We start from the raw sequence: 72,089 nt of genomic DNA, 5'->3' as shown, positions 1-72,089 counted from the left end.
TGAACAACAATGGGTTATTTGAACTTCATGATGGTTAGTTTCATGTGTCATCTTGACTGGGCCACTGGGCCCAGATAAGTGATTAAATATTATTTCTAGATGTTTCTGTGAATGTGTTTTAGATGTTATTAACATTTTCTAGCTTTATTGTGATATAATTGACAAAGAAAATTATATATGAAGTGGACAGCATGATGATATGATAATACATACATTGTGAAATGATTGCCAAATTAGCTAATTAACATACCCACCACCTCACATAGTTGCCTTTCCAATACAGCATTAACTATAGTCGCAATGCTGTCCATTAGGTTGCCAGGGGCTGGGAGGTCGGGGAAATGAGAAGATGTTGGCTAAAGGGTACAAACTTTTAGTTATAAGTACCAGGATCTAATCTACAGCATGCTGACTATAGTTAATGACACTGTACTGTATACTTGAAAATTGATAGAGAGTAAAGCTTTAATGATCTCATAACAATAACCACAATAAAATTGTAATTATGTGAGGTGAAAGATGTCTTAACTAATTTTATTGTGGTAAACATCTTACAATATATATGTGTAGCAAATCATCACATTATACACATTAAACTTACACAATGTTACATGTCAAGTATATGGTCATTAAAGCTGGGGGAAAATAGTAGATTTTTTTTAATTTAGCAGTAACACCCAGAAAAATAAATGGGAAAAGTGACCTGTTCAAAATAATAACAACAACAAGTCCAACAAAACAAAATCAAGAAGTTACTTTGACAATTCTCATCACCAAAGTGGGGAAAACCCAAGTTCAATGAAAGGTCTCGATAACTAAAGAGCTAGTAGGACATGCTATGTATATTACAAGCAAGCAAAACCAAAAGCAGCATTTTCACATGCAAACTCCAAACTGAAGGTCATGAGGGCAAACACTCTATCACAAGCGGGAGAGATGGACCCAACAGCATTTGATTTGTAGTCTACATAAGCAACCCTACGTAGCTTGTTTCTAGAAAAGATAGATCCAGGGCTTTACTTATTCAAATATAGTTAATAATTTCTCATAGCTAGATTGGTAAATTCCTTAGTGTTTTACCAAAATTTTTATTAACCAAGATCACGTCGGCATTATAAAATTCACGGAAAAGATTTCAGCATGTTCTATACTTGGAAACAGTTAAGATAGCATAGGAAACAACTGTTTGGAAATGCTATGAGGCAAGATGTTTTTATAAAAAATGTTAATACATTTTTCATTTCTCCTGTGGTTATTTTTTTTGTTGAAGTTTCCTAGCTCTTAAATCGATTTCAATGATTTGTTTTTTATCCCAGAAATTTGTTTTCTTGAGACTAAATATTTTAGTATAGTTTCACACATAATTACTTATCTTTTCTACATTTGTTGTTATGTTATTGTTCTCATTTTCAAAATTGTATATTTGTATACTTTTGACCAATACAAATTTCACTCTTTATCCTGGTTAATGTTGTTGCTTTGGATCTCTGTATATTTGCCTGCTATCTTTGTTCTCTTTCTCTTTAACATTCTTTTTGTTTTAGTTGTGTATCTGAAAATGTATGGGTTTCTTATAACTGGATTTTCTTTTTAAAAGAGACTCAAAAGAGTCTTTGCCTTCTATTATATCTGTTAAAACCATTTACCTATATTAGCACAATTTTTATGTTTGCTATAACTTGTGTCAACTTTCTTTGTACCATTTGTTTCTTCTGTTTTCTAGCTAATTTCTTTATACGGGGGTGGCAAAAGTAGATTTACAGTTCTGAGTATGCAAAACACATAGTTTATTCTTGCATTACTGTTTATTAATTATTTTATTACTTTCCATGTGAACACCTATAAACCAGCTTCTGCCAAACCCTGTATTTTATTCCCAAACACACACCCATACCCAGAGCAATAGAAACCTTAGTAAATGGGTTGTCTCCCTTGGTGGGAAGTTTTCTACAACTTATTCATAATGGTCTAAACACTCTGCTTTAAACATACATAAGTTGTTTCTTTTGAAGCACCTAAAAGCAGAAGTGAAAAAGAAGTTTGCATGCTAATATTTAATGTAAGCTTATTTCTCACAATACTTTCACTTGTTCCTCCTCATAGTGAAATTCCTCTTTGTCAGAGGCCTGGCTTGTGCTCTTGGAAAAAGCCATGATGCTTCCCCATATTAAAAAAAACACTTGCCGCCAGAACCGGTTTGGCTCAGTGGGTAGAGCGTCAGCCTGCAGACTCGAGGGTCCCAGGTTCGATTCCGGTCAAGGACATGTACCTTGGTTGCAGGCACATCCCCAGTTGGGAGAGTGCAGGAGGTGGCTGATCGATGTTTCTCTCTCATCGATGTTTCTAACTCTCTATCCCTGTCCCTTCCTCTCTGTAGAAAATCAATAAAGGTTAAAAAAAAAAAAAAGGAACACTTGCCATGGGAATCCATATAATAATTTAATACACATAATTTACTGAGTCCTAAAGCTCTTTTTTAATATATTTTTTATTGATTAAGATATTACATATGTGTCCTTATCCCCACGTTCCCCCCCCCCCCCCCCGCTCATGCCCTCACCCCCCCGTTGTCCATGTCCATTGGTTAGGCCTATATGCTTGCATATAAGTCCTTTGGTTGATCTTTCCCCCGTACCCCCACCCTCCCCTACCTTCCCTCCAAGGCCTGACAGTCCAATCAATGCCTTTCCATCTCTGGATCAGTCCTTGTTCATCAGTTTATGTTGTTCATTATATTTCACAATGAGTGAGATCATGTGCTATTTATCCTTCTCTGACTGGCTTATTTCACTTAGTATAATGCTCTCCAGTTCCATCCATGCTGTCGCAAATGGTAAGAGTTCCTTTTTCTTCTTCCTCTTCTTAAAGAATACCTTTCAGCATTTCATATAATGCTGGTTTGGTGGTGATGAACTCCTTTAGCTTTTTCTTATCTGTGAAGCTCTTTATCTGACCTTCAATTCTGAATGATAGCTTTGCTGGATAAAGTAATCTTGGTTGTAGGTTCTTGCTATTCATCACTTTGAATATTTCTTGCCACTCTCTTCTGGCCTGCATGGTTTCTGTTGAGAAATCAGCTGACAGTCATATGGGTACTCCCTTCTAGGTAACTGACTGTCTTTCTCTTGCTGCTTTTAAGATTCTCTCTTTGTCTTTTGCTCTTGGTATTTTAATTATAATGTGTCTTGGTGTGGTCCTCTTTGGATTCCTTTTGTTTGGGGTTCTCTGTGCTTCCTGGACTTGTAAGTCTATTTCTTTCACCAGGTAGGGCAAGTTTTCTGTCATTATTTCTTCAAATAGGTTTTCAATATCTGCCCTCTCTCTTCTTGTGGTACCCCTATAATTCTGATGTTGGTACGCTTGAAGTTGTCCCAGAGGCTCCTTACACTATCTTCATATTTTTGGATTCTTTTTTCTTTTTTCTTTTTCGGTTGGGTATTTTTTGTTTCTTCGTATTTCAAATCTTTGACTTGATTCTTGTGATCCTCTTGTCTGCTATTGGATCTCTGTATATTATTCTTTATTTCAGTCAGTGTATGCTTAATTTCTAGTTGGTCTTTTTTCATATCCTCCAGGGTCTCACTAAATTTATTGGCGGTTTCCATAAAATTCTTGAAAAACTTTATAAACGTGGTTTTGAACTCTATATCCAGTAGTTTGCTTTCCTCCATTTCTGTCATTTGTGACCTGTTTCTTTGTCTCCGCATTTTTTATGCTTCTCTGTGTTGATAGAGTGGTTTTGTGTGCTAGGTGTCCTGTAGGGCCCAGGGGCTTCGCCTCCCCAGTTACCTGAGGTGGACACTCTTGGTGCACCCCTTTGTGGGCTTTGTGCACAGTCTTGTTGTAGTTATGCCTTGATTGTTGTAGGATCACTGGGAGGAATTGACCTCCAGGCCAATTGTCTGTGAGAATCAGCTGTGTCTGCAGTGGGAGAACTTCTGTGCTGAAGACATCCTTCTGGGGCAAGACTTGCTTCAGTGGGGCTCGGGTGCTCACTGAGTCTGCCCCCTGAGTGTGTCCCTTATGGATCTGAGGAGTTGTAATCTGGATGGTCCCACTCTGACCACTGGGTACACTGGCTCTTGGATTTCTAAGGAGGTGCTAATTTAGCCTCTGCCTGAAGTTACCCAGCAGGAGCTACGAAGAGAACTGCAGATTCTCCTTCCTTTTTTGGAGTTTGATGGTGCCCAGATGAGGCCCAGCTGTGAAGCAATGCAAGCGCCCATGAGGAGCCTCTCTTCTGGGACTGCAGGGCCTGGTTGGGCTTCCCGTGAGTTTGTGCAGAAGCCAGTCTGTGAGGCCGGCCAGGAGAGAGTACACCGCCTGCCTGGCTTCCATGCAGTGCCACTGGGCGGCCCAGAGGCATGCTGTGCCCCAGCCCATGGCATCCGGCCATGCTCACCACATCTCCTCATGGGAACCTGGGCACTATGACTCAGGCAGAGGGGGAAGCGCAGGAGTCTGGGGGCCCAGGTGCTTCCCAGGGCACAGAGGTCAGCTGGGACCTGCCCTTCCATGCCAGATGCTCATGCTTCAATCACCAGCCAGGCCTAGGGACTGCACCCATGCAGGCATTTTGTGTACTGGGCCACTAGTTTAATATAAAATTTTATTTGTAGCCCTAGCCAGTTTGGCTCAATGGATAGAGTGTTGGCCTGTGGACTGAAGATCCCAGTCAAGGGCACATGCCCGGGTTGTGGACATGATCCACAGTAGGCAACCAATCAGTGATTATATCTCATCTCGTTGATGTTTCTATCTTCCTCTCCCTTCCTTTCTGAAATCAATAAAAATATATTTTAAAAAAAATTTTATTTCTATACAAGTTTTACATTTATTATAAATGTACATTTAAAAAAAACTTTATTGCCGAAACCGGTTTGGCTCAGTGGATAGAGCATCGGCCTGCAGACTGAGGGGTCCCAGGTTCGATTCCAGTCAAGGGCATGTACCTGGGTTGCGGGCAATCCCCAGTGGGGGATGTGCAGGAGGCAGCTGATCGATGTTTCTCTCTCATCGATGTTTCTGACTCTCTATCTCTCTCCCTTCCTCTCTGTAAAAAATCAATAAAATATATTTTAAAAAAAAACGTTATTGTTGGATTATTACAGATGTCCCTCTTTTTCCCCCCATTGTCCCCTTCCACCCAGTTCCTAACTCATCCTATTGTCTGTGTCCATAGGTAATACATACACACATATAAGATATTTGTTTAATCTCTTCGTGCCTCCTCCACCCCACTTCCGTCTGAGAATTGTATCTGTTCCATTTTCATGCCTCTGATTCTATTTTATTCACCAGTTTATTCTGTTCATTAGATTTCTTATTCATTTATTTTGATTTTTAGATTCAATTGTTGATAGGTATGTATTTGTTGCCATTTTGTTGTTCATAGTTTTTATCTTTTTCTTCTTCCTCCTCTTCTTAAAGAATACCCTTAAACATTTCTTATAATACTGGTTTGGTGGTGATGAACTCCTTTAGATTTTCCTTGTCTGTAAAATTCTTTATCTGATCTTCAATTCTAAATGATAGCTTAATCTTGGTGGTAGGTCCTTGCTACTCATCACTTTGAATATTTCTTGTCACTCTCTTCTGGCCTGCATAGTTTCTGTTGAGAAATTAGCTGACAGTCATATGGACATTCCCTTGTAGGTAACTAACTGCTTTTCTCTTGCTGCTTTTAAGATTCTCTCTTTGTATTTAGCCCTTGGCATTTTAATTATGATGTGTCTTGGTGTGGTTCTTTTGTGTTCCTATTGTTTGGGACTCTCTGTGCTTCCTGGACTTGTAAGTCTATTTCTTTTACCAGATAGGGAAAGTTTCCTGACATTATTTCTTTAAATAGGTTTTCAATATCTTGCTCTCTATCTTCTTCTGGCATCCCCATATTGCAAATCTTGGTATACTTGAAGTTGTCCCAAAGGATCCTTAACACTATCTTCATATTTTTGGATTCTTATTTCTTTTGCTCTTCTGGTTGGATTTCTTTATTTCCTCATATTTCAAATTGTTGATTTGATTCTCAGAATCCTCTACTCTATTTTTAAATCCCTGTATATTATTCTTTATTTCAGTCAGTGTATGCTTAATTTCTGACTGGTCCTTCTACATTTGTTTTGGCATTCTCACTAAGATCCTTGAAAGTATCACCAAGTCATTTGGAGGTTTCTAGAAGATTCTTGAGTAATCTTACAACCGTGGTTTTGAACTCTATATTCAGTAATTTGCTTTCTTCCATTTCTTTCATTTGTGACATGTTTCTTTATCTCCACATTTTGGGTTATTCCTTGTGTTTGTTTCTATGTATTGGATAGAGCTGCTATGTCTCCTTGAGTTGATAGAGTGGCCTTGTGTACTAGGTGTCCTATAGGGCCCAGAGGCTTAGCCTCCCCAGTCACCTGAGCTGGGGACTCTAGGTGCACCACTTTATGGGCTGTGAGCACAGTCTTGTTGTAGTTAAGCCTTGATTGCTGTTGGTGTCACTGGGAGGAATTGACCTCCAGGCCAATGGCTATGAGGACCAGCTGTAACTACAGTGGGAGAGCTGCTATGCAGGAGATACCCTATGGAGCAGGACTTGCTTCAGTGGGGCTTTGGTGCTCACTGAGTCTGCCCCTTGAGTGTGTCTCTTATGGATGTGTAGAATTGTAATCTAGTATGGTCTGACACTGACCACTGGGTACACTGGCTTTGGGTCTCCAGGGAGGTGCAAATTTAGCTACTTCCTGGGGTCACCCAGCAGGAGCTACAGAGAGATCTGAAGATTCCTTTTCTTTGTATCGGGTTTGAAAGTGCCCAGAGGAGTCCCAGCTGTGAAGCAAGGCAGGCCGGTGCTGGTTCCAAGTGTTGGTCCTTTTATTGTTAGGTTTGTGACTCCCTGACCCTGCTGCAGCTTGTTTGAGAGATTTTAGCCTGAGCAAGGGCAGGCCATTCATATGCAAAAGCTGTTGCAGGCAGCTTGGGTGGGGTTGTCAATTGGATGAGGTGGTGGTCTTAGGGAATCACCAGAGTGGAGCAAACAGAAATGGCTACCAGTCAACCCTCTGACTGGGAAGGTCCCAGCATAGAAACAGTGATCCCTAGGAGCACCTTTGTCTGGGAGAAAGCTGCCCCAAATTAGTGCCTTGATGTCAGACAATCCAGTTCCTCCTTGTATGTGTCTGTGTCCCCCAATGCCTCGCTCTGGTACTGAAGCTCAAAGCAAGTGTGACCTTATAAGTTCAGTTCATGGTGCCAGCCTTTAAAGAGGAACTTCTGAGTCTCCAGCAGCCTCTGTGTCACTGAGGCCGAATCTGCACTTCTTGTTACAGCCTGTAGTTATGAAGGATTCTTTTCCCAGCTCTGGGACACTAGGCTGGACTTCTGGTGTAGGGCTGGGACCCTTTGCTTCTCATGGGTGGCCTATGCAGAGATGCTCTCCCTCCTGATTAAAAAGCAGCACACAGGAGAAAAACCAAGATGGCGGCATAGGTAAACACCTGAAATTGCTGCCTCGCACAACCACTTCAAAAATACAACTAAAAGACAAACGGACATCATCCAAAACCACAGGAATGCTGGCTGAGTGGAATTCTACAACTAGAAGGAAAGAAAAGCACACTAAGACTCAGAGGAGATGTGGAAGTAAAATGCAGAGGTACGGAGGCGCACGCGGAAAGAGCTGGCAACTGAGGAGGTGCTTGTCCTTTATAATCAGGAGGGAGTCTCAAGCTCCCGACTGCTCTGAACTCCAGTTCCAGGTGAGTCTCTGGGGACCCAGACTCATATGGGGAGAAACTGGACTGTCTGGCAGCAGGCAGAACTCGAGGGCAGCTTTCTCTCAGAATTGCTTGTAGCGATTACCAGGACACTGAGACCGGGGGCCTCTTAGGGCAGGGCTGAGGATCAGCCATAGCTGTTTGCTCCGCCCTGTTGATTCCCTGAGACCCCGCCCCACCCAAGCTGTGCACAGAGGCTTTTGCATATAAATGGCCTGGCCCTTTGCAATCTACAATTACCTAACAAACTGCAGATGGGTCAGACAGATCCAGAACATCCATAAGAAGGCCCAAGCCCCACAGCAGCTTGCATTGTTTCACAGCTGGGCCTCATCTGGGCACCTCCAAATCCCAAACAAAGAAGAGGAATCTGCAGATCTCTCCATAGCTCCTGCTGGGTAGCCTCAGGCAGAGGCTAAATTAGCACCTCCTTAGAAATCCAAGAGCCAGTGTACCCAGTGGTCAGAGTTGGACCATCTAGATTACAACTCCTCAGATCCATAAGGGACACACTCAGGGGGCAGACTCAGTGAGCACCAAAGCCCCAGTAAAGCAAGTCTTGCCCCAGAACGGTGTCTCCAGCACAGACGTTCTCCCACTGCAGACACAGCTGATTCTCACAGACAATTGGCCTGGAGGTCAATTCCTCCCAGTGATACCTACAACAATCAAGGCTTAACTACAACAAGACTGTGCACAAAGCCCACAAAGGGGTGCACCAAGAGTGTCCACCTCAGGTAATTGGGGAGGCTGAGCCACTGGGCCCTATAGGACACCTAGCACAGAAAGCCACTCTATCAACACAGGGAAGCAGCCAAAATGAGGAGATAAAAAAACAGGTCACAAATGACAGAAATGGAGGAAAGCAAACGACTGGATATAGAGTTCAAAACCATGGTTCTAAGGTTTTTCAAGAATTTTCTAGAAACTGCTGATAAATTTAGTGAGACCTTCAATAAATCTAGTGAGACCCTCTAGGATATGAAAAAGGACCAACTAGAAATTAAGCATACACTGACCGAAATAAAGTATATTATACAGAGATCCAACAGCAGACTAGAGGATCACAAGAATCAAGTCAAAGATTTGAAATACGAAAAAGCAAAAAACACCCAACTGGGAAAAAAAAGAAAAAAGAATCCAAAAATATGAAGATAGTGTAAGGAGCCTCTGGAACAACTTCAAGCATGCCAACATCCAAATTATGGGGGTGCCAGAAGAAGAGAGAGGGCAAGATATTGAAAACCTATTTGAAGAAATAATGACCGAAAACTTCCCCTTCCTGGTGAAAGAAATAGACTTGCAAGTCCAGGAAGCACAGAGAACCCCAAACAAAAGGAATCCAAAGAGGACCACACCAAGACACATCATAATTAAAATGCCAAGAGCAAAAGACAAAGAGAGAATCTTAAAAGCAGCAAGAGAAAGACAGTCAGTTACATAGAAGGGAGTACCCATATGACTGTCAGCTGATTTCTCAACAGAAACTATGCAGGCCAGAAGAGAGTGGCAAGAAATATTCAAAGTGATGAATAGCAAGAACCTACAACCAAGATTACTTTACCCAGAAAAGCTATCATTCAGAATTGAAGGTCAGATAAAGAGCTTCACACATAAGAAAAATCTAAAGAGTTCATCACCATCAATCCAGTATTATATGAAATGCTGAAAGGTATTCTTTAAGAAGAGGAAGAAGGAGAAAAAGGTAAAGATACAAATTATGAACAACAAATACACATCTATCAACAAGTGAATCTAAAAATCAAGTGAATAAAAAATCTGATGAACAGAATAAGCTGATTATAATAGAATCAGGGGCATAGAAAGGGAGAGGACTGACTATTCTAAAGGGGGAAAGGGGTGTGGGGGTGCGAGAAGAGACTGGACAAAAATCGTACACCTGTGGATGAGGACAGTGGGGGGGGGGGGTAAGGGCAGAGGGTGGGGTGGGAACCGGGTGGAGGGGAGCTATGGGGGGGGGGAAGGGGAAGAATTATAATAATCTGAACAATAAAGATTTAATTTTAAAAAAATAAATAAATCTTGAGAAAAAATAAAATAAAATAAAATAAAAAAGCAGCACACAGGGGTGCTGGACCAGCTCATTCGGCACCTCTGCATTTCCTACCAGTCTCAGTGTGCTTTCCTCTTTACTTTTCATCCCCACCCCTAGGTGGCACATGTCGCCATCCCCTGGTGGTCAGTTCACATCATAGCAAGCAGTCAAACTCCTGGTTGAACTCCTGGTCAATGGGACAATTTGTATATTAGGCCTTTATTATATAGGATGGTGAGCATGTCTATTATCTTTGTTTTTCAATCTTCATAATAACTGTGAGAGAGGTAATGACAAATTCATTGCCAACCAAATGCATATGACTGGACTGCTCTGAATTGAGTAGTCAAACTCCAAATTCAAAGAAATCACTACTGGCCCACACCCTCTTAGATCATCTGCATTTTGATTGTTGTTTTTCTGCTTGTATTGTTATGATGGACTCCATTGAGCAATTCATATTTCTTTCAAAGTTAAGTTTATGAACTGATTGTTTGCATGTTCGGAGATATTTTCTTTACTATGCTCTCTCCCCCTCAGCCTAGGCAGGCAAAAGAATCAATTTCAATAGCTCATATACTACCAGTTTATCCTTCATCAAAATAAATTTTCTCTTTAATCCCCCCCCCCAAAAAAAAAAAAAAAACGGTTCCTGTTAGTCCTCCTAAGTCGGGCTGCCTTGGTTTTGTGAATGTACAAGTGGAGGAATAAAATCAAGCTTATGACAGAGAAGAGGATTATGCTATTTTTGTATGTAATTCTATGCTCCTTATTCTTGCAATGCTGCCTCTCACAAACAGAAAATGTCAAGGCCTAACCTGCCACTTTATGAGGACCTCAAGATTAAGAGTCAATATCTTTTTACATTGGTGAGGATGTGAAGAAAAATGTAACTCTCATGCACTGTTGGTGGGATTATAAATTGGTGCAGCTACTGTGGAAAACAGTATTGGCAGTTTCTCCAGAAATTAAAAATAGAACTACCATATGAACCAGAAATCCCATTTCTGGGTATATATCTGAAGAACAATAAAACATTATTTCAAAAGATATATGCACCCCTATGTTCATTGCAGCATTATTTACAATAGCCAAGATATGGAAGCAACCTAAGAGTCCACAGATAGATGAATGTATGATGAATTATTACTTAATCATAAAAAAGAATGAAATCTTCTTATTTTCAACAACCTGGATGAAGAGGGTATTATGCTAAGTGAAATAAGTCAGAAAGAGAAAGGCAGATGGTTGTCAGATGGGAGGGGTTTGGGGAAAGGAGAGAAGGTAAAGGAATTAAGAAGTAAAAATTGGCAGTCATAGAAGTGGTCACAGGGATGTAAAGCACAACATAGGAAATACAGTCAATAATATTGTAATAACTATATATGATGTCAGATGGGTACTAGACTTCTCAGGGTAATCACTTCATAAGTTACATAAATATCTAATCACTATGTTGTACACCTGAAACTAATATAATATTATATGCCAACTGTAATTGAGAAATTTTAAAAAAAAGGTTTTAAAGAGTAGACATCTTTTGAACTCGTCCGTGTTAAGAGCAAATCCTTTGCCTCTCAAATCATAATTTCATGACCCAGCTCTCTTTGTATGGCACTCATTCCAGGCAAGCAGGAAGTCACTTTCAGACTGAGCACAGCTTTCCCCATGCCACTCCCCTGACTCATCCTAAGTTCTGCTGTGAATAATGATGGGACGCCAATCTGCATGAATACATTCAGTTACTGGACATCCAAACAATATGTTTTGACTAAACACATACTCCTTAAAAAGGCCTTTTCTAAGTACTCCAGGAAACACAAAGATGGAGGAGAAAGAGCATGCGTACTCTGGGGAAAGTGCTGTCAACAAAAACCAAAGGACAATACTTCACATCCTTAAAGAAATTATTTAAAAAAGTAAAGTTTTAAAAGCCATTAAAATATTTAAATAATTGATTGAATAAATTATTTTCCCTTTTATTTATTTCAAAGAAAAATTGAGCATTAGGGTGGAAAAAAAACTATGTTTGTGAAGGTGGTCATTGAAAGAATGAATCATCAACAATAAAATAGATATAAACACTTCATATCAGGAGATAGTTTCAGTATTTTATGATGAATCTAGTCAGTGTAATATGACTCATCCTTTAAAATGCAGCCATTAAAATAGTTAATACTTGATGAATCTATATTTGAAGGTTTTCTGTAAGTTTGAAATTATATCAAAATAAAAAGTTATAATATACTTTTTATATAGCTACTAGAGGCCCAGTGCACAAAAATTTGTGCACTCGGTGGGGGATCCCTCAGCCCAGCCTGTGCCCTCTTGCAATCTGGGACCCCTTGGGGGATGACCACCTGCTGGCTTAGGCCTGTTCCCAGGGGGAACGGGCTTAAGCTGGCAATCAGACATCCCTCTGGCAGCCCAGCAGCCCTCGGGGAATGTCCACTTGCCAGCGGGGAGCAGAACTAAGCTGCAGTCGGACATCCTTAGCGCTGCTGAGGAGGCAGGAGAGGCTCCCACCACCACCATCAGCCGGGCTTGTGGCTGGGCAGAGCTCCCCTATGTGGGAGTGCACTGACCACCAGAAGGCAGCTCCTGCATTGAGCGTCTGCCCCCTGGTGGTCAGTGTGTATCATAGTGACCAGTCATTCCCAGTCTTTCTGCTATTAGGGTCAGTTTGCATGTTACCCTTTTACTATATAGGATAGAGGTCTGGTGCACGGGTGGGGGCCGGCTGGTTTGCCCTAAAGGGTGTCCATCAGGGTGGGGGTCCCACTGGGGTGCCTGGCCAACCTGGGTGAGGAGCTGATGGCTGTTTGCAGCTGGTCAGACCCCCTTCAGGGTGGGGGTCCCCACTGGGGTGCTTGGCCAGTCTAGGTGAGGGGCTGAGGGCTGTTTTCAGGCTGGCCAATGACTGAAGCTCCCAGGCTCTCCTTTTATTTATTTATTTTTTATTCTTGGATTTATTTACCTTCTATAATTGAAACTTTGTTGCCATCACTGGACCTGAGAGCCGGCTCCAACTCGGTGGCCACGGCTGACTGAAAGCAGGTATCTGGGGTTTTTTAGCTTCTATAATTGAAACTTTGTTGCTTTCGGACCTCAGAGCTGGGCCACAGCAGGCGGGGAACCTTGGCTTCCTCCATCACTGGAGCAAGCAAGCCTCCTGCTCACTTCAGCTGCATGGCTGCCGGCTGCCATCTTGGTTGGGTTAATTTGCATATCATGCTGATTAGCCAATGGGAGGTGTAGCAAAGGTACAGTAATTACCGTGTTTGTCTATTATTAGATAGGATTTGAGATATATATATATATATATATATATATATATATATATATATATACACACACACACATATACTCTTAATTATATAGCTACTAGAAATAAAAATTAGTAATACAGGGATATGCTTATTAAATAACATTAAATATAAAAAACATAATACAAAATTATGTATTTCTATATAACTGTGTGAAAAATACCTGAACATGTGAAAAGAACTTAAAGGTTAACATGTGAAATGAATATGGTTTGTTTAGTTAACTTTGTTCAAAAGTCTTAAAAATAATCTTTCATTGTTTTACTTAAAAAATCAGAATATCAGGCATGAAATACATGATATGATGAAAATATATAAGGGAAAGCAAGGGAGTCTGGTGTGAATTTGTTGGTTAGCAGTTACCATTGACTTACAAGGTCAAGTCATAGGACTTTAGACTTGGAAATGTCCTCTAAGGCAAGCTGATTGAGCTTCGCGTTTCTCATTCCTTAAATGAGAGTCAAAGAAATAAGTGATTTCTCCCCCTTAGGCTCCCATTAGTTGGTGAAAAAGCTGAGACTAGAATTCAATCAATATTTAACATCCAATCTAATTCTATTATACATTCCAATTCTTTAGCATTCTTTGTTTCTCACAAAGTAATCCGAGCATAACCTTCCAAATTTATTTCCTACTCCTTTTCAACACACTAAACAGGAATGTTTTTTCTCACTTCCACATTATCCTAGCCTCTATGTTTTCTTGGTCATAGTTCCTGTCTGCAAACATCACTCAACACTCTATCCTTACTCTAACCCCACACACACTCGTACTATGCTCCATTGCCCATTCATCTACTAGAAGTAATTAGAATACTTTTTCAAAATACATACTTAGTAAAAGACAACATGAATTTTAGTTTAAACTATTCTACTTGATTATTATACAACTACTCAGTTACTTCTCTGGATCTCTGTTTCATATGCTAATGAGAAAACAGTATTTTTCTCTCAAACAGGAGAATTCAATGACATATGGAAAGTATTTTCTGATAGTCCGTGGCATACTGTGGCAAAGAATGAGCTGTGTGACGATATAACACAGGCAAGAGTGTCACATCTTCTTTAAATGAAAAAACTAAATACCCTACAGTATGTGGAGTGGTTGTAGGCTTCCACAATATACCTGCCACCTCTTATGGTGTTGAATCACAATTTAAGCAGAAGAAACGAAATTCTTCCTGGTTTGTGAAATTCCCTGTCTATTTCTGATTCTGTTCCACAGCCATACTATTGGTTCAAGTTGATTCCTTCAAACTTGTCTAACAAGTTAGGTATTAATCACATGGGATTTCCTCTTTGACCTCAGCTCCTTCATGGATCACACATAATACATGACAGTCATTCATTTGAGTGAAAGCCTCAGAGCAGCAGGAGAAAAGGACCTCTTCATTATTCAGCATTAAAATGTATAGGTAAGTACGTTTCTGACTCTGTAGTTTTAGAAGTTGTACTGTATCTTAGAGCATGTGAAAAACATACAGAAGCTTAAAATTTTGGGTTGTGTCTAGCAAGCTTCTAGTTACTTCTTTGGAAACTTCATTAACACTCTTAGATATTTTAAGATAATATGCTTGATATTGTTTAAATAAGATTCTTCGCTGCTTGACTACATTTTTTTATGAAATGAAAAAAAATCTAAAGAGATGGCTTGGCATTATGACAGCATATCTTTAAATAAGGAAGTGTTTTTGTTTTCTCTTGTTCAATTTTTCAAAAAGTGATGGGTGTGAACATTAAATGAAATCAGTAAAAAAAAAATTCAGTTGTTTAAAATTTTTTTTAGGATTCTGTATTTGTACTCCTGTTGCAGTGTCATTACTAGCTATTAAATATGCAATGAATCCTGAAGTTTTCTTTAAGAAAGTAAAGACATTATTTGTCTACTTTTTATATACTTATGGCATCATTATTTTCAGGTAAATTCTTGTTGAAACTTAAGAAGAAAATAGTATTTATCTAGTTTTGTTTTCAGTTAATAAATATTTCCTTTTATACACTTTCACATAAAAAACAAGTTGTAGCCTAATCTAGTCAAACAGTACAGTCTCAAAATGATTATATAATTTGATGTTTTTGGTGTGGGCATCTATGAGATTACAAAGTGTTCCTTTTGTTTTTCCATGACAAAGAAAAATATGATACTGATGTGATTTTAAAAGGGGGATAAATCTAAGCATGAATAGTGTGTTGGCTATGTTAAGTGTAGTTGAGCTTATTTTAAATGTCCCAAATGTTAGAAAACTCAACCAAAATAAAAATTATTTTAATAATTAAATATATGTGCAGGGGATTATGAAGTATATTAGTAAACTACCAGTCATAGAAGCAGTCATGGGGACATAAAATACAGAATAGGGAATATAGTCAATAATATTGTAATAACTATATATAGTGCTAAGTGGGTACTAGACTTATACTGGTGATTACTTCATAAGGTATGGAAATGTCTAATCATTATGTTGTATACTTGAAACTAATATAATATTATATGTCAACTATATTTGAAAATAAATTTTAAAAAATAAATTAAAAATATATGACAATGGTGTGCATTTAAATATATACATAAAGAGTGAAAATTGGTAGCAGCCTAAGTTTCCACCAATAAACAATAATTAATAATTACCAGTAACATAAAGAAAATAATATCAATTATTTTCTATTCAAGCAGTGGATATAAAGAATTCATTAAGATAAATCAAAATATATAAAGTAATTTATATACTGGTTTTTATCAGAATAAAATAGAGTTATCATACCAAATTGATGAAATTTTGAAAATAACTTATGGATCCTTATTTATCAATTTGAAGACCTGTGACTGGGAAATAATTCTTTCTGGCAACATGAATAAAGAGCAGAATTTTCGGTGGGCAGGGGAGAGCATATTCAAATGGCTGAGGGTGTTAAAAAAAATAAACGTATTTTTGTTCTGATAATCTTACTTCTAAGTCAGTGCATCTGCATGAGTTTAATATTGCAAGGAATGAATTAAAACTAAAATTTTCTTCTCTGCTGAAATATTCCAGACAGCATAAAGAAACGCAATTTTTAAAAATATCCCAAATTCCCACTATTTCACAATTCCTCCATATGCTCTGAGGGAGCAGGGTATTCAAATAGGGTAAGAGAAGTGAAATGAAAACTAATTAATATTTTTAGATCATTTTAAAGTAGTTTTAGGTAAATTTCCAAGTAATTCTGAGATCTCTTTGGTTGCGAATGGGCTCTCTTGGATGGTTTGATTACTTTTATGTATAAATTAAACTGTCACACCCTTCCAGGTTGTCCTCTCCTAAAGGTTGCAGAGATGGTGTGTTTCTTTTTTTTCCCATCTGTTCTTTCCTTCTCTGAAAAAGAAAACCTTATTACAGGGCCCAGGAACTTGGGCAGCTGTGTTATCATGATAGACTCATCATTCCTTTTAATCATCATTTCTTTCAAATCCTTGGATAGTCCAGATGTCTTAGGCCCATTAAGAGAGTGTCTATATCAACTGAATTACAATAAAAGTGTGAGATGATGTTTGGACAATAGGATGAAGATTTGGGGAAAATGGGCATATCTCAGCTTAGGAACAGAGAAGTCTTAGCAAGACTCCTCCCATCATAACACATCTTATTTCCATTTCCTTCCCTTTGTTTGTGCTCATAATACAATTAACTGACTACACAGACGTGCCAAAGACAGTCAGTCAGGTGCCCTGCCTCCTAACAGTCCAAGACAACACGAGGCAAGGAGGGAGATGGTTATCTGTCAAAAATGCATTTCAAACTCAATTCTAGTTTATAATTGTCTGTTTTAACTTTAAAAAACCATGCTCAGCATTGCAAATAATTAGGCAAAGGATATATAACTTAATAAAAACTAGGCAAATGTATTTAAGTAGTGCATATAAAGTATAAGTTTTTGCCCACAAAATCCTCAAGGCCACATACTAAAACAGTTGCTGAATTTGGCCAGAATGTTTTACTAATGGTGGTGATAAAAAAATATATATATATATTATTTTTGGTTAACAAATGTTTTACTAATAAGGGAGTGGTGATGGAGTTATATAATACATAGGATGGTCAGCTGCAATCAGTCACTTAGGATAATACATTTTCCAGCAAATTCTCTCATGCTCACTATCAATTTGTCCTCCGGGATGCACTCTCAAGCTATTTTCTCAGAGATTTGTTACTTACCTTACTCTTATACCACTCCAACTCCTGAGATGACTATGGTTGACACCCCAAAAATAAAACATGAGGACAAGAATCAATATCTACTGTTTTAAGGAAACTTGACGATATCTAATCCAATTCCTTAAAAGGTGTTACTCAAACTTGGAGGATCTATTTCTTTTGAGTAAAAAAACAAAAACAAAAACAAACAAAAAACACTTGCCATTATTTAAGTTTTTCAAAGTATTCTTTAAGTCTAAATTTAGCGTGTGTTCATAATATGTAAAATAAAAGCAACATCCCAAACCTAAAACCATTGAATGAGTAACTAAGATGACTCAATATTGATGGCTGCTGACTGATCAGGGCGATTGAAGCCTGGGTGGTTGTGACAATTTCTTAAGAGAATTTTGTTGTATTGATTGACTCTTCCTTTTAGGAATGCTTTTTCTATGACACATGATGCTCTCTGATAGCATTTTACTCACAGTAAGACTTCTTTCAAACTTGGAGTCAATCCTTTCAAGCCCTTCCATTACTTTTTCAACTAAGTTTATGTAATATTCTAAATCCTTTGTTGTCATTTCAATAATCTTTTTAGCATCTTCACCAGAATTAGTTCCATCTCAAGAAACTACTTTCTCCACTCATACATAAGAAGTAACTCCTAATTCATTAAAGTTTTATCATGAGATTACAGCAATTCAGGCACATCTTCAGACTTTGCTCCCAATTCTAGTTCTCTTGCTATTTCCACCACATCTGTAGTTACTTCTTTCCTAAAGCCCTGAACCCCTCAAAGTCATCCATGTGAGTTGGAATTGACTTCTTCCAAAAGTCTAGAGAAGTGATTTTACCTCATGTCAAACAGCTTTTCTGATCACCTCAACAATTTTAACCCCAGTATGCATTCTGCTTCCCAAGATAAGATATATATCTGCATTTATTTTTTCTGAGCTCTAAGGAATACATTCTACTGTGTAAAAAAATCAGTATCAGAGATCTTGAAACTCTACTCATTTTTCTATGACACGAAACCATCCTGGACAGATGATACTGAGAAACACAACTCTTTCCTCCGCTTCTGTAGATGATCTGGGCAAAAAGTCAGTAGGATTAAATTCAGAAGAGGTTGAGTAAAGATGTTGTTTTAAAAAAACATATTGATGCAACTAAATATTACTCAAGAGTACCTAAAACAACTAACCTTGGGTTTGGTCTATGATTCATTAAAAGCCACTTTTTTCCTGTAAGAACAGTATCCTTTACTAGATATAGTTAAATAGAACTAACTATGATGAATACATATGGGATTCTGAATCTAGTCTTCATTTCTCTAGCTGTACTGAGAATAGTTCCAGGAAATTTCCGGATTGTCTATCATGCCATGCCTGTTATCTTATCCCATCCCGTCTGTGAGGAAATAGTTTTCTTTTTTAGATCCTTTACTAATAGATTTTTACTTCTTTAAATTGTGCACTTAATTATGTTTTTCTTTCTTCTACCCCATCATGCATAATACCTCCTTTCCTGTCCCCCTGCTCTCCTACCTTAGTAAACAATGCTTAAAAACTATTATATATCTTTCTATACAAATTAAGCAGGATTGTTTCCTTGGCAGTGGTTAGAATCTTTTTTACATTTGAGTCCTTATGTCACAGTCAAATCAAATATTGGAAGATGAACACATTTGGACAAAAAAATAATAATAATGCTGCCTGTGCTTCTCTGGAGTGTGATATACCAAATTTCCCACCTCAGTGGGACACACTTTGTAGAGCCAATGAATGAAATATCCTGACACTTGCAGTTTAGTACTACAAATCAGGTCACATTGAGCTGGGAGAAAGGACCCCTAAATCTGTTACTCATTTATTTTCTGTAAAAAGCAAACATGTATCTAGTTCTATATTAGAGTCAGTACATTTTGACAAGGTGATAAGTTAAGGTTTTGAACATTTCATACTGATCTTATCGTAGACAAGGATTGTTTATGTACTTGGATTTTAGAAAACAGAGAAGTCAGAAGCCTTCAATAAAATCACTCTTTTGGCCCTGACCACTGTGGTTCAGTTAGTAGGAGCCCCATCCCATGCACCGAAAGGTTGCCTGGGCACGTGGTCAGGGCACATGCCTAGGTTTTAGTTTGATCTCCAGTGGGGGCATGCACAAAGTCAGTTGATCGATGTTACTCTCATACAGCAATGTCTCTCTCTCTCTCTCTCTCTCTCTCAAATCAGTAAAACATATCTTTAGATGAGGATTTGAAAAATTTAAAAATCACTCTTTTCCATGGATCTGACCAAGATTATAAGCAATTCCAAATGCCTTACTTGAAATACTGTACCACCAAAAATTAAAAAATGCAAATGAAAGAGAGGAATGTTATGTTAGAATTAGCTGCTCTAAATTGTGTAAGAAGTAAATCATTTCGCCCTAACCAGTTTTGCTCAGCGGATAGAGCGTCAGCCTGCAGACTCAAGGATCCCAGGTTTGATTCTGGTCAAGGGCATGTACCTTGGTTGCGGGCACATCCCCAGTGGGGAGTGTGCAGGAGGCAGCTGATCGATGTTTCGCTCTCATCGATGTTTCTAACTCTCTATCCCTCTCCATTTCTTTCTGTAAAAAATCAGTAAAATATATTTTTTTAAAAAGAAGTAAATCATTTCAAAACTCTGATGCTTTAACTATTATTTGTAACAAATGGCTTGCCATCAACAATAACACACCACTGTATTCCAATGCCTGAGAGAACTGTTTTCTAGAAAATGCCCTTGAAACTTGAACTGAACAGGTTATTGAGTCCTTTTCAGTTCTTGTGAGTTTAAGTCCACCCTCACAAACAATTCTTTGCAGAAAGCTTGATAATTTTGTTATTATAGTAAGTAATAATCATTAAAAGATAAATTTAATTTTCTTCAGCAGCTTCACTGAGGTATGATTACATACCAAAAAGTTCTCATGTTTAAGGGTATAATTAATTCAGTGCATTTTCACATATTTATGGAATTGTGCAACCATCACGGAAATACAAATTCAAAATATTTTCATCATTTCAATAGCTACAAAAATTAATTTCAAGTATTCATTTCCAAGAAGCATTCTGGCAATAAAGTACCAAATATCATATTTAGATTGTCATTGGTATGGCTTTGAAATTTGAAGAAAGTTACCAAAATAATATTGGTGTCTTTAATTAAGAGTAAAGGAATATAAATGAAGGGGAAGAATAAAAATGGCAAAGGAGAAAGAAAACTAAGTTTTAAAACTAAAACCAGGCAGGAAAAAGTGCTATTTAGAGGAAAATGGACAAGGAAGCAAATCTTCATCTAAATAGTTTCTTGCTTTGTTAGTTTACTCTGAGCTCAATGGTCCTGTCAATAGCTAACTTTTTAGAACTCAGAAGGAAACTAACACTGAACAGCAGTGACCTCTAGAGTACATGCTGGCCCTCCCTAACCTTAATCAGCAGGAGCTCAGTAACCTGTTCCAGGACTTTCTCTGTTACAGGCATTGGTATTGAAACACTAGGTATATGTCTTTCAACAATGGTAGAGTCAACAAGGAATTGCTTTCATCACTTTGTGAATTTGGTGATTCCTAGAGAAATATACTTAAAATATCAGCATCATGAAGCTCCAAATATAAATATTTCCATCTTTCTGTTGTCTTCACATCACCTAGGTAGGCTGACCTTTGTAGAAGAGCCACCACCCACCATATTGACATTGTGCCCATTTGCACACTAACAAGGCTCTATAATCTCAATTATGGATGCAAGAACCCATCCTTTGGGCAAACTGTACAGTTCTAGCAAAGATAGCCTTCCTTCTAAAAGCAAGTATACTGTAAGTTTAGCAGTGCAGTAACCAGAATATAGCTCTAAGTCTTTAACTGACGCTTTGTCAGTCAGTAGTCTCCAGACATCTTCTATTAACAATTACTCAAAGCTACTTCTACAGTGCAAATCTCCTAACTCCAGTTCTCTTTCCACATCCCCTTAAATGTCTTTTAATGAAAGAATTAAACACTGTGCTCAGTTTAAAGTCAATTACCAAATCTTTTAAAAAATTTTTTTACATTTCTCATGATATTATTTTTAAGTTACTTTTATTTTATTTTTTCCATCACCATGTAGCCCCTCTAATGCCCTTTTCCAGCTCCACCCACCTTCTTCCCCTCCACAGTCTCAACACTGTTGTCCATATCTATGAGTTCTCCCTCTTTTTAACATTTTTTGCTCAGATAAGCTCATATCATTCATTTCAAAAACAACTGATATCAGAACAAAGGAAATCTCAAAAAGAAGAAATGATCACTTTTTAATTGAAAAAATTCAGCACCTGCCTTACTTTTTTGCAGAAGCATAAAGTGGACATTATTGACTATATTATAAAACTGGAAGTATTTTTCAATTTAGTAGGTTCCAAATAAATAATATTTGATATATTATGATGAGGCTTAGTCTATTTTTCTTCTTTAATAATTGTTTAATACACCTTTAAATACTAGAACCCAGTGAAATCTTTTAAAATCAGGTAATAATTGTTGTAAATCAATTTTAAACATATTTAATGTTATAACAACAATAAAATGGAGAAAAATGCCCATGAATTTCCATATATAATAATGATTTCTTCAAGTTTATAACCAATTAGACAAAGTATGAATGGGGCATCACTAGGGAAGGCATTTATTTTTCTCCCAGCAGTAAAGGCAGATTTGCCCTGTTGTGGCCACACCCTCTCATGAGGTTGACTCTAGCACTTAGACCTGCTCAAAAGAGCCTGAGTCCCAGCAAAGGACAAACTCAAGCAGCTTATGAAACAATTGAGCCCACACTCCGAGCTTCATTGGCAGCAGGTTCTCATGAATCATCACCACTCCCAACTTAGCCATTACATATATGCATATATACTTACATACATACATGCATACATATATACATACCAGTCATTTGTTCATATCAACTTACAAATTTTGTGAGAAGAATTTCAATCCCACATTGTCTTTTCCTACAAGTACCAGGTTACCAAATTTCGACACATCATTACAGGACTGCTATACACAGTTGTATAGTTTGTGCAATATACAAAAATGGATAGTTCAGGAGACGATTGGAAGCAGATATGTAGCCTAAGCTCTGTGCCAAATTTTCTGTCCCAGAGTAGAGCTGAATGCAGCCTGAGGAGCACCCTTTTATAATTGTCTCTGTCTGCCAGAGAAGTTGCCTTTTCCTAATTCTCACAAAAGCATTCTGGCATGGGTCCCTCACCACTTGCCTAGCCTCTGTATCCTCAGGAAGGATAAAGTGATTTATATCATCAGGAAATATAAGCTTATTTATATGCTACCCAAGATAAAAAATAAACTGAAAGTAAACCATTGAATATTTTAAAATGTCATGTAGTGTATTCCAAAGGTACACACACATATAGTGTTGCATGCTTTTGATTCAAGGACAGTATTATTTTTTTTTGTCCAATTACAGTTGACTTAAAATATTATATTAGTTTTAGGAGTACAACATAGTGATTAGACATTTATATAACTTACAAAGTGATCACACTGATAAGTCCAGTACCCATCTGACACCTTACATAGTTATTAAGGTATTATTGACTATCTTCCCTATGTCATCTATTACAAAGGATAGGATTCTTACCTTCCATATAAGCCCAGAGTTTTTAGAATGTATAATTTAATAAAACAAATAAAAAGTCTTAAACCTGTGGCACTGACTCTACCACCATCCAGTCGTACGATCCTAATGAATCCTGTGTCTCTTTCCTTGTACAGTGTACTCAAGCTTACCAAGTTGATAAACTAAGTCGATATCAACTAAGATGACATCAAGTTCATCAACAAAAAAATTTTAGAAATAAGTAAAAGTATTGGATTGACTCAGTGAGAAAATAGGTCATTTTCACCCATCTCAAGTTCAACCAGAAAAGCTACTCCACTTTCTTCTGTTTATTATTGACCTTCCAAATAAGACCTTATTTAAAGTGCTCCTCAACTTAAAAAAAATTAAATCATTGAGTTGGATCATCTCTACTGCCTCCCCAGTGGTAACCATCTAGAGTTAATGAAACTGACTAAAATAGAATTTGTCCCTTCACTTTGGAACCATTTTCATATTCTTCATAAGTCCAATGCTCCAATAGATAATGTAAACATGCATATTAAAATGTATGTGTTTGCATATTCTATAATAAAAGGTTTGTACAAATATTTTTGAACTTTCCATCTCTTAGCATCAAGAGTAATGTAGTGTGATAGAAATTAGTAACAACGACATGATAATTAACAAAAAACCTCCTCCCATCTGATGTGGACATTTTTCCAGTTTGAGCTTGACAGACCTGGATTCACATTCCAGCTCTGTCACTTACTAGCTGAGTAGCTAAGCCTCTATTTCATCATCTATAAACCAGAGTTATTTACCAGGATTAAGTTAAATGATGTAGAAAAAGTCAATCCAGTACATGGTAAGCACTAAATAGATTATTCTCCAATCTGTACTTTGTCAGTATTCAAAACAAGAATGGATAGCATACAATTGTATTTAAAGTCCCTTCAAACTACAGTACAATTATTTTTAAACTCATCTCCGCAGTCTCATCCATCAGTTTTACCATAAACAAAGCCCCATATGGATTCGTAATGGGTATTGCGCTAAGGACAGGACGTATCCATGCATCTCTACCTTCATGAACTACAGCCTAGATGTGGGCCCAGGCCATACAATCATTGTTTACCACATGAAGGGATAAGGACTATAATAGAGAAATTCATTGGGCATATGAGATCAGATAAGGAGCAGTGAGATCACAAGAAGGGAAAAGAAAGATGCTTGAATTATTTTAAGAATAAAATGGGAATTCGCCAGGTGTCTGACTGGAGATAAGTGGGCAGATGAGTATGTGGCAGAAGATAAGACTCCAGAGGTGACTGTGATGGACTTTAAATGCCATGAGGAAGGTTTGGATGCCACCCTGAGGATCATGAAAAGCTATAGATAAATTTCAAATGAGGTAGGGGAAGGGGAGAGTGTTAAAACCTAAGATTTAATTTTTTTTTTTAAAAAAAAGAATCTCTTGAAATATTTTAAAAGGTTGATTGGAAAGAAACAAAAACCTTAGATTCAATCTAGATCCCTTTTTCTATATCTCATAAGTGAATTATCAGCAAATCTTAACATGGTTTAAATTTAAAATATATCCAGACTCTGACCACTTATGACTACCTCCAATGCAACCACCATTGTGTATACTTCCATTATCTCTCCCATCAATCACTGAATGATTTCCCAAATCATCTCCCACTCCATCCCCAGCACACCATTCTTCTGCACCTCCCAGAGTGAGCCTATTAAAGAAATAGATCTGATGTCATTCCTTTGCTCAAAACCCTCAAAGACTGTCTTTTTCGGAATAAAGACCAAAGCCCTTACATACAAAGCACTGAATGGTCTCCCCTTACCTGCCGACACCCTACTCCTGCCTTTCTCACTTTATCTCCCTCTGATGTATCCTCACCCCTAACTTGCTCACTTCACTTCAGCACAGAACCATTGCTTTATGAGTCAAAATTAAGATAGTGGCCCTAGCTGGTTTGGCTCAGTGCATATGCCTGGGGACTGAAGGGTCCCAGGTTCTATTCTGGCGAAAAGGCACATGCTCTGGTTGCCGGTTCTATCCCCAGTAGGGGGCGTGCAGGAGGCAGCCGATCCATGATTCTCTCTCATCGTTGATGTTTCTCTCTCCCTCTCCCTTCCTCTCTGAAATCAATAAAAATATATTTTAAAAAATGTAGACAGTGTCTGGAACACATTTTCTCTAATAGTTTACAAAGTAAATATTGTCCACAATTGAGTTTGTGTTGTCATAAGCTTTAAAGCCAGCCACTTACAAAGGTTTAAGAACAAACCGCACTAAAAAAAGAGCAGACATTTCTTCAGCTATTTCCTATAGGGTGGAACAATCCATTCTTATGCAGTTAACTATGGCTTGCGAGATTAAGATAATTTGAGCTCCACGCCCTTTGTTTACTGAGTCATATGTCTCATGATGCTTTTCAGTCACTGAATTTAAGATGTTTTCTATGAACTGAAGCAAAGTCAGCTTTAATGTCATTCCCATGGGAGGCTCATCCAAGCTAAAGCATGTGCTGACTCCAGCCTTTATGTTTTTGTTGTCTGGGGTTTGGACCTCCAACTTAAACTTTGTTTTTCAGTACTTCTCTCTTCACATCCATAAATCTTGACATGTTCGCCTCTGGAAATAGTTAATCCCTGGTTGAGGAGGAGGCCCAATCCATTTGAAATTTATTTAGGTTTTTAGGTTTACCCTTGCCTCCAGTGCTGTCTCCTTTTGGCTCCCCTACTGCCGGGCAGCCACTAATATTCACTGAACTCACAAATACCAAACACTATGTGCATCGGTGATCGCTTGTCATGGGCACGACAATCCCATAAAGTAACAGGAGTAAATAGGATCAAAAGTCAACAAATGTCAAAGTGCTCATTTTCTCCAAACTTGGAAATTACCACTAGTGGTTCCTAAACATTGGACTCTGGACCATTAGAAAGTGACCAGTGTCAGTGAGCACCAGTTTCACTAGTAGAGCAAAATGAACAAATAGGAACACTGGAGTAAAAAGACATCCTAAAACTAAAGTCTAATTATTCATCATATTTTTTTTATCATTCTGAGATTATGTCCTTCCTACTTTTACATATTTCAATGTCCTTCTACTAAATGATAATATTTGATCATGGTCAATTTTTTAAAATATATTTTTTATTGATTTCAAAGGGAAGGGAGAGAGAGAGAGATAGAAACATCCATGATGAGAATCATTGATTGGCTGCCTCCTGCATGCCCCCAAATGGGGATTGAGCCTCAAACCCAGGCATGTGCCCTCACTTGGAATCGAACCATGACCTCCCGATTCATAAATTGATGCTCAACTGGGGAGCCACACTGGCCTGGCCAGAGGCATGGTCAATTTTTAATGTGTTTATTCAACAAAATTGAAAGTTGGCAATTCTATGTCCACCTCCAATAATCTGACATGTTACTAGTCCCAGGGCCATAACATATGATATGCAGGGGGTACATTGCAAAATGCCAGGAGGTACCCTTCCATAAGTCTGTGAGTTGGGCAGAGCCCAGAAACCACTAGGCAACCCTGCTGTGAAACCTATAAATGTCTGGGAATATCTGACCTCAGAGCATTCCCTTCACACGTAGACCAGAATGTTGGCAAAACAAGTGGAAAAAAATGAAAGTCGGACTATATTCTGGTTAAATATAAAATACTTTCAGCTCAGTAAAAATCTTAAAATTTGAAACATGGCCAGGTGTTTACACATACAGCAAATATTTATAAATATCATAAATATTTATGAATCACTTATGTATGCCAGGCACCCTACAGAAGTGTCGAAAACATAGCATGAATACCATCTTTACTTTCAAGGTGCTCACAGCCTAGTGAATAACTGATTTAACTAGAAATATAACTAACATAACCTTACTGACCTTCAAAACAGCCTTATGAGGTTGGTATGATTATTCCTATTTTTCAGGTAAAGGAAGTCTCAGATAAATAACAATATGATCACCAATCAAACAAGGGATAGAACAGGAATTCACACTCAGCTCTTCTGACGACCTCCCCAGTATGAGTGTGTGTGCAGTGAGAGGAAGGCAGTGTAAAAGATAGTACCTGGGCTATATGCCTAATGCAATATCAGATACTATTGGATTACACTGCAGTTGACAGATTCATGAGAAAAAGGAATAAATCACACAAATCCTCTGCTGGTGGTGCAATTCTAATTCATTTTGGGAGCTTGCTACTCTCCTGGACCTCAGCTCTCAGCCTCTGGCCACATGCCCATTTTTATAATAAGGATAATATAACAGTGAAAAATGCTACTGTTCTGACTCCCTCCATCCTTGCCCCACTCAAAATGATCTCTTTCTATACAATTCTGAGGATGGTGCCCAGGTGAGGGAGATTACTATAGTAAGTGTCCCACATAGGGTCCTGGAAGAAGTTATAGCAAAACAGAGAACAATTTGGTTTTTATTCTTGAGAATTTCATCAACTGGAAGAAGGGAAAACAGCTGCAAACCATAGGTTAGATTTCCCTATTCTTCTAGCAACTACATGTCAACAACATGCTGAAAAATTTTTGAAAGAAAAACCATTAAGGAGAATGTTGTCCAGGTCAGGTTTATTTCCAGGACTAAATTCCCATCAAGAATCACTTGGTTTTCAGCCCAGCCAGCCTGGCTCAATAGTTGAGCATCAACCTATGAACCAGGAGGTCACGGTTCGACTCCCAGTCAGGGCAAGTGCCCGGGTTGCAGGCTTGATCCTCAGTGTGGGACATGCAGGAGTCAGCTAACTAATGGTTCTCTCTCATCATTGATGTTTCTCTCTTTCTCTCTCCCTTCCTCTCTAAAATCAATTAAATATATATATATATATATATATATATATATATATATATATATATATATATAAATCACTTGGTTTTCCATAAATAGAACCATGTGCAAGCTAATAGGTTTAAGAAGACAGAATATGATCATGAGCACTAAAATAATAGCTTCTCTGCATGAAATAAGTAGCCTGTGATGTTTTTCTCTTGTTCAAAGGCCAGCTCGGGTGCCATCGACCTCAAGATTCCTGAATCCATATGTAGTGCTTTTTGTTGTTATCGCAGTGGTGTTAGTCCTGGCAGTGACGATAGGTCTGCTGATCCACTTTTTAGCTTTTGGTAAGTACCAGAAGATTAAAAGAGCCACTTTTCAGTCTAAATAACTTTCAGATTAAAAACTGGGCTTTCCTTGAAGTCTTACCATTTGCAACAAAATGGATGAACGTAGAGGGTATTATGCTAAGTGAAATAAATTAGATAAAGACAAATACCATATGATTTCACTTATGTACTGAACCTAAAGAATGAAATAAATGAACAAACAAAACAGAAACAGACTCAAAGATACAGAGAACAAACTGATGGCTGCAAATTGGTAGTTACAAAATAGTCAAAGGGGATGTAAAGTTCAGCATCTTGAATATAGTCAACATATTGTAATAACTATGTGTGGTATCAGGTAGGTACTTGAATTATCAGGGGGATCACTTTGTAAATTATATAATTGCCTAACTATTATGCTGTACACCTGAAACTAATATTTTAAAAATTTTGGCCTTCTTTAATTGCCACTTTTAGTTCCTAATATAAGATAATTATATTTTTTTTGCTTATAATCTCCTAACTATGTATTTGTTTCTATATTTTCCCTCAATCTATATATTTTTCTCTTCTCTCTTGGCCTTTTTTTGTCTAATAAACATTATTACCCAGGCAAAAGTATTCTAACCAAAGGAAAAAAAATTTCCAGGTACTTTTCTAATACTAGATTTTGCCTATTTTGACTTTTCATTAATACCATGATTCTCTTTTCATTTAATAACCTGATAAAACTAGAGGCCTAATGCACGAAATTTGTGCAAGGGCCTTGGTTTCAGCCCCCTCCCTCTGCTGCAGCGGCCGGGGCCTCTGCTGCCTCTGCCTTGGCCCCCACCTGCTGCGGCTTTGTCTGGAAGGAAGGATGTCCGGTCTAATTAGCATTTATGCTTTTATTATTATAGATTGTAAAAACAAAATGTTCTAAAGAACTTTAAGTTTCAAAAATAGATGCAGAGGCAAAGAAGTATCGAATAGACTGTCAAACTACAGTGGGAAGGCAGGGGAGGGTTGGGGGGGTGAGAGATCAACCAAAGGACTTGTATGCATGCATATAAGAATAACCAATGGATGCAAGACACTGGGGAGGAGGGGTGAGGGCATGTGCTGGGGGGTAGGGGAGTTTGGGGTGGGGAGGTCAGTAGGGAAAAAAAGGAGACATGTATACTACTATTTGTAATACTTTAAACAAAATAAAATAACCTTAAGTGTCAATCCTAAAATTTGGATGTACCTAAGTATTTGTTAATTTATAATCTGTCTTCTGAAAACACAATCTTACTAGCAGCGGTCCCTCCCCCCACCAGCTGGCCCCGATTGTCCCCACCACCGGCCAGACCGAGGGACCCCACCCGTGCACGAATTCGTGCACCTGGCCTCTAGTTTTATTATAAATACATTTATATTAAGTTTAAAGTATTCTTTCATTTAATAGAAGCAAAATTTTTAAATTATGTAATATAGCCTTCCATAGTTCTGTATAAACTAAAGATTACAGTACTTAGTAATGTGCTTTTTCTTTGTTTTACAGATAAAAAATCTTACTTTTACTCTAGCAGCTTTGAAATCCCAAATGTTAAATATAACGATAAGTTAAATTCACCAGCTACACAAGAGTATAGAAATTTGAGTGGAAGAATTGAATCTGCGGTAAGTTAATATTATCTCTGTTCTTTATTCCATCATAAAAAATATGATAATAAACCTATTATTTTGTAATACATTTGCAATTGCTAGGTGCTCTACATATTTTTCTCTCTTCAAAGGTAAAAGATGTGTTTCTGCTTTTCCTAAGTTAATCTGCTAGTATACTAATTCTTATCCACATTTTCTTAAGTCATGAGTGAAAAGCGTTAGAAGGGGCAGGATTATTAAAACAGATTTCTGGGTCCTAGAGTTTCTGATTCAGTACATCGGGAGTGGGCCCAACAATTTGCATTTCTAACAAGTTCTCAGGTGATGCTGATGCTAGTGATCCAAGGACCATACTTTGGGAACCACTGAGTAAATCCACAATAAAAGCTATCATGGCTGGGGGACTGAACCATCCACTTGTCTAACACATTTTTCCCATGGATGGAAACCTCACTGGGGGCAAAAGTATGAGACAACTGCTTGGTGAGCATGGAATTAGAGCAAGGGACATTAGGTATATTATTTCAATGTTTAATAAGATCAGAATAAATATCAGAATTAGAATGATTTGGGAAGAGAATCTATATCAGGAGGTAGATGTAGAATTAACAATGAGAACATCAGTTTATTGTCAGGAATGGGAACCTCCTGTTCCTACAATAAACATTTATTAAACATTAATCCTGCCAAACATTGTGAACATATAAAAATGGATAGTGCCCTAGCCGGTTTGGCTCAGTGAGTAGAGCGTCGGCCTGTGGACTGAAGGGTCCCGGGTTCGATCCTGGCCAAGGGCACATGCCTGGGTTGCGGGCTCAATCTCCAGTGTGGGGCGTGCCAGGAGGCAGCCAATCAATGATTCTCTCTCATCATTGATGTTTCTATCTCTCTCTCCCTCTCCCTTCCTCTCTGAAATCAATAAAAATGTATTTAAAAAATAAAAAATAAATAAAAAATGGATAGTGGGCCCTGCCCTTGTGGAGCTAAGTCTAACATGAAAGATTAAACAACTCTAAAAATACTTATGATACAAGATATATACTGTAGTGGGTACGTGACATGAGAGCATGGCAAACATGAGTTTGTGGTGAGAGGATAAATTACATTCAGTCACGGAGATCAGAGGTGGCTTCTTATAAAGATGACTTCTCAGGTTGTCTGTAAAGATGAGTAAGTCGCACAACGGTCAAAATATAAGCCAAGGCACAGAGGGGAGAAGATTCTAGCTAACAACTTTGGACTTTATTTTCTAGGCAAAAAGTCTTCAGTAGGAGGTAGCAGGATGGGAACAGGATCCAACAGATTTGTGTTCAGAAATGTAAAAATTAGATTATGAAGAGAAGAGCCTGTATACTAAGACTATTTAGAAGGCCATAACAATGGTCCAGAAAAAATCCAAAAGTCAAGAGCTTGAATTTGGGAATATTACAGAAAATATGGAAATGCAGATAAAACTTCTACCTTCTATCTTAGCAACCCTCCTCCCCAACTTACTACTTTCTCTTCCCAATCTGTTATGAGAAAGCAACAGAAATATTTAGTTATATCATTTATATCATGAGATTCCATTATTTGGACTTCAAGCCAATGGACACTCCTAAATTTCTTGAAGAAGCTACTATGAATATACATTTCAGGAGGCCAGTTACTCATAATGAAGTTTTCACATCCACACAAAGATATCTTGAAATGCTTCAGCTGTGTACTTAGCTCAATGAAGGAAGCAAACTGCAAAGGGAGTTTTGAGTAGACTCCCAGCTTCATCATACGGAATGGAACCCCATTATTTGTCATTTCAGTAAGATGCTAGAGAAGTCCTCAGCCTTCAGGAGGTCACTCCGACCCTGACAGACAGACCAGGTATGTTAGCTCAGCTCATCCTTAGTAAAGCATATGTAAAATTGCAAAAGGCTAATTTGAAGAGAAATGGCATAATAAAGCAAAATATATGTTCAACAATTTAAAAACTAGGAACTAAATTAATTTTTTAAAAGCCCTACCAGCACATTTGGAAGATATTCACTAAGTCTTCAGAACATATTACCCAATGACAAAAAAATTATTAAATTAAACATTATTAATATAAAATTATTAAATATTTCCTAATTTAAGCTTGTTACTCTTATTCTCAAAGAATGTTTTTAAAGTAAATCTTTATATATATATATATATATATATATATATATATATATATATATATATCTTGTTATCAAAATCAAAGTATTTTTAGTACTATCTCTTGTTATAAAGATAATATACAAACATGTAGAAAACTCAGAGTATTCAAGAAATATAAAGAAATAAAATCTCAACACTCATATACATCTACTATTAACATTTTAATGTTCCAGGTACCTTTCTATGCAGATTGCATACATCATACATCCCAGACACATATAATTATCTGTCAGTGGAATCAGACTATACATGCTAATTTATCTACTTTTCTCTCAAGAATGTTATAGAAATAAATATCAATAAATTTAGAAATGTACCATTTCCAATAACTAAGTAGTATTATAGTGTGTAGATATATAATATTTTATATAACCAGCCCTTTATTGACAGTTTTAAATTGTTCCCAGTTTTTCACTATTATATTCAACATCCTGATGACCACCCTTGTTCACACATCCTTGCACATTTGCATGATTATATATTGGGGATATAGTACCAGACATAGAGTTATCAGAGTATGGGATCTATGCATTTAAAAAAAAATTTTTCTAGAGATTTTAAAATGTTTTCTTTGTTTTTACTGAAGATTTTATTGTAGAAGCATTTTAGATTTACAGAAAAGATAATATGGAATTGCCTTATACATCACACCCAGCTTCCTCTATCATTACCACTGACATACAATAGTACATTTGTTACAATTAATGAACCAATGTTGATACATTGGTATTAACCAAGATCCTTATTTTATTTAATTTCTTTCATTTTTACTTAACGTACTTTTCTGTTGTGTTCCCAAATCCCATCGAGAATACGATATTACATTTAGTTCTCATGTCTCCTTAGGCTCTTGTAAACTAGGACAATTCCTCAGATTTTTTTTTTTTTTTTTTTTTTTTTTTTTTTTTTGCTTTTTATAACCTTGCCAGCTTTGAGGAGTATTGACCAGGTATTTTATAGAATGTCCCACAATTGAGGTTTTTCTGAGGTTTTTTTCTCATGGTTAAACAAGGATTATGGGTTTGGGGGATGAAGACCAGAGAGGAAAAGAGTCATATTTATTGCATCATATGAAGGGGGTGCATATTAGCAACATGACTTTTCACTGTTGACCTTGATCACCTGGCTGAAGTAGTATTTGTCAGGTCTCTACACTAAAGGTATTCCCTTCCTTTTCCACACTATACTCTTCAGAAGCAAAACATTATGTGCAAACCACACACTAAGAATAAGGGAGCGAAGGGTTATGCTTTGAATATTTGAAGAATATTTAAAATTCTTCTATTTGTTTGTTTTCCCCATGTATGTGTTTATTCAAGCACCTCTTATACCAATAGAGAGTAGTTTATGTATTTTAAACATTTATCTTAATTTCTAGATTGCACTCCAGAGGGCCCCAGTTTACATTCTCACCAGTGGTATATAAGTATACACAAGTGTGCTTATTTCCCCACAGCATTAACACTAAGCATTGTAAATCTTTTCCATTGTTGCCAATAAGAAAAAAGCAATACAGTGGGGCCTTGACTTATGAGTTTAATTCGTTCCTTGATGGAGCTCGTTAAGGAGCTCATTAACTCAAATTACTCTGTCAACTCAAAGCAAAAAATTGGCCTAGAGATGGCTCGTATCTCGGAAAAACTCGTTAGTCAGGACACTCGTAAGTCAAGGCCCCACTGTATGTCATTATTTTGATTTGCATTTCTTTGATGACTAGTATAATTTAACCTGCCTTCATCTATTAATAAGTCATTTTTATTATTTTATTTATGAATTTCCTGGTCATGAGAGTGCCCATTTTATTATTAACTAGAGGTCCAGTGCACAAATTTGTGCACAGGTGGTCCCTCTGGGTGACCTGCAGGGATTGGTGGAAACCCACAGTCCAATGCCGCCTGAAGCTCCTACCTGCTGCCCCCTCTCATCCCGGCCTCACTGTCCCTGCCATGGGCTCGAGCCCAATCAGTCCCAATTGGGAGAGGCTCGTGCTGCCACAGCAGCACTTACCAGCCATGAGCCCTGCATCTGGTTCCCTCCCAAGGGGAGTAGCCTGTGGGAACCAGCTGAAACTGGCTCTCCAACATCCCCTGAGGGGTCATGGATTGGGAGAGGGCACAGGCCAGGCTGAGGGACCTTACCAGTGCAAGATTAGGCTGGGGAGGGAATGTGGGAGGGCTTTAGGGTGTGTCCAGCCCATCTTGCTCAGTCCTGATTGGCCGACCCCAGCAGCAAGCTAACCCACCTATCGGAGCATCTGCCCCCTGGTGGCCAGTGCACGTCATAGCGAATTGTTGAGCAGTCTTAGCAAATCATTAGCATATTACACTTTGTTCAGTTGTTCTGCCATTTGGTCTATTTACATACAACCCTTTTATTATATAAGATTATTATATAGGAAGAAGCATTTGTCCTTTTTACATAATCTTGGGGGGGCTTTCTTTATTAGAAAATTAAAATTTATCTATCATTCATGTTGCATATATTTTCCTGATATGGGATTTGACTTTCAACCTTGTTTATAATGTAGGGTTTTTTTTATGCCCAATAGGTTCAGTATTTTTATGTAGCTAAAATTATCAATCATTTTAATGATTTCTTACTTTTATGCCAAGTTAAACATGTCTTTCTCCACTCCAAATATTCTAACATGTTCACTCACATTTCCTTTTTTGTACTTTAATTATTTCAGGTTTTGTAATTTTATCTTTGATTCATCTGAAATTTATTTTATAGTAAGATAGATATACAGTTTTTTCCCAAGAAATAGCTAGGTGGTGGTACCAAAACTATATGTTAAATAGTGTAATTGATTTATTTGTCATGCTACCTTTATCATACACTAAATTTTTCCTTTTATTTTTCTGTATTCTACTCCCTACCACTGATTAATCTTGCCTCACAGTACCAAACTAGAGTACTATGGCTTTAGAATCTATTTAAACACCTGTCAAAGCAAGATCTCCTGTGAAATTTTTCTGATGTATGATTTTGGTAATCTTATACATTTACCCTTCTGTAAAAACACATAAAACATTTAAAACATAACATGAATAATACTTTAAAATTGTGCTTTATAGTTTACATAGCACTTTGACATATATTATCTAACCTTCAACTCATAACAGCCATATGAATTAATAAATCATTTTTATAGGCCAGTAAGCAAAGGTTGTGAGATTAAGAAACTTCAAAGGCCATTCAACTGGAAAGTTGTAGAACCAGAATTTAAACCAAGGTGTCCTGACCACAAATCCAAGAATCATATAATTTCCCATTGGTAACATCAGTACCCTCATTATCCTTGTCCCATAGACAACATTGTTCTACTTAATGAGCAGTGAACTAGTCCTGGAACCTTCTATTATATTAAGCAATTCACTTTGCTTTTCTGGTTCTGTTTACTCATAAGTAAAATAAATTTGTTGGGCTAGATGATTTTTATAGTACTTTCTAATACAAAAAGCCTATGATTTTGTGATTTCCATGAGAGATATTTGTGCCACCCATTCACCTGTTTTTCTTATCCTACCTTTCTGGCCACTCCTCTATGTCCTTTACAGGCTCAAGCTCCTCTACATGGCCATTTAATGTTGAATTCCCCAAGGCTTTGGCCTATTCCCTCCTCTCTTCTCACACTGTTTTCTATCTCTAGATAATCTCATCTACGAGCATGACTTCAACCAAAATGTATACTAGTGACTCACTCTATCTCCAGCCCAGACTTTTCTTTTGTACTTCAGAACTTTTCACCCATTTGCCAGCTTGATATCTCTACTTGACATTTTTTTTAAAATATATATCAAATATATTATGTCCCAAAACCAAATCTATGATCTTTTCACGCCATCCTAGCCTTCTTCTAACAATCCTAGCCACATTAATGATAATGTCATTTATTCAGTTTTTCAAACCAAAAACTTAGAATTCACCCTTAACATACTGCTCTCTGTCATTCCAAATATCAAATTCATTACCAATTCTTGTAGGTTTTATCCCACATTATTTTTCAAATCCATTCATATCTCTCCTTCTGTGCTACCACCGCATGCATCCAAGCCATCACCTCTACTCTAGAGTACTAAAATAGCACCATAACTAATTGGCATTATTTCTTCCCTAAGAAATAACACATCCAGAGATGCTGTTCTCAACTTGCAATCTGATTATATTTTCTTCTTACTTAAAAAATGTCAGTGACTTCCCATTATTTAAGATAATGCTACATGGTCTGGCCTTTCCTATCACCGTAGCCTAGCCCCTTTGCTCTCTATGCTGCATGCTCACACTGGCCTTCGTTTATTCCTTAAACACAACCTATCTGTTCCCACTGCAGAACTTTGCATGTGCCATTCACTCCACCTGTGAAGTTTCCATCCTCTTCAACCAGCTAACTGAGAAAATGCGAGTCTCATTCTTACAAATGGTCAAGGCCTCTCTAGAAAAGAAATTATCATTTTGTCAAACAGCTGGTTGGTTTGACATCTGCCTATAGAAATGGATATTGAAAAAGTAAAATACAAGATGGTGTAATAGAGATTGCATAAACTTTACAATTTAAAGAATTGGCTTCAAAATCTGGCTTACTGTAGCATTCAGCATGCTACTTTATTCCCCTGCCTTCATCTTTTCATATCCAACTCCACCTTGGTGCAACCTCACAGTATAAAGGAATGGATTCCACTCTCAATTACAAAACCTTACTATATCTGACCTTGCAATTTGGGGGAACTGTTCCAGCCCTAGAACCACTCCTCATTCACTGTAAAGCTAAACTTCAAGAGGGCCATCCTTGCTGGGACTGAGCAATGATTCAGGGAGATAGCTAAGGGCAGGTCAGGAAATTACCAACCGATGCTAAAAATACCTGATGCTTACATATTAATTAGAAATATCAAGGAAAAGGCTGCCTTTTGCTTTTTTCTCCCCTTCTCTTCAAGATCTCCATTGCTACCCATTTTAACCTGGTTTTAACTTTTAAAAGCAGTTGTTAAAAGGGTTACACAATATAAGTTGTATCAGTGGACTTCCCTAATGTTGGCTTGCCACCAAATTACATAACACGGTCTCTCGTTGAGTAAAGCATCTAGTGTGTTTAGAATGTCTTCTGGTGAGACACATCTTATCCGCTATCATCTTTGTGCAACAAATGAAAAAAATGGGCCTACATAAAAAGGTTATATAACCTGCCTAAATCAATCCCATGTATTCTGAAATGGAATGGAACTAAACTGAGCTGAACTAGTTACTCAGTCCCTATTATCTCATGTACGTAAGTCTCATGTTGCTAGGTTGGGAGCAAAGATTAAGGAGAAGAACTGTAATTACAGAGGGTTTCCTCCCCCCTTTATTTCTACAGATTACTACAACATTCAAAAAATCAGATTTAAGAAATCAGTTCATCCGAGCTCATGTTGTCAAACTGAGGTAAGTGGAACAATATCAAAAAGTATGGAAACTTGGATGCAATTTGGCCCATTTGACTTTTATTCACAGCATGAATAATGAATGAAACTTTCACAGAATTCAATGCAATATTATGAGAATAGTATCATAAGCAATTTAAAAAACAATGCCAAAACAAAACAAAAAAATGTCAGATATGACCTATTTATCTACTAATATAAATAACTACATTTAATTTTTGGTAGGAAAAAGAGAAAGGGTTGGAGAGAGATATGGGTGAAGGTAAGGTAACAGGGCTGTCCTGTTGTATAAATCCAGTGGATATCATTCACAATGCAGTCTATGTAAACAGGGCCCCCTGGAGTTATGCAGTGCTGTGGTCCTGGCCTTATACATCCAAGATCAGAACACTACAGCCAACATCAAAAGTGGCTTTGGGTTTTTGATTGCCTGGAATGCTGTAATATAAAGATGCTGTGGCAAATGCAAGCATGTCTGTCATGAATTAATAACAGGGGGAGTAGCAGCATGCATGCTAGCTATTTGCTATTCCTGCCTTAATTCAATGTGTACCTATTTACATGATGTGATAAGACAAGCATTCACAACTAAAATAGTCACCCTTCACTAACCCTACCACAAATGCCTCAAACGCCCACATTGCTCAATTCTACAAGCAACGTGCAAACATTCTTTGAAAGGAGAATGATTCTGTTCTTTCTCAAATACTAATACTACAAGAAAATTAATTTTTCTTATTCTCTGTAGAGTTACCTAATAAGAAGCCATGGAGATAGAGCTCTGGACGGATAAATTTTGTTGAGAGTTAGAGGAGTGGGCAGAATCCATGAAAAAAGTATTTTCCAAAATGCACTTCAGTGCACATTTGCCTTAGTACCTTCTTGTGAAAGTCTCTGTATTAGCCACCAGCTCTCAAAACATGTAGGACTGAATGAGCTATCTGTATTTTCTCTCCCTTTATTCACTTACCCTTAGCTGAACCTATTTCCAAATCTGAACCTATCATCTCTCCTTCACCAAATGTTACTCTTCTAGTGTTGCATACCTCTATTAATGGCAAAAGCTTTAACCTAGTTGCTCAAGAAAGAAATATGAGTCATTTTTAATTTCTGTCTTTCCTTCAATCCACATTATGTATGTATTTATATATGTGTGTGTGTATATATATATATTTTAATACATATATAAATAAAATGTCTCTTTGAGACATTTTATTTATATATGTAGTAAAAAATTTACTAAACCTTTATCTGACTTCTTCCTACCATCTTCATCTCTGAGCTTATCTTTTACTACTTTCCACTCTGCTCTTTACTCCACTAGACTTCTTTCAGTTCTTCACTCTTCTTAACTCAGACCTTTATGTAAGCTATTCCCTCTGCCTGAAATACACACACACACACACACACACACACATACACACACACACACACTTTTCCCCCTCTCCCTTCTGTATTAAAATATAGTGTGTTAATGGAGAATTTGAGCTACAGAAAGCAAACACATCAGGAAATGATTACCCTTGAAAAGCCAGTTTTTATTCACAATTCCCAAGATGAAGTGACATGACTCTTTGATAGGGTTGTTATGAAGATCAAATAAATTATTAAGTATAAAACACTGTCCTGTGTGAGCAGCTATTTACATGTTTATCTTTCACTAAGGATCCCTTTCCTTTGAATTGCACATTTATATATTTTCTACTTTTTCTCTTGTTAGTCTTTTCTTACTGATTTGTAGAATTCCATATTTATAGTAGGTACCAATCATTTGTCGCTTTCTGAGTTGCAAATATATTCTCCTTGTCTGTGGCAGATAATTATCATAATTATCCATTTTTAAAAATATCTTTATGATTTTCAGGCAAAAAGGCAGTGGTGTGATGGCAGATACTGTTATGAAATTTAAATTCTCTAGAAATAACAATGCAGCATCAATGAAAAGCAGAATTGAGTCTGTTTTACATCAAATACTGAATAACTTTGGAAACTTGGAAATAAACCCTCCAACTGATGTAGAAGGCAAGTACCTTGTTTTTTGCCATTTTATTTCAATATATCCCTCAATGTAACTAACCCATGTTTTAAATTAATGAGAAACTGGCCTTTTTCCCCCCTGGAGTTAAACTTTGTGAAAACAATATATTATGAATCTAGGTACAATATGTAGCCCTCTAATATGAAACATTTTAAAGTTTAAAGAATCATCTAGAATTCATATAGTAAATTTCATTTATTAAAAATTCTTTATTAATTTTCCCTTTCAATACTCCTTATGAGGAATGTTGTCAGGTGTTCAATTGAATGTATGTTACAGGAATGGTAAATATCTTCTCAAAGTCAGAGACCCATTTAATGACCCCACTCAGAACAGAGCACGCAGGTGTAAGATTTCTAGTAAATACTTGTAGAATAAAGAAGGAAATTAGGAAATTTAGTGATATCTTTATATTCTTTCTGAAAATTATCTCTACTTCTGCCTTTCTTGAATCTATGTCTGTTTTCTTCATCCCAATTGCTACCTCTCTAGTTCAAGCCAACATCATCTCTCATTTGAACTTTTGCACCAGCTTTCATACTGCTCTCCTTATATTTTTTTCTTGGCCCCTTCCAATCTATTTTCTACAAATTCATTAAGGAAATGTTTTACAATACAAATGATTTTCCTTACAAGCCTCACACAGCTTCCCACAAAACACACACACACACACACACACACACACACACACACACACACACAGACACCTTTAAGTGGAATACCATATTTTCTGGTTTGCCCAGGACAGTCTCAGTTCATGCCAGTTATCCCAAGAACCATGATAATTATTGCCCCCTAAATGTCCTGGTTTGGACAATAAAGGATATAGCCACTTCATCTAAAGCACTGCATGATTTGGTTCATACTTACCCCTCCAGCCTCGTATTATACCACTCTCATCCTCATTCTGGCCACACTTTCATTTTCCCCAACTGCCAGGCTCCTCTCTTCCTGCTTCAGGGCCTTTGCACGCATTGCTCCCATTTGTTATAATACTCCCTAGATCACCCCTGAGCATCTGTCAGTTTTCATCAGAATTATTACTTTCTAATGTAAACCTTTTCTAACTTCCGTTATTCAACTACCTACCCTTGTCACAGACTCTTTCATTTACCTTCACAGTATTTATCTCAAAGGAAACCACAAAATTATTTATGTGATTTTTGTACTGTTTATCTTCATCCTCTTCTGTAAGTTTCCTAAAGGCAAGAACTAGTCTGCCTTGTTGATCCTACTGTCCTACTACTCAGCATCTAGTATAATAGATACTCCATTAATATTTGTTGCATGACTAAAGGAAAGGAATTACTTAGTACATGCATAAAATTTAAGGACACTCCTCCAACTTTGTCTTATAACACATTTAATAAACCATGATTCTCTCACAATAAATTCAAGATTAAAGGATTTTGGTGGCTCCCACACTGGACCGCTATTTAATCTGGATTTTACCAACAGAGAGGAAAGCAATTTGAAATCTGTTGGTAAACAATCATTGCACCAGGACCACAAAGTTTTCTCCCCAGCCCCTCCAAGCCCTCCCAGTCCTACCTTGGACTCCTATTTCCTCTGCCAGCAAGTAAAGAGTTAATCCTTGGCACAGAACAGACCTCCAAGACACTGCTCCAGTTCCATGGCTGGTCATGTCCTTTCTGACTGGCTGACACTCAGACACTAGTTTGTTTAATCCTCACAACAATCCTATCTTATATTTTTATTGTTAACACTCAGAAAAGCTAGATAATTGAGTCAACATGTAGGGGCGTCAGGATTTGAAGTCAAGTCTCTCTTATTCTAAGGAGGGAAAGCAATGGTCAGCTCTTTTTATTTTTGTTGCCTCTAAAAAGGATTTTTTAGCTCCTCTGACACACAGCAGATGAGATACCAAAGCCCTGTGTAACTACTGGCAGCCAATAAATTTGCACAGATTTATTTTAGAGAGTATGATAAGCACGTCTGAGTTTAGATTTAGCTTATAGGAAATATGAAGCTGATTTCAATCAGAGAAGAATATGACCTGATATACATTTTTAGAAAAATCAGCATGGTAAAATAGAGATGGATGCATGCAAAGTGCAAAGGAACCCAGTTTGAAGGTTATTTTAAGAGTATAGGTGTCAAATGACGAAAGCATGAACTAATGCAATAGCCAAAGGGATGGAGAGAATGGGGCTGATTCAAAGGAAAATTAGAAGCGAGAAGGTACAAAATGTGGAAACCAATAAGATGTGAAAATTACAAGAAAGAAATAGTTAAACGGCCATTCCAGATGTCTAGCCATTGGTGGAAGTGATGTCATTACTAAATGAGGAGCCGAGGAATCTGTATTTTAGCAGCTGTCCAAGTGTTTCTGGCTATGGGAGTCTGAGGGCTACCCTTTAAGAAATTACAATAAAATTACACACAGTCCTTAATGTACTAATCTCAGTCTTTTTGTTTTTTGACACCAGCTATTGATGACCAGGAAGCAGTAAATATGTTCAATCAAGGTAACTTTTAAAATTATTCTGTAAATATGATTTACCAGAATATACAGAGTAAGTGGTCAAGTCAGTTGTGCCCTTTGCCAAGACAGCGTCTATTGAGGTGATACCTTTATTCTTAGTTCACTCACGTGGGATGTTGTTGAGATAAGACACTGCTGATTCCATTGGCGATAGAGTGTTATTCAGGTTTCCCCTCCTTGAGGAAAAAAGCCGTAGCAGTGGCATTCCTCCCAATCTGTAACAAGTGTGGCCTCTTGAAAAATTTCTTGGCAGCTTTGGGAAGCTTTTCCTGCCCTGGTCCTATGGTGACATTTCTGTAGAATTGTAATTTATGTTGGGTGATATCGTTTATATGGCTTCTCCTAACTACCAGAATAGTGTGCTTTGTTGTGGAATTATGTTAATTATAAAGTATAAATTTTTTAAAATTATAAAATGTGCTGCCAGTTTTATGTTGATAATCTAAAGGACAAGTCACTACTTTCCACTGTCATTCTGTATACTCTCTGGCTAGGATAGCTGAAATATAATCACTAGAAAACAGCAGTTGTCTGATGATAAAATGTAGTCAGAAAGTAATTTAATATACCTCAATAGCTGGCCTATTTCAGATACTTAAATGATGTTATAAGATAATGCTACTCTATGGGTGTTGTTCAACTTTATTATATATTTAATGCATTCTTCTTCATTTTAGTGAAAATGTGCTTAAGTAAATTTCTAGAGGATTTGGTTGGCGGTACAACAAAGGAATATATGTCCCATGTATATTCTTTTAAATATATATATATTTATTGATTTCAGAGAGAAAGGGAGAGGGAGAGATAGAAATATCAATGATGATGATGAGAGAGAATCATTGATCAGCTGCCTCCTGCACGCCCCCTACTGGGGACTGAGCCCACAACTCCAGGCATGTGTCCTTGACCCGAATCAAACCTGGGACCTTTCAATCTGCAGGCTGACGCTCTATGCACTGAGCCAAACCAGCTAGGGCTCCATGTATATTCTTTTTTTAAAATATATATATTTTATTGATTTTTTACAGAGAGGAAGGGAGAGGGCTAGAGAGTTAGAAACATCGATGAGAGAGAAACATCAATCAGCTGCCTCCTGCACACTCCCCACCGGGGTTGTGCCCGCAACCAAGGTACATGCCCTTGACCAGAATCGAACCTGGGACCCTTCAGTCCGCAGTCCGTGTATATTCTTAATAGAAGTCTAGACCTTTTCTATCTGAGAAGTCTATTACAAAAAAAAACAAAAAAACAGAAAAGCCTTTGGATGGTTGTCATATTGAAGCAGTATCACTACCTTAGAGCTGGTCCAGCAATAGAAATTGGTGGTGGTGATTTACCTCTAATTTCTTAGTAATAAACCAGAGGAAGTAAATCATGCAAATGGGAATTGAGAGGAACTGAGTGACTGGCCAACCCCAGCCCACTTCAGCTTTGGCCATTGCAGTGATCATGGGCTCTCTTAAGATTTTTATTTGTTTACTAGAGGCCCAGCGCACGATTAAATCGTGCATGTGTAGGGTCCCCTAGGCCTAGCCTGCCATCATGGCCATGTCCACCGTCCCTGACACCTCGCATGCTCCGCGGACTCTGCCGCCCCTTGCCCTCCACTGGATGCCAGGTTCTCACCTTCCCTGGGCCTGGCGTTCACCCACTTGGAGGATGCTTGTAGGCAGCAGCCCCATTGTGGACCGGCTTTCGGCACCCTCCCCTTTGGCCATGACCCACGGGCCACACAATCTGGTATCAGGATGCCGGGATGTCCTTCTGCTCTGTCTAGGCTCGGGTAGTAACCACGGCCGCCACCACAGTCACCATGCAAGAGTAAAGCCGGCAGGCCGGTGGCACACACAAGTGCACACTCCCTTACACTCCCCCTTGCACCTCTCAAAGGTTAGCCCCACCCTGTCGAATCCAGCCAATCTGGGAGTCCTGCTACCCCACCTCCAGCCAATCTGCTCGCCCACCGGCCTCACCCCCCCCTCCCACACCTGCCTTCCCAACAACCCTGGAGGCTCTCAGTCTTTTGAGCTGAACCTTACAACCCAAAGAAGGCGGGGAGGGCCACCTGACACACCAGGTAACTGAAGTCCGAGGCTGAGTGTGAGCACAGCTCCTCTCTGTTCCCTCCCATGGAGCCTGTCCTATCCCTCTGCGCCAAGTGCTCAGGTCCCGCCCCTCCCTGACATCAAGGGCCTATTCTGCCTGCCCGTCTCCCGCCGCCCCGCCACCACCACAGCACCCCTGCCGCCCACCACGCCCTGGCCACCCACAGTGCCCTGGCTCTGCTCCCGCCTCCACCACCTCTACTTTGCTCCCTTCTGCAGCGCTTGGCTTCCTTCAGTCTTCGCTCCCAGCCGGTATATGCAAATTAACCACCATCTTGGTTGGGTTAATTTGCAAATAGTCGCTCTGATTGGCTGGTGGATGTAGCGAAGGTATGGTCAATTAGCATCTTTGTCTTTTATTAGTGTAGATTTCATTCTTTTTTAAAATTTTTAATTTTTTATAATTACAGTTCATATTCAATATTATTTTGTATTAGTTTCAGCTGAACATTTTAAATAAACCTTGTTTGTGTGTGTGTGGTGAGAATGTTTAAGATATACTCTCAGCAATCTTCAAGAAATTACTTGAAAAGGAATTACTTTATTTTTTTTTCAAATTAGCTTTTTTTAAAAATATATATATATTTTATTGATTTTTTACAGAGAGGAAGGGAGAGAGATAGAGAGTTAGAAACATCGATGAGAGAGAAACATCAATCAGCTGCCTCCTGCACATCTCCTAATGGGGATGTGCCCACAACCAAGGTACATGCCCCTGACCGGAATCGAACCTGGGACCTTTCAGTCCGCAGGCTGATGCTCTATCCACTGAGCCAAACTGATTTCGGCGAAAAGGAATTACTTTAGATCCGCAAAATATTCTTGAGAATGACAGGATCTTAAGCTTTCTCACTACACACACACATAGGAAAGAGCTAACTATGTGAGGTGATGGATGTGTTATCTTGATCTTCGTTATTCAATAATGTACATGTATATCAATTCATCACATTGTACACTTTAAACATACAATTATATTGATCAGTCATTTCTCAATAAAGTAAGGGGGAAATGTAGTTTCTGATTTGTTCCCTAGTGTGGGTCTGAGAGTCAATATTTCTTTTCTTTTTTCAGCTTTGAGGTATAATTAACAAATAAAGTTGCAAGTTGAAATATAAACTAGACAATGTCAAACTTTGGAAGATTACCCTATGTAGTTAATTAACACATCCATCACCTCATATATTTACCCTTCCCCCACCTTTTTTGGTGAAACATTTAAAATCTATTCTCTTAGAACATTTCTATTATGAAATACAGTATTATCAACTGTAATTACTAGCTTTTACATTAGATCCTCAGACTATATTCACCTTATAGCTAAATGTCTGTACCCTTTCAGCAAACTTTCCTTATTCTTTCCCCCCATTCTCCTTAGCCCCTGACAACAACTTTCTACTTTCTGTTTCTATGAATTTGACTTTGATTTAAGACTAGAGACCTGGTGCACAAAAATTTGTGCACTCAGGGGTGTCCTTCAGCCCGGCCTGTACCCTCTTGCAATCTGGAACCCCTCAGGGGATGTTCACCTGCTGGCTTAGGCCCGCTCCCTGGGGGAATGGGCCTAAGCTGGCAGTCAGACATCCCTCTGGCAGCCCAGGATCCTTCAAGGGATGTCCACTTGCCAGCAGGGAGCAGGCCTAACCTGCAGTCAAACATCCTTAGTGCTGCTGAGGAGGTGGGAGAGGCTCCTGGCACCTCTACTGTGATGGCAGCCGTCAACCTGGCTTGTGGCTGAGCAGAGCTCCCCCTGTGGGAGCACACTGACTACCAGGGGGCAGCTCCTGCATTGAGCATCTGCTCCCTGGTGGTCAGTGTGTGTCATAGTGATTAGTCATTCCCAGTTGTTCTGTTGTTAGGGTCAATTTGCGTATTACCCTTTTATTATGTAGGATAGAGGAATCGTGCACAGGTGGGGGCCGGCTGGTTTGCCCTGCAGGGTGTCTCGGATCAAGGTGGGGGTTCCGCTGGGGTGCCTGGCCAGCCTGGGTGAGGGGCTGATGGCCATTTTCAGGCTGGCTACTCCCCTCAATGACCCAAGTTCCCAGCCTCTCCTTTTTTTTCTGGGATTTATTTATCTTCTATAATTGAAACTTTGTAGCCTTGAGTGGAGCCCAGGTCCAGCAACCCAGGCTCCCAGCCCCTCCTTGAGTGGAGGCCATTGCTGGCTGGAAGCAAGTATCTGGGATTTATTTATTTTCTATAATTAAAACTTTATAGCCTTGAGTGGAGCCAAGGGCCAGCCAGGGTAGATCGGAAGCTTGGCTTCCTCCATCACCGGGGCAACCCAAGCCTCCTGCTCACTCCAGCTCCGTGGCTGCCACCATCTTATTTGGGTTAATTTGCATACTTGCTTCTGATTGGCTTGTGGATGTGGCTTGTGGGCATGGCTTGAGCATAGCGGAGGGACAGTTAATTTGCATGTTTCTCTTTTATTATATAGGGTTCCATATGTGATACCATGCAGTAGTTGTTTTTGTCTGGCTCATTGCAGTTAATACAACACATTCAAGGTTCATTAATGTTGTTGCAAATGACGGGATGTTTTTCTTTTTAAGGCTAAATATTATACCATTATTCCATTTTGTGTGTGTGTGTGTGCACGCACGTGCGCATGCACATGCTACATTTTCTTGATCCATTCATCCATGGACAAACACTTAGGTTGTTTCCATACAGCATCAACATTTTTAATAGCTCCCAGGGATACCCATATTGCAGTTCACAGACAATAGTCTGAGTAGTGAGGCTACAAAGAAGATGGAAATTTCCTAGTGAACCCAACAGTGACCTATCATGACCAACCCCAGCTCATGAGGAACTCCAGAGAACTCTGAAGCTGTTCCAGAATTTGAAGTGACACATCAATTAAGTTCAGAAATGTTCTCTAAAATTCAGTTTAGAGGCAACAGTAGTCACATAAGTACCCTAAAAATATAGCAAATTGATCATGCTTCTAGAAGGGCTAGCATTTCCCGGGAAAGAATACATAAAAGACAGAATACATAAAAGTCATAAATGATGAACTCTTGCAACATCTCCCAAAAGTAAATGAATCATGCTATTCCCAGAACACTAATGCTCTTTTCTCATTAGAATGCGGGGCCCATCCAAACCTAATATCATTGTCTGAAGAGAGAGTCGTGGGAGGCACAAAGGCTGGGGAAGGAGACTGGCCATGGCAAGTCAGTCTACAGCTGAATGGCGTGCATCACTGTGGCGGCGTCCTGATCAGTAAGACATGGATCTTGACAGCAGCTCACTGCTTCAGAAGGTGAGTGCACAGCTACCTACACATCGGGAACAACTAGGAGGGGCATATACATGAGGACTCCACCCATACCCTAAGGACTAAACATGATTAGATTGAGTCAGAAATAATTCAATGCAAAAAAATTGAGTATTTTCTTCCTATTCATGATAGCAAAAATATTTTTTCACCTTCAGCTAGCTAATTTATTCCTGTATTTCAGGTAATTGTATATCACCATGGTAAATAGCAAAGATTTATATGTCAGAATGTTTAATTTAAATCTTAGCTGCAAAAGTTAGGAAATTTATCGAACCTCCACAAGCCTCATTTTTATTTATTTATTTTTTCAAATTAGGGCAAATAGGGACATACTGTTATCTATGTCTTAGTTTTATTGGCAGAATTAAATATGCTAATGCAAACATGTTAAATGATAGCACAATAGTTTGCTGCAAAAAAATTGCACATTATATCATGTAAGCTAATCAACAGACTGATGGCTGATCTCAAACTGCCTATGCCATTAACAGTGTTATCTATTTTAGAGACTAATTAAACAAACACTGCCCCTTCCTCAAGGGAGTCTAAGTTCTAACATAAAAGTAATGACCAATTACTTGGAGTAACATAAATAAATTAGTTTAAACAATTTATAGAGAATTCTTTATTGATGTGAATACAGGTTATCCTATCTAATAAAAGAGAAACCTGGTAATTGGCGTACAACCGCTACCCCTCCCATTGGCTAATCAGGGCAATATACAAAATAACTGTCAGCCAAGATGGCGGCCGGGAGCCAGGCAGCTTGAAACTAACATGAGGCTTGCTTGCTTCAGTGACGGAGGACTCCAACTTTCTCCGCCTGCCGCTGCAGGCCTCTGAGCTGCAAGCAACTATGTAACAAACATAGAAGCTAAACAAAACCCCAGAAACCTGCTGGGTTTCAGCCAGCAGGATCACAACATTGTAAGCAAAGGCCAGAAACCTACTTTCAGCAGTGAAGGCCTAAGAGCTGGAGCCAAGCCTCAAAGCTAAAGCTGGCCCAGAATAAAAAAGAAAAAAGAAAAAAAGGAGCAGTTGGGAGCTTCAGTCACCCCCAGCCTGAAAACAGCCCTCAGCTCCTCACCCAGACTGGCCAGGCACCCCAATGGAGACCCCCACCCTGAAGGGTGTGTGACCAGCTACAAACAGCCATCATCCCCTCACCCAGGCCAGCCAGGCACCCCAGTGGGGACCCCCACCCTGATCCAGGACACCCTTCAGGGCAAACCAGCTGGCACCCACCCATGCACCAGGCCTCTACCCTATATAGTAAAAGGGTAATATGCCTCCCAGCACCGGGATCAGCGGAGCCATGAGGCCTCCTGGCACCGGGATCAGTGTAACAGGGGACAGCACCCAAACCCCCTGATCGCCCTGCGGCTCTGTGTGTGACAGGGTGTGCCGCCCCAACCACCCACCCCCCCCACGGGCCCTGCTCTGTGTGTGACGGGGTAGAGCCATAACCTCCCCATCGGCCCTGCCCTGAGTGTGAGAGTGGTGGCACCCCAACCCCCTGATCGGCCCTGCTCTGTGGGTGATAGAGGGCGGTGCCCCAACCCCCTGATGGGCCCTGCTCTGTGCATGACAGGGGGCTGCGCCCCAACCCTCTAATTGGCCCTGCTCTGTGCATGACAGGGTACAGAGCCCCAATCCCCCTGATGGGCCCTGCTCTGTGAGTGACAGGGGGTGGCGCCGCAACCTACCCATCGACCCTGCCTTGAGTGTGACAGGGGATGGTGCCCCAACCCCCCAATTGGCCCTACCCTGAGTGTGACTGAGGGTGGAATCACAACCTCCTGATCGCCCTGCTCTGTGTATGACAGGGGGCGGTGCCCCAACTCCCCAATCGGCCCTGCTCTGAGCCCGACCAGGGGCTGGACCTAGGGATTGGGCCTGCCCTCTGCCATCCGGGAGCAGGCCTAAGCCAGTAGGTCGTTATCTCCCGAGGGGTCCCAGACTGCGAGAGGGCACAGGCTGGGCTGAGGGGCCCCCCTCCCCCCCGAGTGCACAAATTTTTGTGCACCGGGCCTCTAGTCCTATATAATAGAAGATAAACATGCAAATTAACCATCCCTCAGCTATGCTCGAGCCACACCCACCAGCTACGCCCACCAGCCAATGAGGCGTGAGTATGCAAATTAACCCAACAAAATTGGCAGGTAATTTGCATACATAGAGCAGAGTAGAAGAGCTGGCATCTTCAGGGGACGTGGCTCCCTCGGTCACTGGAGAGCCAGTGGCTTGGGGGGACATAGATCCCTCAGTCGGGGGACACCCAGAGCGCAGGGAGCACCAGGAATGCTGGGAATCGTAGTTCTGGTAGCAGACAGATCTCCTAGACTAGAGCAGCGGTTCTCAACCTGTGGGTCGCGACCCCTTTGGCGGTTGAATGACCCTTTCACAGGGGTCCCCTAAGACCATCCTGCATATCAGATACTTACATTACGATTCATAACAGTAGCAACATTACAGTTATGAAGTAGCAACGAAAATAATTTTATGGTTGGGTCACAACATGAGGAACTGTATTTAAAGGACCAGAAGGTTGAGAACCACTGCACTAGAGCAAAGTGAGCCTGAAGCAAGTTGCTGTTGTAATTGGGGATGGAGGGAAAGCAAAGGTGAGAGACATAAGTAAAATTAGAGTGTCTAGGAAAAATTAAAGGGAAGATATCCTAAAACTTCCAGCAAATCTCCACCAATGGAGCAAAGAAAAAAAACAACCTCTATTATTCTGTGAGCAACAAACCAAACTGGATTGGGGGTCTCAGACAATTCACTCATATGATTGCAAAGACAGACAGAAACTCCTGGATTGGAGAGTGCTCCTCTGAGGGCTCCCAGATTGGAGAGGGTGCAGGTTGAGCTGAGGGAACCCCCTCCACTCCCCCACCCCTCCCTCAGTGCACGAATCTTCATGCACTGGGCCCCTAGTTGTTAACATAATTAGAGTAATAAACTATAGTAAGATACATAAACTTATTCTATTGTCATAAAGAAAAGGCCCTACTTCTCATAATAGAAGATCTTTAGACTTTCGTGTGACTAAAACCTGCCAGGTTCAGACCTACCTTATCAGTAGGGTATCCTAGACGCAAACACTATGAAAGAACTAAACTCAAAAAGTTCTCTTAGAAAGTGAGGATGTTCTGAACTCATGTGTCTCTGACTATATCTATTCTCTTCTCAAACTCTTCCAATAACACCTGTCTCAAATCCATCCTCCTTACCACACACGCCCAAAGCACTCCAATTTTAGCAATTCAGGTTTATTTCTCAAAGCACCAATCTTAAGCGCCAACCAGATTACCTTACTCTCTGCCCCTGGGCTCTGCTTACATTTTCCCACTTCAGAGCATTTGCTCAATCTAATTATTCTCTTTGAAATGTTAATATTCCTTCCAACTCTCCATGTCTATTGGAATTCTATAAAATCTTCACTAATTTAAGAAGTCCTTTACAAATTTGATGGTACTGCCTCATACTACAATGCCTGTTTCAAAAGTGTTTATTAAGTTAAGAGGGAGTAACATTTAAAAAGATTAGTACATGTATTCTGAACAAATGTTTTAGGAAACCCAATATTATTCTGAAATTTTCTTATGACTCAATATATTTTTTACACAATGAATACATTTTAAATTTCTGATAGCAGAACTTTCTGATATCAGGAGTAACCAAATTTCTGATTTAGATCAGCACATTTATTGCTATATATAAGAAAATACAAGCAACAAAATTAACAAAAACATTTCAGTCTTCATTGCCACCTAAAAGGAATGGCATTAATTGATTTTGATCACCCTTCAGTTTAGGAACCAGAAATGCAAATACCTGAACTTAGCAACACGCACTTAGAGTAATCAAGAATGCTATAGAAAGAGTGCAGGATTCTAAGCTGTATTCAGATCCGACCACCAAAAGCTAAGTAAAGGCCACAGTTATAAATGAAAGCCACAATTATAATGAAAGCCACAGTTATAAATATCACCAATGATAACCAAAGAATTCCATGATTTTAAAGGCTTGGAACATTTGGGGAAGTTTGTCTCCCCAAATCCTTCCATTCACTACCCTGACTTATCCCTGAGAGCTGGCAAACTACATGAACCTTGTATTGGCATCTCCCCGTAGACCTGATTGTCACTGAGAACCCATTAATGAGGATTTGTTTGGGGCAGGACCAATCTTATGTCAAGGGACATAGAAGTGATGAGGCCCTCATAGAAAGGAGTCTTGAATTGTTACCTCCTCTATGAAGTTTTTCCTGATGCTCCTTTCCTTCTCCTACCTTCTTCTCACAAAAGTATGCTTATTAACCTTTAACAGTAGTGCCTGTAATTTATGATTATCTCTGTTAGGCTCCTCCTTCATTAGTGTGTAGAGCTGCTCAGTAACACATGGATCCTAACAGCAGCTCACTGCTTCAGACGGTGAGGCCACAGCTACCTACCCATCTGGAACAACTAGGAGAGACATGTCCATGAGGACTCCACCCATAATTATGTATATTCTTATTCTCAGAGAGTCATACTATTCATTATACAAAGTAGATACTTAGTAATGGCTTGCTGAATTATAACTAGTGAAAAGAATAGTTACCTTCACTGAGTATTTACTTTGTGCCAAGCACTATGCTTGACATAGTTTACTTGTCTGAATTAATGCTTAAAATTGTGTGAGAGGAAATCATCTATCACATTTTATGCATTGAATAAACTGAGAATTAAAGAGTGTAAGTAGCCTTAACCGGTTTGGCTCAGTGGATAGAGCATTGGCCTGCAGACTGAGGGGTCTCAGGTTTGATTCCAGTCAAGGGCATGTACCTTGGTTGCGGGCACATCCCCAGTAGGGGGTGTGCAGGAGGCAGCTGATCAATGTTTCTCTCTCATCGATGTTTCTAACTCTCTATCCCTCTCCCTTCCTCTCTGTAGAAAATCAATAAAATATATTTTTTTAAAAAAAGAGTGTAAGTAACTTTCCCTAAATAATATTGCTAATATGTGGCATAGCCAAGATTCAAATCTAAATCTTACTGGTTCTCAAACCATGATCTTATCCATTTGCTGGAAGAAAAAAAAAATAAAGGAAGAAATGGAGACAGGGAAGCAAGGAGGCGAAGAGGGAAGAAATACACAAAGAATATATTTTAGAATCTTCACTGAAAGACCCTGATCAAATGAAGTTCAATGTAAAATAATCATGTATTTGCTTGTGAAATATTTTTTCTTTAGAATTTTTAACTAGTATTTACTTTATACAAGCTACTGTGACTTATAAAAGTATTTCCTGGATATATAAGTTTTATTTTCTGTATCAATTCCACTGTCTATATCTAACCTCCACAAAACCATTAAATTATTATTTGGTTTCATTTTTAAAACATATTTTTATTTATTTTAGAGAGAGAGGGAGAGAGTGAGAAACATCAATCGGTTGCCTTCCAATTTGCTGCTTTCCATATGTGCCCAACCTGGGACCAAACCTGCAACCCAGGTATGTGCTCTGGCTGGGAATAGAACCGCCAACCTTTCATTGCACAGAATGCTGCCCAGCCAACTGAGCCACTCCAGCCAGACTACATTTTGTTTTTATTCAACTTTAGGAGCACATTGAGTTAACCCTACAATTTATAGATCCTTATTTTCATCACTCTGTACAAGATCTTTCATTTTATTTTTCTCCTTTTATATGTGGATCCTACTTCCACTGCCCCCATAGGCCTCACACTGATATTTTAAATATGTCTTCAAATATACAATTACCTACAAAATGTATAGGGTGTGTGTGTGTGTGTGTGTGTGTGTGTGTGTGTGTGTGTGTGCCCTTCATTTATATAAGTAGCATTGTACTCATATTATTCCTTATTTTGGGGGCTCAATCCTGGGAATTTTAATCTGGTCCACCATAAACTCCACCATATACCTTTATTCAAGTAGGTTGTTCCAACTTCACACACACACACACACACACACCCCCTCATTTTTGCCTCTCTACAAACCTTCAAGAATTTCTCTGAAATATGTACCCAGAAGTATATGTGCAGTCTGCCAAACAAACTAAAATGCTTTCCAGAAGCTTACATCTTTACCAGAAATGCAAAAGAGTTTGAACTTCTCTTCACCGACACCATGTTATTCTCTTCTTAAACTGTTGTCATTCTCATGAATATACATTAGATGCTCATTGTTATATTTTCCATTTCTCAGCTTACTAGTGGGTTTGAGTATTCTTTTACATACGTATCTACTAGCTGTTTGACCTTCCCCTTCCATGAACTTTCTATCCACATATTTTGCCCATTTTATGACAGTTTTTCTGCACATTTATTATTGGTTTACAGATTTCTTTCTATATATTCTACAAAAGTTTTAGATATTAAACACTGCAAGTATTTTTTCATGGTTTCTCATCCATCTAGTAAACTTATCAATAGTATACTTAACTTTGATTCCATGAAATTCATCCATTATTAACCTATGGTCTGTGTTTTGGGAGTTTCACTAAGAAATCCAAATTTCTAGATCACAAAGATAATGCCTTAGATTTTTTTTATATTAGTGAATGGTTTCACCTGCCCCCCCCCATACACACACACATATTGTACACATGTACACAGAAATCTTCAACAAGCCTCACAGTACAGAAAAATCATTCATTAACTAATAAAAGATGGGAGTCCCTTTTCATAAATACTATTTAAATAGAGCTTTTGGCTAAAGGCAAGGCAAGGAAAAAATACAGATGGAAGAAATGAGTTAAAACTAAAGTAGAGATTCCTTCAGACTTCTTAGTTGTTTGGATAGGAGGATGTAGAAAAAAGAAACATCAATAAAGGCATATAAAAGTATCAGAATATCCTTACTGAGATTTCACCAACCTAAGATATATTTTCTAAAATCTTTCTATGTTTCTTTATTGTGTCAGTGAAGAGTTCAACTCAACTGCTAGCTATGTGATACAGAAATATATAGCAAAGAGGGTTGACCAAACAGTTTCTAGATGGCGGTGAGGGTAAAAAACACAAAATCCAAATATTTAACATGCTTTCAAATTCCCTATTCAAATCCATGATTACTTTCTTTCTTTCTTTTTTTTAGCTACTCTGATCCTCGTAGATGGACTGCCACCTTTGGTATTTCCACAGCATTTCCTGTAATGAGAAAAGCAGTAAATACTATTTTGACCCATAACAATTATAACTTTGTAACTCATGAAAATGATATTGCAGTTGTGAAGCTTGTAGAAGGTGTCACCTTTACCAAAAATATCCATATGGTATGTCTCCCAGAGGCTACCCAGAATATTTTACCTGGTTCCACTGTTTATGTAACAGGATGGGGATCACGAGCATATGACAGTAAGTATCTCAGGAAAAATAAAAAATCTTCTGGTACTTGCTATTATATAATCTTTTTAAATTAGGGAACACCTGAAAGATGGATTCTACAAACATAGCCATACTATATTCTGGTCAGTCTAACCTGTAGTTACTCCTGAGTTCCCTCAGCAAAACAAAGCAATGCCCCTAGCTACTATGGAGAATTCCCAAATGCACAGGAAAATGTAAAATAAGGTGATAAAGAAACATGAGTTCTTCATAGGGAAATACAAGATAAAGTGATGAAAATACATGAATTTTTCAATGACGCAGAGACTCCATGTTACTCAAATGGCTCCCTTATAAGAAGAAAAATAAAATAACATTCTTTAAAAGAGAATTTGGCTAGATATTATCTAAGGGTTTTAACACCCTTTAAGGTATTAATAGCCATGGGATGAAATAAATCCTGCCTCACGCAAGACACTCTAGGTATACATAAATATAGCTCAGATTTATTTATTGAGTGAATAAAATGGAAATAAATATGAGGGCAGTATGAGGAAGCAGATAGGGCCAAGGGGAAAATAAGAGTATCATCAGCTGAGGAGTGGAAAGATAGCGTTAACAATTTTCATGGGATTTACGCATGTTGTAGATGTCTCTCCAGGATAACACAAAGATTTTCCTGGGTTTAATTGTCCAGGGAAATATTTTATTGCGTTCTGATGGTCCAATGTGATTTGGTGTAGTATATAAAAATTTGTGCGAATCACAAAAATGGCATAGTTTTTTGATGGAACATCAATATAAAATAAATTAGTTCTTTAGCCTTGAAAACAGACTAGTTTCTCTTTTGTTGCTATATTAAAGGCTATTCGACATGTAATTTTCCAATTCAAAGTCAGTCAGTAGATAATTTAAATGCTACTCGTCAATTTTAAGATGGCAGATTTATTTTTTTGTTCTTAAATTCTAAGTGGCATCACAAAGCGAAAGGAGAGAGAGAGAGAGAGAGAGAGAGAGAGAGAGAGAGAGAGAGAGAGAGACTGATCTCTGTAAAAAAGGTTATCTTTCTCTACTCATGGGTATCTTTACTGAGAAGAGACACCTAAGTACATCTTAATAGCCTTCTTTTCTGAATAAGAGATAAAGTTTGGAGTACAGTTATTCCTTCCCATATTCAATGTAGAGTCTTCAATTTATTTACTTATTTTGAGTCTATTTTCTTTCTGATTTGTAATTAACAGGCAACCCAGTTCCAGAACTAGAACAAGGACAGGTCAACATAATAAGTAATAATGTATGTAATGCACCAAGTAGTTATGATGGAGCAGTCTTGTCTTCAATGTTATGTGCTGGACTGGCTCAAGGTGGAGTGGATGCATGCCGGGTAAGTTCAAGACAATGTTATCAATGACTTCACTCAAGTTTATAAGTTCTCACTAGCATGTGATACCGTGATAGGCAAAGATAATAAATTGTAATACACAGTCCTGGTCCTCAAAAAATGTATGATCTAGATTTTAGAGATAAAATTTATTTTATGAGGTTGATTTGTCATGAAATACTAGTTTTGAGAAGGCAGATTGCAGAGTGGTTAATCCAAGCTCAAGAACCAGACAGGCCTGAGTTTGAATTCCTTAAACTCTATAACCAATTATTTTATCAATAAAATGAGGATAATAATAATAGTAGTAGTAGTAGTAGTAGTATCTAATGTTTTTACATCCTACTAAAGAGTAGATGGAGATTAAATTTGTAGGGTACATACTAAGCAGCAAGGAAATACCAGCTATTTTTATTGTTATTAACCTAGATCATGATCGCTGGCATTAATAACTGTAATCTCAACTGTTTAATCACTATGAGGGTTTAAGTAAATTAATTACTCATCTAAGAGTCATGGACAATAATTGATTTTAAGATTAAATAATACCTCAATATCAGCACCTTGAAGATAGAAAATTTATTTTAAAAGCTTAATTACTTGAGTTATAACAGCTCTCAAATTGTAAAACAGCACAAATGTGAAAAAAATTTAGATCTAGCCTATCATTTCTAACAAGTATAAAAATGCAAACAATAAATATGAAATTCTCCCTTTAAAATCATTACAATAATATTTTAATACTAAAAATTTTAATTAAGTTATCTACACCATTGATGTGGTTATATCCTTTCATAGATTTTATCAGAAATCCAGTTCCATATATTAATAGCAACAGCTTCTCGGTTTCAGAAACTACATTACTGGAATTAAGAAAAATCAATCTGTTTTCTTGAGGAATTTGATACTGTTTTCCTGGGAACTGTATGCAGAAAAACTAGGTTTATTCTTTCCTCAAACATTACTGACTTTTTTATTTAGTGCACATGTTTTTAAAAAGTGAATAAGAAGAACTTCTTACATAACTTTTGTGAAGACCCCAACCCATGCACATTTTCCCCAAAATGAAACATTTTTATTGATTGCAAGTTGTGTGTAGGTGAGGGGTGTTGTTTATTTATTTTCAAGATACTGTTAATTACTCATGGCCCTTTATCCCCAGTTCAAGTGGATATGACTTTGTGGTAGAGACCGTTTGTTCTTCCCTTAGCAGCTTCTATTTTATTGCTAGCCTTGTTAACAACAAATTCTCAACTTTCATAGCAGTTTTTCAAATAATTCACTAATCTAATAAGCAACACACCTCTGCACTGACAATTTCAGATCTACTAAGAGCATTAACACACACTGACTTAGGGACACACATGAGTATAAAAGGATGTTATCATGCTTTACTCATGATGCCCTTTACCTTCGGCATATACAAATTCAGCTCTTCCCCCAAGCCTCCTTGAAGCCATAACTCATCTTGAAACTTTCCTGTGTATTCTACTCCAGGCCTCATTAATTTTCAGCTGAAATACTATAATGCAGACAGTTCGTGCCTCAAGAATAAATAGCACTTTACATAAGAGCTTATGATGTCCTTTTCATTTCTGTTCATTCATTCATTCAAAGAAAATATATTAGTTTCTGTGCATCAGACATTTGCTAACACAATGTGTTCCTTGCACTCAGCAAAGCAATGTCTAGAAGAAAGAACACAAGTTCAAATGTCTGCATAATCGGACAGTGAAGCTGGCTAGATACAGGAAAAAAATGACATGTTCTTCTTAGTTTAACATTTGCCTGTGCACTCTTGGTAAGACATTACACAGAAAATTGTCTTACAATAGTGGAAATAGCAGCAAAAAGGCAATGGTGAAAAAAGTGCTGAGAACTGGTTAACTGAAGCACAGATGCATAATCTGAAAGAGGCAGTGCCTCTGGTGATTCACACATTAACCCGTCTTCCCATCTAGACCAGTAATTAAGTAGGCATGGAAGCACTAGCTACCAAGGTCAGTCAAATGAATAGCAAACTATTCTAGAAGCACACTTGGTAATAATAGCTGATTTTTATTAGTACTAACTATATGCCAGGCATTATATATGTTAACCTCATTTAAACACTCAAAAACATTTACCGATGAGGAAACTGAGGCACAAGAAGCTATTAAACAGCTTACCGAAGGTCATGTTGCTGGTTAGTGGAGGATTCAAACACTGGCTAACTCCAGAACTCACAGATTTACCCCATCATGCAGCATGTAAGACCTACTAAATTTGTCTCCCCAACTGGAAAGCATATGCACATATTTGTTGGTTGATTTATTGTTATAATTGGCTGGTATTTCATGAGGAGCATTTTACTCATTGCCATGTAAATATCTTTCTGCTTATTTATAAAAATAAAAATATTGGATTTTTTATATTTATCTTTATTGTTGAAAGTATTACAGATTTCCCCTATTTTCCCCCATGAACTCCCTCCAACCTACTCCCACCCCCTCCCCAAGCCTTCGGCACACTATTGTCTGTCTCCATGGGTTATGTATATATGCATATAAGTTCTTTGGTTAATCTCTTTCTTCTTCAACCCCTTTCCCCGGTAAATCATCAGTCTGCTGTATGCTTCCATGTCCCTGGACCTATTCAGTTTCTTTTATTCATTAGATTCGAAATCTAAGTGAGATCATACGGTATTTGTCTTTCTCTGACTGGCTTATTTCACTTAACATAATACTTTCCAGGTCTTACCATGCTCTCTCAAAGGCAAAGAAATCCTTCTTTTTTACAACTCCATAGTATTCTATTTTATAAACTAAAGACCTGGTGTATGAAATTTGTGCACTTGGGGGGGGGGGATGTCCCTCAGCCTGGCCTGTGCCCTCTTGTAGTCCAAGAGCCCTCAGGGGATATCTGACTGATGGCTTAGGCCTGCTCCCCAGTGGGAGTGGACCTAAGCTGGCAATCAGACATCCTTAGTGCTGCCACAGTGGCGGGATAGGCTCCGGCCACCTTGGCTGCACTCACCAGCAGTGAGTCCAGCTTCTGGTTGAACAGTGCTCCCCCTGTGGGAGCACACTGACCACCAGGGGGCAGCTCCTGCATTGAGCATCTGCCCCCTGGTGGTCATTGCACATCATAGCAACCAGTCGTTCTGCTGTACGATTGATTTGCATATTAGCCTTTTATTATATAGGATGTACCACAGCCTTTTTAACCACTCATCTACTTGGGCTATTTCCAGATCTTAGCTATGGTGAATAGTCTTGCTATGAATATGGGAATGCATATATTCTTTCTGATTGGTGATTCAGGTTTCTTAGGACATATTCCTAGAAGTGGGATCACTGGGTCAAATGGAAGTTCCAGTTTTAATTTTTGAGGAAACTCCATGCTGTTTTCCATAGTGGCTACACCAGTCTGCATTCCCATCAACTGTGTACTTGGTTTCCCTTTTCTCCACCCCCTCACAGGACTTGTCATTTGTTGATTTGTTGATTGTAGACATTTAGATAGGTGTGAGTTGATATCTCATTGTTTTAATTTAGGTCTCTCTCTGATGATTAGTGATGTTGAGCATTTTTTCATATGTCTCTTGGCCATCTGTATGTCCACTTTGGAGAAGCGTCTATTTAGGTCTTTGCCCATTTTTTAATTTGATTTTTTGTTTTCCTTTGGTAAGTTGTATGAGAATATATATTCTGTAGATTAACCCCTTATCAGATGTATCAGTGCCAAATATGTTCTCCAATACAGTGGAATCCCCTTTCTTTTTTTTTAAGTATTACATATAGTATTACATATGTCTCCTTTTTCCCCCATTGACCTCTCCCCAGCCACTCCCACCCCCTAGCACATGCCCTCACCGCCCTTAGTGTCTGTGCCCATTGGTTATGCTTATATGCATGCATACAAGTCCTTTGATTGACCTCTTACTCCACCCCCTCTGCCTCCCCTGCCTTCCCACTGAAGTTTGATGTTCTGTTCAATGCTTCTATGTCTCTGGCTCTATTTTTGTTCATTAAATTCCACAAATGAGTGAGATCATGTGATATTTATCTTTCTCCAACTGGCTTATTTCACTTAGCATAATGCTGTCCAGTACCATCTATGCTGTTGAAAATGGTAAAAGTCCCTTCTTTTTTATAGTAGTGTAGTATTCCATTGTGTAGATGTACCACAGTGTTTTAATCCACTTATCTGCTGATGGGCACTTAGGCTATTTCCAAATCTTAGCTATTGTAAATTGTGCTGCTGTGAACATAGGGACGGATATGTTCTTTCTGATTGGTGTTTCTGAGTTCTTGGAATATATTCCTAGAAGTGGGATTACTGAATCAAATGGGAGTTCCATTTTTAATTTTTTGAGGAAACTGCATACAGTTTTCCACAGTGGTTGCACAAGTCTGTATTCCCACCATCAGTGCATAAGGGTTCCTTTTTCTCCACATCCTCGCCAGCACTTGTCATTTGTCAATTTGTTGATGATAGCCATTCTGACAGGTGTGAGATGGTACCTCATTGTTGTTTTGATTTGCATCTCTCAGATGATTAGTGACTTTGAGCATATTTTCATATGTCTCTCGGCCTTTTGTATGATCACTTTCAAAAAGTGTCTATTTAAGTCCTTTGCCCATTTTTTGATTGGATTGTTTATCTTGCTTTTAAGATGTATGAGCTCCCTATAAATTTTGGAGAATAGGCCCTTATCAGATATAACATTGGCAAATATGTTCTCCCATTCAGTGGGCTTTTTTGTTGTTTTGTTTTGTTGATGGTTTCTTTTGCTATGAAAAAGCTTTTTATTTTAATGTAGTCCCATTTGTTTATTTTCTCCTTAGTTTCCATTGCCCTATGAGCTGTATCAGTAAAGATATTGCTACGACATATGTCTGATAAAAAATAAAAAATTTTAATGACACCATGCAGGAAGAGTACTATGGATAGAAAGATAAGTGAGACTTCTAAAAACTCATTCAACAAATGTTTTCTTAGCATCTACTATGGGCTAGAAGCATAGAATACAGCAGTGCCTGGAATAGGGTAGGCCCCTTCCCCTGATGGACTTTACAGAATGACCAGAAAAGCAGACAATGAAGAAGTATCATGAAAATGCAAGGAAGGTTGCAGAGATGTGCAGCTGCCACAATGAGAGGAACTGACCCAGTGGGAGTAAGTTCAAACAGGCACACGAATGTGCTTGTGTAAAACCATGATGAAGCGGTCAAAAAGATACACATGAGATATAGGAACACAGGCAGTGACAAACTAATCCAGCCCAAAGGCAGAAGGGTTGACAGTGAGGAGGGAAGGCACCAGTGTTCAGGAAGGCTTCCTAAGGGAGATAAAACTTGTGCTAAGCAGCGTCAACCAAGCAACTGAAGGAGCCTGGGAAATGTCCTCATCTTCTCACACTTGCTGAAGGAATAATCTATGTGCTTGGAAAAGTTTGGTGATTTTCACATGACTTGGTATAATATCTTACCAGGTAATGTCAGACTAACTGTATTATCATAATGGCTATGACTTCTTCCACTACCATAAAAAAATAAACTCCTTGCCCTGACCGGTTTGGCTCAGTGGCTAGAACGTCGTCGGCCTGTGGACTGAAGAGTCCCAGGTTCGATTCCGGTCAAGGGCATGTACCTTGGTTGCAGGCACATCCCCAGTGGGGGGTGTGCAGGAGGCAGCTGATGGATGTTTCTCTCTCATGGATGTTTCTAGCTCTTTATCCCTCTCCCGTCCTCTCTGTAAAAAAATCAATAAAATATATTTTTTTTAAAATAAAATAAACTCCTTAACGCTTTGGGGTTGTCTTCACACTGAAATAATAATTCTGTTTCTGTTTCTTCAGGGTGACTCTGGTGGCCCACTGGTACAACAGGACACACGGCGGCTCTGGTTCCTCGTGGGGATAGTGAGCTGGGGGGAACAATGTGGTCTGGCAGATAAGCCAGGAGTGTACACTCGCGTGACAGCCTACCGTGACTGGATAGCTGAGCAAACTGGGATCTAGTGCAATAAATGCCTCTCTGTTGCAAAGTCTGTATGCGGGTGTGCCGGTCTAAAACTCTACGACTACTTTTCAACTGCAAAATAAACTGCAAGTTCCCTGTTTAATACCCTTTACATAAATATGGTTTCACCAGCAATTTTATCTTTCTGTATTACTATGGATTTCATATTTTCCTCAAGAAAACCATATGAACATTGCACAGTACTGTGGCAGCATGCCAGGCAGAGGAAGAGATGTATTACAGTTGTGGTAACTGCTAGTAGTGAGGAAATTGGGTCTTCAGGAAGAGATAAGAGGAACCCAGACACATCTGCAGCATCAAAGGCCTCTTCTCTAAGAAGTTTCACTGAAGCTGATACATAGGCAGAGTATCAAAACGTGCAAAAAGAAGTGGTGGAATAGCATTCAAGACAGAAAGAACAACATGAGGCAAGAAAAGATACTATTTATTTGAAATTTCTGCTTATTCAATATTTTATGGGTGGTGTTAAGTCTTAAAATTAAATATATATAAAGTCATTGTACAGTCCCACAGCAATCTTAATTATCCTGTAAGAACATGCTCCCATAACAGCTTACTAATGAATTTTAGGCATTTAAGATCAAAGCTAAAATATTCACTTCTCAACTAAGACTGAAAAAATTAAAAATAATTTTCAAGACAACTTTTATTAAATATATTCTTGATCTATCTGAAGAAGAGATTTTATTTCTTCCATAGATAAATTTAGGAAATACATCTATACAACCATTTGAGGTAACTTACAACTACATGGGGCTTTTTTACAATTAAATAGGAGAAATTTTAAGAACTTAAGAACACCAGTGACAGTTATTTTTTAGAATTTAAGAATCCTCAAAACCTAAATCCAAATAATGAATTGGAAGTCATGAGGGAAAAAATGTGAAGAACTAGTTTGCAAAGAGAAAGTTTAATTTCAATGAAATCATCTTAGAGAGACAAAGAGACTTTTCTCTTTCCCTCTTACTCTCTTTCCCTCTTTCCCTCTCATACACATACAAACATAAATTAAATAAGATATATTAAAATTTAATGACACAACAATTTATATCATCTGAATCATGAGTGTTACTGAATTTTTATGGGATCCTAGCATAGCTAAAGCGTGGTTATGCATGACCATCTATGTGTCAGGGCTTCCTCCTTCCAAAAGCTAACTTATGGGTACCAGAAAAACCACATGCGTTATGATGAAACCTTCTTATAATTCCTCGTGTAAAATTGTGAGACCTACATTGAAGTCATTTACTTTTAAAGAAAAGATGTTGAAAATGTAACCAACTCCTGGTGAAATATATAAACTGTTGACTTACATTATTTCAAATAAATCTTACAAATCAGTTCCCTGCCTAAGTATTTATGGAAGTTATGATTTATGAAGGACAATCCAAAACAATTTATGTAATTGGTTCTCCAGTAAGAGAAGTGCCAACTTGACTCTAAAGGCTTGGCACTTTCTGCTGCCTTATAATCAAGCTCTATAACTGAGGCAAGCGTCCAGCTTGGCACTCCCTGGCTCCACCCTGTGAGGACAACATTAAACTGGTAATTTAGAGTATGCCCCAAGGGGACCGGGTTTTGTACCTGTGTTGGTGTGTTTGAAAGTGTGTGTACTGTCACATAATCATAAATGTAATTTTGTTTATTCCTACATATTGAAAGCTATATAAAGGAAATTGCTTATTTAGAAGAATATAAATAAAACTCAATTATTTATTGAGGAGGTTGGAAGATGGCGGCTGGCAGGACGGAGGTGAGGGAGATGATGTGAGTGAGTGAGAGGGCGAAGGGAGAGTGTGTGTATGCGTGTGGTGTGTGTGTGAGTGAGTGAGGGACAGTTAAACCCAACAGGCGTACCAGGGGTCGGCAGACCACACTCTCCTAGACAGGGAGAGACTATACGGATGCAGGCACTCCCCGGACTGCGGGACTCGGGAAGGAGCCCACGCCATCTTGAAGGGGAGAGCGGCCCTCTGGGAACTCATCCGCACCACCACCCAGACAGGCCTTGGACACTGCCCGCAGCCACTCCAGCCAGGGTCCTGCTGCCCCACCTGCAGACTCCTGGACCCTGGGATCTCCACCTCCAAAGGAGCACCACGCCATAGGCAGTCCCTGGGAGCCACTGCGAGCCCCCCACTCAGTGCAGCCTCCCCCTCCCCAGCGGCAGACCTCCTGGCACCACATTCCCACATTTCCAGCGTGCAAGCCTCTGGAGCCCACCATCCTACAGGCAGCCCCTGGGAGCCACTGCAAGCGCCTGCTGGGTGTGATATTGTGCAAACGGGGGTGCACTGCCCCACAGGAGAAATTCTGAATTCACTCTCCTAAATAACTTCCAATAGACACTGTCACACAATTTCAGTACCAGGGCCCCTTAGGGTGCGTCAGAGCTCTGCGCACATGCTGCCAGAGGCGCGGTTTCCAGCAGGCAGGCATCTGGAGCCCACCACCCCATAGGCAGCCCCTGGGAGCCACTGCGATCCCCCACTCAGTGCGATATTGTACAGACAGTGGCACACTGCCCCACAGGAGAAATTCTGAATTCACTCTCCTGAATAACTGCCAGTAGATGCTGTCGCATAACTTCAGCCCCAGGGCCCCTCAGCGTACCTCGGCACTCCATGCCGCAAATGCACCACAGGTACCCCTGTGAGCTGCCACTGGGAGCGTGTGTATCCATCCACAGGCACAGCAGCAAAAACTGAGTCTTCCCACTCTACAGCTGCAGAACTCTGAACACATAATCGTGCTTTTCCAGGGCTCAGGCCTCGTGAGCCCACCGTGCCACAGGCGTGTTCTTATCCTAACAAGGGTGCACTACCCCAAGAATAGAAATTCTGAATACCTGGGTCCTGGATACCTGACCACAGATGCCTCGATCGCTTGGCTTCAAGAGGGCCCTTCAGAGTGCTCCAGGGTGCCACACTGGCAAGCACACCATGGGTGCCTCTGTGAGCTACCACTGGGAGGGTGGGTATCCAACCACAGGCCCAGCAGCAAAAACTGAGTCTTCCCACCCTACAGCTACAGAACTCTGTGCCTTTCCAGTGTGCAGGCCTCCTGAGCCCTACCACCCTCACAGACAGCACCTGGGTACCTCTGTGAGGCCCTGCTGGGCATGTGCAATTTTAGCCAAGGACACAAGGCAGCAAAAATTGGAACATATCACCCCCGCAGCTGCTGACATCTGGACACCACGGTTGCACCTTTCCAGCTCGCAGGCCTACATCAAGGAAACCCAAACAGCTCAAGTAGGGAGCTGTGCTAGATTACCAAGCTCAGGAGACCCGAGAGAACACACAAGCAGCACCCTCCTAAAAAGAACCGGGGTAGCAAAACAGTCAGATCTAGGACACAGAAACAATTAAAATGTTAGAGCAAAACATGGGGAGACAAAAAGCAAACCCCAAAGGAAAGAAAAAGAGGAATCAACAGAGAGGGAGTTTAATGAAACCAAGGCAAGTAACTACTCAGAGACAGAATTCAGAATAATGGTTATAAGAATGCTCAAACGGCTAGATGACAAATTCACGCAACTCAATGACAAATACACACACCTCAATGAGAATTATAAGGAGCTGAATGAGAACGTCACCAATATGAAAAGGAACCAAGAGGAAATGAAGAACAACATAGCTGCAATAAAGAACACAATGGAAGGCTTGAATAGTAGACTAGAAGAAGCTGAGGACTGCATCAGCTAGCTATAAGACAAGGTAGACAAGAAAAAAAAACACAAACACAGCAGCAACTGGAAAGAAAAATTAAAAAGCAAGAGGAGAGCCTAAGGGAGCTTTGGGATAACACAAAACAAAACAACATCTGCATAATAGGGGTACCAGAAGGAGAAGAAGAGAAGCAAGGAATAGAAAACCTGTTCGGAGAAATAATGACAGAAAACTTCCCCGATATTGGCAAGAAAAAAACTATGCAAAACCAAGAAGCATACAGAGCCCAAACAAGATGAACCCAAAAAGACCAACACCAAGACACATCATAATTAAATTGACAAACATAGACGACAAAGTATGAATCTTAAAAGCTGCCAGAGAGAGACAGAAAGTTATATACAAGGGATCTCCCATTAGAATATCAACAGATTTCTCAACAGAAACACACCAGGCTAGAAGGGAATGGAATGAAATATACAAAGTGATGCAAACCAAGGGACTGAATCCCAGAATACTATACCCATCAAGGGTATCATTCAAAACTGAAGGTGGAATCAGGAGCTTCACAGACAAAAAAGGACTAAGAGAGTTTATTACCACCAAGCCAGCAATGAAAGAAATGCTAAAGGTACTGCTGTAAAAAGAAGAAACAGAAAGGCAAGAAGAATCACAAATATTAAAAATAAAAATGACGACAAACAAGTACTTATCAAATTATTACAATGGAAAAAAACCAAACACTTTGAAGCTAAATAGCATGCTATTAAACAATGATTGGGTTACCAAAGAGATCAAAGAAGAAATAAAAAGCATCCTGTAAACAAATGACAACGAAAACACAACAATCCAAAATCTATGGGACACAATGAAAGCAGTCCTGAGAGGGAAGTTCATAGCTCTACAAGCCTACCTCAAAAAAACAAGAAAAAATGGTAATAAATTACCTGACCCTGCAACTTAAAGAATTAGAAAGAGAGCAGCAAGAAAAGCCCACAGTATCCAGAAGGAAGGAGATAATAAAGATCAGAGCAGAAATAAATGACATAGAGACCAAAAAACACAATACAAAAGATCAATGAAACCAAGAGCTGGTTCTTTGAAAGGATAAACAAGATTGATGAACCTCTAGCCAGACTCACCAAGAAACAAAGAGAGAGGACCCAAATAAACAAAATCAGAAATGAAAGAGGTGAAGTAACAACTGATCCCACTGATATACAAAGGATTCCAAAAAAAAATACTACGAACACCTCTACTCTAACAAACTGGACAACCTTGATGAAACGGACACATTCCTAGAAAAATACAAGCTTCCAAAACTCAACCAGGAAGGATCAAAAAACCTAAATAGGCCAATAATTACTGATGAAATTGAAACAGTAATCAAAATGCTTCCAGCAAACAAAAGCCCTGGATCAGATGGCTTCACAGGGGAGTTTTACCGAACATTCAAAGAAGAACTAAAACCAATTCTTCTCAGACTATTCCAAAAAATTCAAGAGGAAAGCACACTTCATAGCTTTTTCTATGAATCCAGCATTATCCTAATCCCAAAACCAGATAAAGACACCACAAAGAAAGAGAATTACATTCCAATATCCCTGATGAACATAAATGCTAAAAATCCTCAACAAAATTCTAGCAAACTGGATCCAGCATTACATTAGAAAGATCATACACGATGACCAAGTGGGATTTATTCCAGGGATGCAAGGCTGGTACAATATCCGCAAATCAATAAACGTGATACACCATATAAACAAATTGAGAGGCAAAAATCACATAATCATATCAATTGATGCAGAAAAGGCATTTGACAAAGTCTAACACCCTTTTCTGATAAAAACACTCAGCAAAGTGGGAATAGAAGGATCATAGCTCAACATAATAAAAGCCTTATATGACAAACCTACAGCTAACATCATACTCAATGTGCAAAAACTAAAACCATTTCCCTTAAGAACAGGAATAAGACAGGGATGTCCGCTTTCACCACTCCTATTCAACATAGTACTGGAAGTGCTAGCCAATGCAATTAACAAGAGGAAGAAATAAAAGGTATGCAAATTGAAAAGAAGAAGTAAAATTGTCCCTATTCACAGATGACATGATACTGTACATAGAAAACCCTAAAGACTCCATCAAAAAACTATTAGGATTAATAAATGAATTCAGCAATGTAGCAGGATACAAAATTAATGCCAAGAAATCAATGGCCTTTTTATACACCAAGAATGAACTTACAGAAAGAGAGATTAAAAAAACAATCCCATTTACCATCACACCAAAAAAATTAAGATACCTAGGAATAAACTTATCTAAGGAGGTAAAAGACCTATATGCTGAAAACTACAGGATGTTGAAAAAAGAGATAGAAGAATACATAAACAGATGGAAGAACATACCATGTTCATGGATTGGTAGAATCAACATCATTAAAATGTCCATACGCCCCAAAGCAATCTATAAATTCAATGCACTCCCCATTAAAATACCAAGAGCATATTTCACAGACCTAGAATGAACTCTCCAAAAATTCATCTGGAATAAAAAAAGATTCTGAATAGTTGCAGTGATCCTTAGAAAGAAGAACGAAGTAGGAGGGATCTCAATACCAGATATCAAGCTGTATTACAGAGCCACTGTTCTCAAAACTGCCTGGTACTGACACAAGAACAGACAGATAGATCAATGGAATAGAATAGAGAGCCCAGAAATTGACCTGAACCAATATGCTCAATTAATATTTGACAAAGGAGGCAAGAGCATACAATGAAGTCAAGACAGTCTCTTTAATAAATGGTGTTGGGAAAATTGGACAGATACATGCAAAAAAATGAAAGTAGACCACCAACTTACACCATACACAAAAATAAACTCAAAATGGATAAAGGACTTAAATGTAAGACAGGAAACCATAAAAATACTAGAGGAATCCAAAGGCAACAAAATCTCAGACATATGCCGAAGCAATTTCTACACCGATACAGCTCCTAGGGCATTGGAAACTAAAGAGAAAATAAACAAATGGGACTACATCAAAATAAAAAGCTTCTGCACAGCAAAAGAAACCATCAACAAAACAACAAGAACCCCCACTGCATGGGAGAACATATTTGCCAATGTTATCACCGATAAGGGTTTAATCTCCAATATTTATAGGGAACTCTTACAACTTAACAAAAGGAAGATAAACAATCCAATCAAAAAATGGGCAAAGGCCGAAACCGGTTTGGCTCGGTGGATGGAGCGCCAGCCTGCGGACTGAGGGGTCCCAGGTTTGATTCCAGTCAAGAGCATGTGCCTGGGTTGTGGGCACATCCCCAGTGGGGGATGTGCGGGAGGCAGCTGATAGATGTTTCTCTCTCATCGATGTTTCTGGCTCTCTATCTCTCTCCCTTCCTCTCTGTAGAGAATCAATAAAATATATTTTTTAAAAAAAATGGGCAAAGGACCTAAATAGACACTTTTCAAAAGAGGACATTCAGAAAGCCATTAGACATATGAATACATGCTCAAAGTCACTAATCATCTGAGAGATGCAAATCAAAACAACAATGAGGTACCATCTCACACCTGTCAGAATGGCTATCATCAACAAATCAACAAACTACAAGTGCTGGAGAGGATGCAGAGAAAAAGGAACACTCGTGCACTGCTGGTGGGAATGCAGACTGGTGCATCCACTATGGAAGACAGTATGGAGTTTCCTGAAAAAGTTAAAAATGGAACTCCCTTTCTGCCTAAGATTCACCCCATGATACACAAATACTTCTGAGGAAGCATAAGACCTCTGTGAGAAAGTTCGGAGTACTAGAACACTTGTTTGCTTGTTTAATTTGGTGCTCAACCATGAAACAAATCATCTAGAGCAGTGGTTCTCAACCTGTGGGTCGCGACCACTTTGGGGTCACCTAAGACCATCGGAAAACACATATATAATTACATATTGTTTTTGTGATTAATCACTATGCTTTAATTATGTTCAGTTTGTAACAATGAAATTGTGGGTCACCACAACATGAGGAACTGTATTAAAGGGTCACGGCATTAGGATGTTTGAGAACCACTGATCTAGAGTAAAGAAATCAAACCAATTAGAATTCAAATTAAATAGAAATTCATTTTGGAGAAAAAGGCACTGCATGAAATTAAAGAATTAATTTTAAAGCAAGCAGAGTTCACAGGGCTACCTCTACATGTAACCTACCTCCAAGCATCAAAATTAGACTGAAATTACTAAAGCAATACAAAATAAAACATTTGATACATTAATAAATGTTTCTCCTCTGAAAAAATTCATCCATCTAATCATTCATTCATTTCTTTCATCCTTCCATTTGTTTACCAATAGCTTTTGAGCATTTATAATGTATCAGGCAGTATTACGGAGTAGTCAAACAAGTTCTAAAAAAGAGAAACCAGGAAGAGGAAGAAGCAAGGTCAAAAGTCCTGAGGTGATTACAAGTCTGAGGGTTTGAAGAACTGTAAGAAGTTAATGTGACTGGGGCAAAACTAACTAAAGAGAGATGGGTTAGATGAGATTGAAGAAATGGGCTTGTGGGCCTTATGAAGAAGTTTGGATTTTATTCTAAATTTAAGACAAGATTTTGTGATCAATTTTCCATTTTCTAAAGATTTATCTGGCTACTCTAAAAAGAAAGAACTACAAGAAGACAAAAGTAGGAGGGAAATGAGTCAGGAGACACAATAACCCAGAGAAATAATGGGGCTGACTTGTATTGAGGGAGGGGAGCCAGGAGACACAGTAATCCAGGAAAACAATGAGTCTGACTTAGACTGAGACATGAGCAGTGAAGATGGTGAAAAATTGTTGAATTCAGGAAATATTTTTAGAAAGAAACAATAGGAATTTTTAATAGACGAATTTTAGGGGCTGAGAGAAAGGGAGAGATCAAGGTTGACTCAAATTTTGAGCCTGAACAACTGAGAGGAAAATTTGGGAGGAGGACTGAGTTTGGGGATGGGGAATCAAGAGTCTTTCTGAGTCTGTTACATTTGAAATGTACAAGCCAGCAGGTCAAGCAAACAATTGTAAATATAGATCATGAGCTTGAGGGAGGGATTGAGATGGGACATAATCACTTTGAAGGCATTTACATTTTCAAGGAAGTAGGAGAAAAAAGTCATTTTGAAGGACTAGAAGAAAGAATGGGAAATGTAGCTTTTAGAAAATAATACTAGAAAACATCTTTTTAATTTTCATCTCTCGGATGATCAGTGACTTTAAGCACTTTTTCATGTGCCTTTTGGCCTTCTGTATGTCCATTTTGGATAAGTGTCTATTGAGGTCCTTTGCCTATTTTTTAATTGGGTTGTTTATCTTCCTTTTGTTAAGTAATAAGAGTTCCCTGTAGATTTTGGAGGTTAACCCAGGGGTGGGCAAACTTTTTGACTCGAGGGCCATAATGGGTTCTTAAACTGGACCGGAGGGCCAGAACAAAAGCATGGATGGAGTGTTTGTGTGAACTAATATAAATTCAAAGTAAACATCATTACATAAAAGGGTACGGTCTTTTTTTTTTTTTTAGTTTTATTCATTTCAAACGGGCCGGATTCGGCCCGCGGGCCGTAGTTTGCCCACGGCTGGGTTAACCCCTTATCAGATGTATCATTGGCAAATATGTAATCCCATAGAGTGAACACTCTTGTTGTTTTATTGATGGTTGCTTTTGCTGTGCCTCACACCTATAAGAATGGCTGTCAACAAATCAACAAACAACAAGTGTTGGCGAAGATGTGGAGAAAAAGGAACCCTTGTGCACTGCTGGTGGGAATGCAGACTGGTGCAGCCACTGTGGAAAACAGTATGGTGTTTCCTCAAAAATGGAACTCCCATTTGACCCATTGATCCCAATTCTAGGAATATATCCCAAGAACTCAGAAACACCTATCAGAAAGAATATATGCACCCCTATGTTCCTAGCAGCACAGTTTAAAATAGCTAAGATTTGGAAACAGCCTAAGTGCACATCAGCAGATGAGTGGATTAAAAAACTGTGGTACATCTACACAATGGAATACTATGCAGCTATAAAAAAGAAGTAACTCTTACCATTTGCAACAACAGGGATGGTCCTAGAGAGCATTATGCTAAGTGAAATAAGCCAGTTGGAGAAAGATAAATATCACATGATCTCACTCATATGTGGAATCTAATGACCAATATAAACTGATGAACAAAAATAGACCCAGAGACATGGAAACATCGAACAGACTATCAAATCTAAGAGGGAAGGCAGGGGAGGATGCAGTGGGGGTGGGGGGGAGGAGATCAACCAATGAACTCATATGTGTATATGCATAACCCAAGGACTCAGAGAGTGGGTAGTGAAGGCTTTGGGGGTAGGGGGAAGAGGGCAATGGGGTGGAAAAGGGACATATGTAATA

At 38.8% G+C, this 72,089-nt stretch overlaps 1 protein-coding gene across 1 annotated transcript; it reads left to right on the top strand.

Moving 5' to 3' along the window:
• Window positions 1-27,987: 27,987 nt before the first annotated feature.
• TMPRSS11D (transmembrane serine protease 11D) lies at window positions 27,988-62,620 on the top strand (the record flags this gene model as incomplete). Its single annotated transcript, XM_036324798.1, has 9 exons — window positions 27,988-28,111; window positions 29,619-29,737; window positions 37,257-37,324; window positions 39,188-39,345; window positions 41,812-41,850; window positions 47,069-47,246; window positions 54,368-54,627; window positions 55,839-55,981; window positions 61,821-62,620. Coding segments are annotated over 9 exons (1,251 nt in total), but the record flags the coding sequence as incomplete, so codon positions are not given.
• Window positions 62,621-72,089: the final 9,469 nt, after the last annotated feature.

This window comes from Myotis myotis, unplaced genomic scaffold (assembly GCF_014108235.1).
Source record: "Myotis myotis isolate mMyoMyo1 unplaced genomic scaffold, mMyoMyo1.p scaffold_m19_p_1, whole genome shotgun sequence".
In the NCBI taxonomy this organism is placed as follows: domain Eukaryota; kingdom Metazoa; phylum Chordata; class Mammalia; order Chiroptera; family Vespertilionidae; genus Myotis; species Myotis myotis.
The sequence above is the reverse complement of the archived record's forward strand: the minus strand, read 5'-3'. Positions and strand labels throughout refer to the sequence as shown.